The sequence below is a fragment of the Papaver somniferum genome, chromosome 6 (genome assembly GCF_003573695.1).
Source record: "Papaver somniferum cultivar HN1 chromosome 6, ASM357369v1, whole genome shotgun sequence".
NCBI lineage: Eukaryota > Viridiplantae > Streptophyta > Magnoliopsida > Ranunculales > Papaveraceae > Papaver > Papaver somniferum.
Genome location: NC_039363.1, coordinates 70150041 through 70221714, shown reverse-complemented (window position 1 = coordinate 70221714; position 71674 = coordinate 70150041). Strand labels below are relative to the sequence as shown.

The 71674-nt window shown below is 37.4% G+C and overlaps 3 protein-coding genes, 1 long non-coding RNA gene and 3 other non-coding genes across 12 annotated transcripts in view; 6 read left to right on the top strand and 1 right to left on the bottom strand.

The window, feature by feature from the left end:
* LOC113287917 overlaps positions 1 to 1839 on the top strand; it is a 4899-nt gene extending 3060 nt beyond the window's left edge. For all 3 annotated transcript variants that reach the window (XR_003330392.1, XR_003330393.1, XR_003330391.1), the window contains 3 exons: positions 692 to 831; positions 974 to 1299; positions 1401 to 1839. This is a non-coding gene — a long non-coding RNA (uncharacterized LOC113287917). The remainder of the gene's footprint in view (positions 1 to 691; positions 832 to 973; positions 1300 to 1400) is intronic.
* A 22295-nt stretch (positions 1840 to 24134) lies between these two features.
* On the top strand, positions 24135 to 28681 carry LOC113287916 (protein CHROMATIN REMODELING 25-like). 3 transcript variants are annotated; one of them, XR_003330389.1, is made up of 13 exons: positions 24135 to 24317; positions 24402 to 24442; positions 24553 to 24793; positions 24868 to 24963; positions 25058 to 25270; positions 25373 to 25468; positions 25613 to 25663; positions 26221 to 26295; positions 26412 to 26498; positions 27034 to 27122; positions 27207 to 27339; positions 27518 to 27923; positions 28227 to 28356. XR_003330389.1 is itself a non-coding variant. In XM_026536793.1 (12 exons), exons 2-12 carry the CDS (start codon positions 24438 to 24440, stop codon positions 28506 to 28508), a joined length of 1368 nt encoding a protein of 455 aa, XP_026392578.1. In that variant the 5' UTR covers positions 24135 to 24317; positions 24402 to 24437; the 3' UTR covers positions 28509 to 28681. The 3 variants fall into 3 exon arrangements, 1 of the variants encoding a protein (XP_026392578.1); XR_003330390.1 differs by having other exon boundaries at positions 27518 to 27785; positions 28227 to 28355; XM_026536793.1 differs by lacking the exon at positions 27518 to 27923 and having other exon boundaries at positions 28227 to 28681.
* Positions 28682 to 30387: 1706 nt separating this feature from the next.
* LOC113287914 lies at positions 30388 to 42660 on the top strand. 2 transcript variants are annotated; one of them, XM_026536790.1, is made up of 14 exons: positions 30388 to 30651; positions 30750 to 31905; positions 32206 to 32932; positions 34078 to 34573; positions 35063 to 35208; positions 35356 to 38820; positions 38928 to 39146; positions 39336 to 39536; positions 39703 to 39903; positions 40017 to 40175; positions 40806 to 41177; positions 41330 to 41801; positions 41923 to 42019; positions 42251 to 42660. In XM_026536790.1, the coding sequence occupies exons 1-14, from the start codon at positions 30513 to 30515 to the stop codon at positions 42477 to 42479; spliced, it is 8079 nt and encodes a 2692-aa protein (XP_026392575.1). In that variant the 5' UTR covers positions 30388 to 30512; the 3' UTR covers positions 42480 to 42660. The 2 variants fall into 2 exon arrangements, with proteins under 2 accessions (XP_026392575.1, XP_026392577.1); XM_026536792.1 differs by lacking the exons at positions 41330 to 41801; positions 41923 to 42019; positions 42251 to 42660 and having other exon boundaries at positions 40017 to 40134; positions 40806 to 41130.
* Positions 33065 to 33172, top strand: LOC113292273. The gene has a single exon (XR_003331758.1). It is a non-coding gene; the product is annotated as a small nucleolar RNA snoR103 (small nucleolar RNA).
* LOC113292274 lies at positions 33313 to 33416 on the top strand. Its single transcript, XR_003331759.1, has one exon. It is a non-coding gene; the product is annotated as a small nucleolar RNA snoR103 (small nucleolar RNA).
* Positions 42661 to 43286: 626 nt separating the features above from the next.
* TRNAE-UUC lies at positions 43287 to 43360 on the bottom strand. The gene has a single exon. It is a non-coding gene; the product is annotated as a tRNA-Glu (tRNA).
* Positions 43361 to 43745: 385 nt separating this feature from the next.
* On the top strand, positions 43746 to 44789 carry LOC113285755 (15.4 kDa class V heat shock protein-like). The gene is made up of 2 exons (XM_026534528.1): positions 43746 to 44217; positions 44305 to 44789. Exons 1-2 carry the CDS (start codon positions 44073 to 44075, stop codon positions 44571 to 44573), a joined length of 414 nt encoding a protein of 137 aa, XP_026390313.1. The 5' UTR covers positions 43746 to 44072; the 3' UTR covers positions 44574 to 44789.
* Positions 44790 to 71674: the final 26885 nt, after the last annotated feature.

Genomic DNA, 71674 nt, shown 5'->3' with positions numbered 1-71674 from the left:
ATTTAGGATGTGGCTAACATAGGAACATTTGAACTATTCTCATCTGAAATTAGTTGTGCACTTTTAATTAGGGATCTGGGGCCTTGAAGAAAGGGTCTTGAATCATTTCTTAGAGGCATAGAAAAGATTATATGCTGTTCATTTTGTTGGAAGTTTGTTATTGAAGTCCGAACTCTAGGTTTGATTAGTCATTGACTGTACGGGTCTTTATGCATGTAGACTTTCTGCTGTAGAGTTGTAACTTGTACACCAATTCGAAAATGAATTACTCCAGTTGAGAATGATACTTGGTGGCCTATTTATCAGATCTCTTCAGATGTACAGATAATATTTTTAGCTTTTTGTCATTATCTGATCTGTAAGCGTTCGTATTTATTTCCAACTTGCTAATGGGGTTTCTAGGTGACATACAGGAACAGGTAGTTTGTTTTTGGTAATCTCTTAGATATGTAAGATAGTCTATGTGAGTTTGGTCGTTACTTATTTGTTCCTGAAAGTTTAAGTGTAGCTACTTGGTACGGAGTACTGTAAGCAATAAGCATACAGTTAGTTCTCTCCTTGTCGGGCCCTTGAAGGAATCTCCTAAAACTTCAAGGTGGTCATATTATGCTGTTTTAATATGGCATTCAGTAGTGCTTGCACTTAAATGATTTGAGTTATGCAAGTTTTCCCATTTATTTTGTATTTGCAGACAGCAGTGCCTATAGTTACACATGTATGGATCTCTACATATTCGCAACTCCATTTCGTGTTACACGGGATTCTTATTTCCTTGGTCGGCATCATACCCTTGAGTTTAAAGAATGAGCAGGAAAAGCTGAGTATGATTATGTAAGTTTGCAGCTCCATTGTCAACAACTCTCTGTAAATTCCGCTTCTCTGTTAAAAATAAGCAAGTTACTTATCAAGACTTTGTTCTTTCTTTGAAACCATGGTAAGCATAATGCGATCTCTATCTTTCTCATCCAATCAGGGATGCTAGGTACACTTCAAGCTCTCTGGGAAGTCTTTTCTTTATTCACAAATACCCAAATGGGGTGAGAATTCAAACATAGCATTCCTTAAGAAGCACATGAGAGCATCCTTTGTAGAACGTCCTAAGCCCTGGGTTACAAATATTACTGTCGATAGTATTAACTCAGGAGATTTCTTAGCCATATCAAAAATCCGTGGGGGATGGGGTGCTTTCGAGACCTTGGAAAAGTGGGTTACTGGAACTTATGTTGAGCATACTGCAGTTTGCTTGAAGATCCTGAAGGAAATCTTTGGGTTGGAAAATCTGGTCACGAAAATGAGGAGGTAAGACAATGCTCATGAATGCCGCTATTTTTTGGTAAAAAAGAAATATATATTATACAGGTTTATTGATGTAATTTTTTAATGTCTATTCTTGGCGGAAGATGTTATTGTGATGACGCCATGGGATGAATGGTGGAGGTTTGAGCTTACCGAAGATGACTCTAGTCCTCATATTGCATTGCTACCTTTGCACCCTGACGTCCGGGTCAAATTTAACGAGACTGCAGCGTGGGAGTATGCAAAGAGCATGATAGGGAAACCATACAGTTATAATAACAAGATCTTTAGCTGTATAGATATTGTCGATGGGAATTTCCCACCACCACTGGATGCACATCTGGTATTCCTTCGTTTCCTGTATCAGTATGAGGATTTCCTTTTCATGTACTGTAGTCTAGTAATGATGCATTCATCCCTTTATGTACTCCGTGTTCCAACACGTGGATTTGATGACTTTAATGTGTAAAAATAGCCCCCTATGGAAACAAGCTTCCAAAACTGCCACCCTTAAATGAAAATATACATATAACACCCTTTTTGAATTTTATAGACATTTATACCCTTATTTAGAAAAAGTCTGGACCCTCTTGATTGAGTCAGCTACCACCTCAGCAAAAAATTTGGCCGAGTCAGATACACCTCAGCATAGATTTGACCGACATGGATTTGATGACTTTCCGTCCTCTTAGTTATTTCCGTCATTTTTCAGTTCTCTCCTTTCATCTGCTTCCCTATCCAACTCTTCCCTCATTATTCCTCTTCAGTTCTCTCTCAGAAGATAAAATCCTCTGAAAGATCGAATTTCATTGATTCCATCCCTAACCCTAGCTCTCCAACCCTTCCCTAATTTTATCTTACTTTTCTCTCAGTTTGTTATATCCGCTGCAAGATTGAACATTGCATTGATATGCGGGACAAATATGGACGATTCACAGCAAAACACCAACACCCTATAACAGAAAAACTCTATATTTTACATACCCAATTTGCCATCTATGAAGAACTAATAAATACGGACAAAAAGTAGGTATCTGAAAGAAGAGATTAGGGAAGAAGATTTGGATAAAGGGAGAGCCAAGAGAGTGCAGGATAGAAAGATATAACCCCAACTTCAAAACCAGAAGAAAAAAAAAAAGGGTATGATTTAAGGTTTGAAATTATCTGTCATCAATCTGAAATTAGGAATCAATTTTTTTAGATATGAAATGAAAGTCGGCAATTTTTGGTTAGGTGTTTAAGATTCTGAATGATTAGTGGTTTTCTGAAATTTTGAAGATGAGATTTTATCTTTAGATTTTTGGGGTTTGTGATAGACGCATTTATGTGTCTAATTTTTCCCAATTGTTTATATTGTTAGTACTCTATTTTGTACTTATTTGGTTATTTTATGTCTTTGTAGGTGTTTTTGGAGAAATAAGCTTTTGCGGCGAAATTGGCTAAAAAGTGGTTTTTGCGCTCGTGGGAGAAAATTACTATACGGACTCTCACTTTGGATAAGGGGTAACCTAATTACTAAGGGGCACCCCATTTCAGGGCATGTACTAAAGGGACACCGGAACTGGATAGGGGGAGGTCATCTTCAAAGTTTCAAAACTGGATTTTGGCGGGAAAAAGGCAGCAGCGTCAACAGTTTTGGATCAATGATTTGAGCGACCTAGGAGGCGATTAAATGGGCAAATTTGGTACCCACGGACTCTACAAGACATAAGAGACCTGTTAGAAGCGATTATAGCCATCTAATTGGGCTGGATAAGTCAGAAAATCCACACAAAGTCAAGACAGTGCACACGGTTTCTGTTTAGGGTTTGAGATTAGTTTGAGAGATTTATGGGATATCTTGCGTGGGATATACATCAAAACAGTTGGGTAAAAGTCCTAGAATATATTTGAGACGAGAGAATAGCTATAAACAGCCTGTAACGCAACAAGAAGAAGATTATTCTTCAAACAACCCGTAAAGAATAATGGAGATTTCCAAGGGGTTTGATCGAGTTTCAAGGGGATTTAAAGCCTATAAATAGTTGGTTTTATGTCAGAGAATGGGCATGAAGAGTTTGGGGTCGATACAGAGCCAGGAGGAGCGAAGAAGAAGGAGTAGCAGCAATGTTCAGCTGCTGCTGCTGCCATTAAAAAGCTTCAAGAACACGAAGAACAGACTCTCCAGGACAGTCTTATTTTCAGCAGCTTCAGAACAGTCTTATTTTCAGCAGCTCAACAACAGAAGAGAGATGTCGCAGTTCGCTGCAGTTTTCTGTTGTCGTTCTTTTCTGGACGTGTTTTGTGAGTCTCAGAACTACTATTTTATAACTTTTGACTCTTTTAATTACACTTTGAGCTTTGAATTAATATGTTGAGTGCGTGATTGATATGAATAGCTAAACCCCAATACTGGGATGATGGAGGAAACCATTCTTTATGCATGAGTAATTTTATTTAATTCTTTTATGACTATTTGCACTATTATGAATGGAATTATGATTTTTATTGATTATTTGTGATTTTGTCTGATGATGTATGCTTAATCCATGAGATTCTTGATGCATCATGCTTATGATTTACATATAACACTTACAAAATCTATTTTTGGCAAAGTAAGAGTCGGTATTTGTTATCAATATAAGCTTTAATTGTCTAGAATTAATAATTGAATCGCATGAGTATAAGAATTGGTGAAATCCTGAGTCCTGGTTCCTCTTGATCCTGTGACAATTTTGTATATATTTTTGTTTTTAAATCTATTCAAGTCCGAGCATCGAATCCGTATTTACCGCAATCTTAATATTACAACAAAATGGCGCCGCCGACGCGGACTTGTATATAGATTTGTTTTTAGGTTTAATTTTTTATTTATTTATTATTATTTGTTCCTTTTTACGTTTCTTTTTGTGTCTTTGATTTACAGGTTCGAAGTGGAATACTAAGGACTTGGGAACAAAAAGCTTAAAGCTAAAAGCTAAAAGCTAAAAGAGAAGAAAAAAAAAGACATAATTTTTTTTAGGATTTAATTTTATTTTTATTATTAATATTTTTTTTTATATAGCTTTTATATATTTTTTTTAGAATTTGTAAATAGGCTTTATTTTTCATAATTTTTGTAATTTTGGACTTTTTATTTGGACTTTATTCTGGACTTTGGACATTATTTTTAAAACCCTACGGAAGGGTTATAAATTAAAAAAAAAATTAAATACAAACTGTTTGCAGGGAAGGACGACGATTACTATATCGTCTCGGCCCCTCGGGTTCGCACACGTCATAGGAGTCGTGGCCCGAGTCGACGACAACGGTTCATCGCCCGTCTGGTACGGGAGGTAAGTCCAATCGAAACACCCGCGAATCTCCTGCAAGCGGGTTACTGTCTGCCTTAAGGTGATAATTGTTTGAGGACGAACCGGACTGTCTTTATTTTCCTAGTAAAGGGCAAGGCCTGGCCTAAACAAGATAAGGACTCGGATTTCATCACCGTTTCCTTCTTGCCCGCCTTAGGAAAACGAAACCAAACGCGAACCTAAGCCTAAAATTTTGAATAGAACGAGACCAATAGGGTAACGAGCTTAATAGGAAACTCGTTCGAAAAATATTGGTTGCTCTTTAAGCACATTTCAAAGTTCATGATGGTTTCTGTGAGTTGAATGCGTGACTGCGCCGCCTTGTGATAGCGGTGAGGCCTTGGGTATCAAAGCTCCACTGAGCTTCCCTCGCCTCGATTCAACTTACATTAGCTCGGATTGATTCCAGAGGGGTGTGCTCAAATTGTAACGAATTCCTTTTCGAAGGAATAGAAGCTGGTCTAGAAAACAATCTAAGTGGAGCCATCATGCTTTTTGTTTGCTAGATTCTATAGGTTTGATTTGGTCGAGTCGGACTTGTTTGTGATTGCGTAGAATTCCCCTGCAATTAAGAATGTCGAACTGGTATGATAGAAGCCAATACAATGAATATCGACCTGAATTTGAATATGGACATCATCAGTATTATGACCATAGTGAGAATAGTGACTGGGGACGCCAACCTTTTCAAGGTTATGGTTCATACCATGGTGAGCCCAATTACTATCCGCACGCGCATCAGTCATACGAGCAAGAAGATTATAATACTAGTTCTTCGTCTTTAGAGGATACAATCAAACTTTTGAAAAGTAGTCCTTATTATGATCCTTCAGTTCCTATTCCTTCTCTAGAAGAGACTCTCAGGAATTTAGCTAAGTCATCACGTCAGTTAGCTGAATCGACGTATAAATTAGATGAGGTGAATAATGTAGTTATGGACGAAAGAACTGCAACAACAACTGAATCTGTAGAAGATATCCTCAATAGATTAACTCAAAACTTAGATCCTACACTAAGGGAACTTTCTTTGGAAGAGACCCTTGAGAGGATAGCTGAGTCGACACGTAGACTTGAGTTAGAGACGAATGAAAGTATTGCTCGAAATAACTTGAATTGCCAATATAGTGTATCCAATAATACCCTTGAGAATGAAGATACTTTTTCACATAATCAAGATAACGAGGTTATAATTGGTAACACTACTTATTTAGATAAGGTTCAATCATCTTCGTACTATTATGATGATGAGGATAGTAGTGATGAAGAATCTGAAACATGTAGGCATAGTAATCAGGAATCTAGTAATCCAATTGAGCTTTATAGTGATTATATTATTTCTACTTCAAATCCAAATAATTTTTATGATTATTCACCTATTCAAAAGGACGAGGATTTGATTAGGGATACCACCGTTTTAGACGATGTAGTTTTTCCTTTTGATTACGAAGCCGATAGTGGTTTAGAGGAACGGGTTCATTTCGAAAATACTGTTTTAGAGTCTAGCGACTTAGAAACAATAGTCTTGGAAGAAGAAGATAGACCCGTAGAGATGAGTAAAGATGCACTACCTGATAATAACTTAGAAGAATCTCTTGAATATTTTAAGGACTCTGAAGATACGGAAATTCAAGAAAAAATTAGAGGTCTATCTAGAGAAACTGAAAACTCTAAGTTTGGGGGTGATTATCACTTCCCTAGTGCCTTACCTTTAACTCTCAGAAAGTCCCCACACTTAGGACTTGACATCAATGCCTCAACCATTTTACAAGATTACTTTCATACTCGTTTTCCTGAACCTAGTGATGTCCATAAGGAAGTTCAGTTGTTAGAAACCCATCCTCTGGTTGATGAGGTTAGACCAGGCTATGATACTAAGATCGACTTTGTTTTCCCACCAAATATTTTTCAAACAATTGTGGGAACGTATAAATTTCAAATGTGTCAATTATTAAGTTCTGAGACTAAACCTAATTACTTTAGGATATTAGAATCGACACATTTTCTTAAGAATGACCACTACTCTCACTGTGGTCAATTATGTAAGTCAAACCTGATTGACTTAGAGGATCCTCAATTATTTAGGTTATTATTTTGTGCTTCTAAGTTCTTATTTAAGTACTTACAGACTCTAGGACCTAATAATTCGGATCTCAATTTTGAGGAGTTGCAGCCTAAAGAAATATATTTAGACCCTTTTATAGAACCTGAACCTGAACCACAATTAGATATAGATATCTTAATCAGGAAACTAGGTAAGGGCATGCTAGTCTTGTACATTTTCTTGGTTCACTGCAGTTTCCTTTTGTCAGCTCTTTTTGGTGTTAAAGACCCACAGTTATTCCGGCTACTGTTATACGGTTCGAGTTGACTAATACTTTTCTTAGTCTGGCTGAAGACTTTAAACTTAGCACTTCTTGGGAGGTAACCCAATCTCATGCAACCAGGTAATATCCTTCCGTAACTCTTTCATTTCAAATGGTAACAGTTTCTCCTTGTTCATGCTTTTAATTTCATCTTTAGAACATTGAGGACAATGTTAGGTTTAAGTTTGGGGGTATGGGAGAAACTTTTTAGTATGAATAAATAAACTCCAGAGCTTAGAAATTTATGCCTATTGAGGATTGCACTAACTAATCTAAGTGGATGGAAGCATTTTGATTGTAGGAGTTTGAGGAACCAATCTGATTAGATGGAAACATCTAAAGAGTCTATTCATAAAAGCACAGAGCTCAGGTGTTAGAAATAACATGATAGTTTCACCATATCTCGTTGAGTCCTTTTCACTTCTATTTTTATTTTATTTTATTTTTAAACTATGTTTCTCTAAGTGATAGGTGGGGCCCACGATTCAAGTTGTTACCAATGCTAGGGTGAATTAGAGTGATTGAGATACCATGAAAAAAAAAAAAGTTGAAAAAGAAAAAGAGATGAAAAAAAAGATGAAAAAAAAGGTAGTTACCAAAAAGTAAAAAAAAAAAAAAAAAAAAAAATTGAGACCAGACCATTTGACCAAAAGGAATAAATTCAATAAAGTCGACCACTGGTACCCTTGTATATGCCAGTTGTGTTGACCTAGAGTTAGGTTATCGACCACTGGTACCCTTGTATATGCCAGTGTGTTGATATTAGTCAGACTAGTATCTCAATCCATTAGGATAGGTTCATTTTGGCGGAGGCCTTCAGACAGATATGGGAAACGTCGTTCACTTAGTAAACATCAAAACCATCTATGTTTTCTATATCCATCTTCTTGATCTATCCATGTGATTAGTTTAGACTCCGAATATGATGTCCATAGTGCAACTATCTGAGTAGAGCTCTGTCACTTTATATGAATTTTAGTATGCTTGAGTGCAAACTCGTGTACAGCAATTGGAATTTCGCATCAGGGTACTTCTTCCTGTAGTCAATAAGTATGCCAACCAAGGAGATTCTTTAGTGCCTTCCAAGGTTCTGCGTAGATAGCTAAGCTCTGGAGTATTAAGGTTTTGTGGGTACACCTCTGGTAAACCCCCCGGAGACAACACTCCGCCACTAGGGCCACCTAGTGGTTTAACGGCTTACTGCACGTGCTAAGTGTAGTCATTTTATTTTAGATTAGATTTGCTCGAGGACTAGCAAATAATAAGTTTGGGGGTATTTGATAGACGCATTTATGTGTCTAATTTGTCCCAATTGTTTATATTGTTAGTACTCTATTTTGTACTTATTTGGTTATTTTATGTCTTTGTAGGTGTTTTTGGAGAAATAAGCTTTTGCGGCGAAATTGGCTAAAAAGTGGTTTTTGCGCTCGTGGGAGAAAATTACTATACGGACTCTCACTTTGGATAAGGGGTAACCTAATTACTAAGGGGCACCCCATTTCAGGGCATGTACTAAAGGGACACCGGAACTGGATAGGGGGAGGTCATCTTCAAAGTTTCAAAACTGGATTTTGGCGGGAAAAAAGGCAGCAGCGTCAACAGTTTTGGATCAATGATTTGAGCGACCTAGGAGGCGATTAAATGGGCAAATTTGGTACCCACGGACTCTACAAGACATAAGGGACCTGTTAGAAGCGATTAGACCCATCTAATTGGGCTGGATAAGTCAGAAAATCCACACAAAGTCAAGACAGTGCACACGGTTTCTGTTTAGGGTTTGAGATTAGTTTGAGAGATTTATGGGATATCTTGCGTGGGATATACATCAAAACAGTTGGGTAAAAGTCCTAGAAGATATTTGAGACGAGAGAATAGCTATAAACAGCCTGTAACGCAACAAGAAGAAGATTATTCTTCAAACAACCCGTAAAGAATAATGGAGATTTCCAAGGGGTTTGATCGAGTTTCAAGGGGATTTAAAGCCTATAAATAGTTGGTTTTATGTCAGAGAAGGGGATGAAGAGTTTGGGGTCGATACAGAGCCAGGAGGAGCGAAGAAGAAGGAGTAGCAGCAATGTTCAGCTGCTGCTGCTGCCATTAAAAAGCTTCAAGAACACGAAGAACAGACTCTCCAGGACAGTCTTATTTTCAGCAGCTTCAGAACAGTCTTATTTTCAGCAGCTCAACAACAGAAGAAGGTGTCGCAGTTCGCTGCAGTTTTCTGTTGTCGTTCTTTTCTGGACGTGTTTTGTGAGTCTCAGAACTACTATTTTATAACTTTTGACTCTTTTAATTACACTTTGAGCTTTGAATTAATATGTTGAGTGCGTGATTGATATGAATAGCTAAACCCCAATACTGGGATGATGGAGGAAACCATTCTTTATGCATGAGTAATTTTATTTAATTCTTTTATGACTATTTGCACTATTATGAATGGAATTATGATTTTTATTGATTATTTGTGATTTTGTCTGATGATGTATGCTTAATCCATGAGATTATTGATGCATCATGCTTATGATTTACATATAATACTTACAAAATCTATGTTTGGCAAAGTAAGAGTCGATATTTGTTATCAATATAAGCTTTAATTGTCTAGAATTAATAATTGAATCGCATGAGTATAAGAATTGGTGAAATCCTGAGTCCCAGTATCTCTTGATCCTGTGACAATTTTGTATATATTTTTGTTTTTAAATCTATTCAAGTCCGAGCATCGAATCCTTATTTACCGCAATCTTAATATTACAACAAAATGGCGCCGCCGACGCGGACTTGTATATAGATTTGTTTTTAGGTTTATTATTTTATTTTATTTTTTTTACTATTATTTGTTCCTTTTTACGTTTCTTTTGTGTCTTTGATTTACAGGTTCGAAGTGGAATACTAAGGACTTAAACAAAAAGCTTAAAGCTAAAAGTTAAAAGCTAAAAGAGAAGAAAAAACATAATTTTTTTTTTAGGATTTAATTTTTATTATTATTATTTTTTTTGTATATAGCTTTTATTTATTTATTTTTAGAATTTGTAAATAGGCTTTATTTTTCATAATTTTTGTAATTTTGGACTTTTTTTGGACTTTATTCTGGACTTTGGACATTATTTTTAAAACCCTACGGAAGGGTTATAAATTAAAAAAAAAAATTAAATACAAACTGTTTGCAGGGAAGGACGACGATTACTATATCGTCTCGGCCCCTCGGGTTCGCACACGTCATAGGAGTCGTGGCCCGAGTCGACGATAACGGTTCATCGCCCGTCTGGTACGGGAGGTAAGTCCAATCGAAACACCCGCGAATCTCTTGCAAGCGGGTTACTGTCTGCCTTAAGGTGATAAATGTTTGAGGACGAACCGGACTGTCTTTATTTTCCTAGTAAAGGGCAAGGCCTGGCCTAAACAAGATAAGGACTCGGATTTCATCACCGTTTCCTTCTTGCCCGCCTTAGGAAAACGAAACCAAACGCGAACCTAAGCCTAAAATTTTGAATAGAACGAGACCAATAGGGTAACGAGCTTAATAGGAAACTCGTTCGAAAAATATTGGTTGCTCTTTAAGCACATTTCAAAGTTCATGATGGTTTCTGTGAGTTGAATGCGTGACTGCGCCGCCTTGTGATAGCGGTGAGGCCTTGGGTATCAAAGCTCCACTGAGCTTCCCTCGCCTCGATTCAACTTACATTAGCTCGGATTGATTCCAGAGGGGTGTGCTCAAATTGTAACGAATTCCTTTTCGAAGGAATAGAAGCTGGTCTAGAAAACAATCTAAGTGGAGCCATCATGCTTTTTGTTTGCTAGATTCTATAGGTTTGATTTGGTCGAGTCGGACTTGTTTGTGATTGCGTAGAATTCCCCTGCAATTAAGAATGTCGAACTGGTATGATAGAAGCCAATACAATGAATATCGACCTGAATTTGAATATGGACATCATCAGTATTATGACCATAGTGAGAATGGTGGGGACGCCAACCTTTTCAAGGTTATGGTTCATACCATGTGAGCCCAATTACTATCCGCACGCGCATCAGTCATACGAGCAAGAAGATTATAATACTAGTTCTTCGTCTTTAGAGGATACAATCAAACTTTTGAAAAGTAGTCCTTATTATGATCCTTCAGTTCCTATTCCTTCTCTAGAAGAGACTCTCAGGAATTTAGCTAAGTCATCACGTCAGTTAGCTGAATCGACGTATAAATTAGATGAGGTGAATAATGTAGTTATGGACGAAAGAACTGCAACAACAACTGAATCTGTAGAAGATATCCTCAATAGATTAACTCAAAACTTAGATCCTACACTAAGGGAACTTTCTTTGGAAGAGACCCTTGAGAGGATAGCTGAGAGTCGACACGTAGACTTGAGTTAGAGACGAATGAAAGTATTGCTCGAAATAACTTGAATTGCCAATATAGTGTATCCAATAATACCCTTGAGAATGAAGATACTTTTCACAATCAAGATAACGAGGTTATAATTGGTAACACCACTTATTTAGATAAGGTTCAATCATCTTCGTACTATTATGATGATGAGGATAGTAGTGATGAAGAATCGGAAACATGTAGGCATAGTAATCAGGAATCTAGTAATCCAATTGAGCTTTATAGTGATATATATTTTTCTACTTCAAATCCAAATAATTTTTATGATTATCACCTATTCAAAAGGACGGAGGATTTGATTAGGGATACCACCGTTTTAGACGATGTAGTTTTTCCTTTTGATTACGAAGCCGATAGTGGTTTAGAGGAACGGGTTCATTTCGAAAATACTGTTTTAGAGTCTAGCGACTTAGAAACAATAGTCTTGGAAGAAGAAGATAGACCCGTAGAGATGAGTAAAGATGCACTACCTGATAATAACTTAGAAGAATCTCTTGAATATTTTAAGGACTCTGAGATACGGAAATTCAAGAAAAAATTAGAGGTCTATCTAGAGAACTGAAAACTCTAAGTTGGGGGTGATTATCACTTCCCTAGTGCCTTACCTTTAACTCTCAAAAGTCCCCACCACACTTAGGACTTGACATCAATGCCTCAACCATTTTACAAGATTACTTTCATACTCGTTTTCCTGAACCTAGTGATGTCCATAAGGAAGTTTCAGTTGTTAGAAACCCATCCTCTGGTTGATGAGGTTAGACCAGGCTATGATACCTAAGATCGACTTTTGTTTTCCCACCAAATATTTTTCAAACAATTGTGGAAACGTATAAATTTCAAATGTGTCAATTATTAAGTTCTGAGACTAAACCTAATTACTTTAGGAATGAATAGAATCGACACATTTTCTTAAGAATGACCACTACTCTCACTGTGGTCAATTATGTAAGTCAAACCTGATTGACTTAGAGGATCCTCAATTATTTAGGTTATTATTTTGTGCTTCTAAGTTCTTATTTAAGTACTTACAGACTCTAGGACCTAATAATTCGGATCTCAATTTTGAGGAGTTGCAGCCTAAAGAAATATATTTAGACCCTTTTATAGAACCTGAACCTGAACCACAATTAGATATAGATATCTTAATCAGGAAACTAGGTAAGGGCATGCTAGTCTTGTACATTTTCTTGGTTCACTGCAGTTTCCTTTTGTCAGCTCTTTTTGGTGTTAAAGACCCACAGTTATTCCGGCTACTGTTATACGGTTCGAGTTGACTAATACTTTTCTTAGTCTGGCTGAAGACTTTAAACTTAGCACTTCTTGGGAGGTAACCCAATCTCATGCAACCAGGTAATATCCTTCCGTAACTCTTTCATTTCAAATGGTAACAGTTTCTCCTTGTTCATGCTTTTAATTTCATCTTTAGAACATTGAGGACAATGTTAGGTTTAAGTTTGGGGGTATGGGAGAAACTTTTTAGTATGAATAAATAAACTCCAGAGCTTAGAAATTTATGCCTATTGAGGATTGCACTAACTAATCTAAGTGGATGGAAGCATTTTGATTGTAGGAGTTTGAGGAACCAATCTGATTAGATGGAAACATCTAAAGAGTCTATTCATAAAAGCACAGAGCTCAGGTGTTAGAAATAACATGATAGTTTCACCATATCTCGTTGAGTCCTTTTCACTTCTATTTTTATTTTATTTTGTTTTTAAACTATGTTTCTCTAAGTGATAGGTGGGGCCCACGATTCAAGTTGTTACCAATGCTAGGGTGAATTAGAGTGATTGAGATACCATGAAAAAAAAAAAAAATGAAAAAGAAAAAGAGATGAAAAAAAAAAAGATGAAAAAAAAAATGGTAGTTACCAAAAAGTAAAAAAAAAAAAAAAAAAAAATTGAGACCAGACCATTTGACCAAAAGGAATAAATTCAATAAAGTCGACCACTGGTACCCTTGTATATGCCAGTTGTGTTGACCTAGAGTTAGGTTATCGACCACTGGTACCCTTGTATATGCCAGTGTGTTGATATTAGTCAGACTAGTATCTCAATCCATTAGGATAGGTTCATTTTGGCGGAGGCCTTCAGACAGATATGGGAAACGTCGTTCACTTAGTAAACATCAAAACCATCTATGTTTTCTATATCCATCTTCTTGATCTATCCATGTGATTAGTTTAGACTCCGAATATGATGTCCATAGTGCAACTATCTGAGTAGAGCTCTGTCACTTTATATGAATTTTAGTATGCTTGAGTGCAAACTCGTGTACAGCAATTGGATTTCGCATCAGGGTACTTCTTCCTGTAGTCAATAAGTATGCCAACCAAGGAGATTCTTTAGTGCCTTCCAAGGTTCTGCGTAGATAGCTAACCTCTGGAGTATTAAGGTTTTGTGGGTACACCTCTGGTAACCCCCCGGAGACAACACTCCGCCACTAGGGCCACCTAGTGGTTTAACGGCTTACTGCACGTGCTAAGTGTAGTCATTTTATTTTAGATTAGATTTGCTCGAGGACTAGCAAATAATTTTGGGGGTATTTGATAGACGCATTTATGTGTCTAATTTGTCCCAATTGTTTATATTGTTAGTACTCTATTTTGTACTATTTGGTTATTTTTGTCTAGGTGTTTTTGGAGAAATAAGCTTTTGCGGCGAAATTGGCGTGGTTTTTGCGCTCGTGGGAGAAAATTACTATACGGACTCTCACTTTGGATAAGGGGTAACCTAATTACTAAGGGGCACCCCATTTCAGGGCATGTACTAAAGGGACACCGGAACTGGATAGGGGGAGGTCATCTTCAAAGTTTCAAAACTGGATTTTGGCGGGAAAAAAGCAGCAGCGTCAACAGTTTTGGATCAATGATTTGAGCGACCTAGGAGGCGATTAATGGGCAAATTGGTACCCACGGACTCTACAAGACATAAGGGACCTGTTAGAAGCGATTATACCCATCTAATTGGGCTGGATAAGTCAGAAAATCCACACAAAGTCAAGACGGTGCACACGGTTTCTGTTCAGGGTTGAGATTAGTTTGAGAGATTTATGGGATATCTTGCGTGGGATACATCAAAACAGTTGGGTAAAAGTCCTAGAATATTGAGACGAGAGAATAGCTATAAACAGCCTGTAACGCAACAAGAGAGATTATTCTTCACAAACCCGTAAAGAATAATGGAGATTTCCAAGGGTTGATCGAGTTTCAAGGGGATTTAAAGCCTATAAATAGTTGGTTTTATGTCAGAGAATGGGCATGAGAGTTTGGGGTCGATACAGAGCCAGGAGGAGCGAAGAAGAGAGAGGAGTAGCAGCAATGTTCAGCTGCTGCTGCTGCTGCCATTAAAAAGCTTCAAGAACACGAAGAACGACTCTCCAGGACAGTCTTATTTTCAGCAGCTTCAGAACAGTCTTATTTTCAGCAGCTCAACAACAGAAGAGAGATGTCGCAGTTCGCTGCAGTTTTCTGTTGTCGTTCTTTTCTGGACGTGTTTTGTGAGTCTCAGAACACTACTTTTATAACTTTTGACTCTTTTAATTACACTTTGAGCTTTGAATTAATATGTTGAGTGCGTGATTGATGAATAGCTAAACCCCAATACTGGGATGATGGAGGAAACCATTCTTTATGCATGAGTAATTTTTTAATTCTTTTATGACTATTTGCACTATTATGAATGGAATTATGATTTTTATTGATATTTGTGATTTTGTCTGATGATGTATGCTTAATCCATGAGATTATTGATGCATCATGCTTATGATTTACATATAACTTACAAAATCTATGTTTGGCAAAGTAAGAGTCGATATTTGTTATCAATATAAGCTTTAATTGTCTAGAATTAATAATTGAATCGCATGAGTATAAGAATTGGTGAAATCCTGAGTCCCAGTATCTCTTGATCCTGTGACAATTTTGTATATATTTTTGTTTTTAAATCTATTCAAGTCCGAGCTCGAATCCTTATTTACCGCAATATTAATATTACAACAAAATGGCGCCGCCGACGCGGACTTGTATATAGATTTGTTTTTAGGTTTTTATTTTATTTTATTTTTTTACTATTATTTGTTCCTTTTTACGTTTCTTTTTGTGTCTTTGATTACAGGTTCGAGTGGAATATAAGGACTTAGGAACAAAAAGCTTAAGCTAAAAGTTAAAAGCTAAAGAGAGAAGAAAGAAAAAGACCATAATTTTTTTTTTGGATTTTAATTTTTATTATTATTATTTTTTTTGTTATAGCTTTTATTATTTATTTTTAGAATTTGTAAATAGGCTTTATTTTTCAAATTTTGTAATTTGGACTTTTATTTGGACTTTATTCTGGACTTTGGACATATTTTTAACACCCTACGGAAGGGTTATAAATTAAAAAAAAAAAATTAAACAAACTGTTTGCAGGGAAGGACGACGATTACTATATCGTCTCGGCCCCTCGGGTTCGCACACGTCATAGGAGTCGTGGCCCGAGTCGACGATAACGGTTCATCGCCCGTCTGGTACGGGAGGTAAGTCCAATCGAAACACCCGCGAATCTCTGCAAGCGGGTTACTGTCTGCCTTAAGGTGATAATTGTTTGAGGACGAACCGGACTGTCTTTATTTTCCTAGTAAAGGGCAAGGCCTGGCCTAAACAAGATAAGGACTCGGATTTCATCACCGTTTCCTTCTTGCCCGCCTTAGGAAAACGAAACCAAACGCGAACCTAAGCCTAAAATTTTGAATAGAACGAGACCAATAGGGTAACGAGCTTAATAGGAAACTCGTTCGAAAAATATTGGTTGCTCTTTAAGCACATTTCAAAGTTCATGATGGTTTCTGTGAGTTGAATGCGTGACTGCGCCGCCTTGTGATAGCGGTGAGGCCTTGGGTATCAAAGCTCCACTGAGCTTCCCTCGCCTCGATTCAACTTACATTAGCTCGGATTGATTCCAGAGGGGTGTGCTCAAATTGTAACGAATTCCTTTTCGAAGGAATAGAAGCTGGTCTAGAAAACAATCTAAGTGGAGCCATCATGCTTTTTGTTTGCTAGATTCTATAGGTTTGATTTGGTCGAGTCGGACTTGTTTGTGATTGCGTAGAATTCCCCTGCAATTAAGAATGTCGAACTGGTATGATAGAAGCCAATACAATGAATATCGACCTGAATTTGAATATGGACATCATCAGTATTATGACCATAGTGAGAATAGTGACTGGGGACGCCAACCTTTTCAAGGTTATGGTTCATACCATGGTGAGCCCAATTACTATCCGCACGCGCAGTCATACGAGCAAGAAGATTATAATACTAGTTCTTCGTCTTTAGAGGATACAATCAAACTTTTGAAAAGTAGTCCTTATTATGATCCTTCAGTTCCTATTCCTTCTCTAGAAGAGACTCTCAGGAATTTAGCTAAGTCATCACGTCAGTTAGCTGAATCGACGTATAAATTAGATGAGGTGAATAATGTAGTTATGGACGAAAGAACTGCAACAACAACTGAATCTGTAGAAGATATCCTCAATAGATTAACTCAAAACTTAGATCCTACACTAAGGGAACTTTCTTTGGAAGAGACCCTTGAGAGGATAGCTGAGTCGACACGTAGACTTGAGTTAGAGACGAATGAAAGTATTGCTCGAAATAACTTGAATTGCCAATATAGTGTATCCAATAATACCCTTGAGAATGAAGATACTTTTTCACATAATCAAGATAACGAGGTTATAATTGGTAACACTACTTATTTAGATAAGGTTCAATCATCTTCGTACTATTATGATGATGAGGATAGTAGTGATGAAGAATCTGAAACATGTAGGCATAGTAATCAGGAATCTAGTAATCCAATTGAGCTTTATAGTGATTATATTATTTCTACTTCAAATCCAAATAATTTTTATGATTATTCACCTATTCAAAAGGACGAGGATTTGATTAGGGATACCACCGTTTTAGACGATGTAGTTTTTCCTTTTGATTACGAAGCCGATAGTGGTTTAGAGGAACGGGTTCATTTCGAAAATACTGTTTTAGAGTCTAGCGACTTAGAAACAATAGTCTTGGAAGAAGAAGATAGACCCGTAGAGATGAGTAAAGATGCACTACCTGATAATAACTTAGAAGAATCTCTTGAATATTTTAAGGACTCTGAAGATACGGAAATTCAAGAAAAATTAGAGGTCTATCTAGAGAAACTGAAAACTCTAAGTTTGGGGGTGATTATCACTTCCCTAGTGCCTTACCTTTAACTCTCAGAAAGTCCCCACACTTAGGACTTGACATCAATGCCTCAACCATTTTACAAGATTACTTTCATACTCGTTTTCCTGAACCTAGTGATGTCCATAAGGAAGTTCAGTTGTTAGAAACCCATCCTCTGGTTGATGAGGTTAGACCAGGCTATGATACTAAGATCGACTTTGTTTTCCCACCAAATATTTTTCAAACAATTGTGGGAACGTATAAATTTCAAATGTGTCAATTATTAAGTTCTGAGACTAAACCTAATTACTTTAGGATATTAGAATCGACACATTTTCTTAAGAATGACCACTACTCTCACTGTGGTCAATTATGTAAGTCAAACCTGATTGACTTAGAGGATCCTCAATTATTTAGGTTATTATTTTGTGCTTCTAAGTTCTTATTTAAGTACTTACAGACTCTAGGACCTAATAATTCGGATCTCAATTTTGAGGAGTTGCAGCCTAAAGAAATATATTTAGACCCTTTTATAGAACCTGAACCTGAACCACAATTAGATATAGATATCTTAATCAGGAAACTAGGTAAGGGCATGCTAGTCTTGTACATTTTCTTGGTTCACTGCAGTTTCCTTTTGTCAGCTCTTTTTGGTGTTAAAGACCCACAGTTATTCCGGCTACTGTTATACGGTTCGAGTTGACTAATACTTTTCTTAGTCTGGCTGAAGACTTTAAACTTAGCACTTCTTGGGAGGTAACCCAATCTCATGCAACCAGGTAATATCCTTCCGTAACTCTTTCATTTCAAATGGTAACAGTTTCTCCTTGTTCATGCTTTTAATTTCATCTTTAGAACATTGAGGACAATGTTAGGTTTAAGTTTGGGGGTATGGGAGAAACTTTTTAGTATGAATAAATAAACTCCAGAGCTTAGAAATTTATGCCTATTGAGGATTGCACTAACTAATCTAAGTGGATGGAAGCATTTTGATTGTAGGAGTTTGAGGAACCAATCTGATTAGATGGAAACATCTAAAGAGTCTATTCATAAAAGCACAGAGCTCAGGTGTTAGAAATAACATGATAGTTTCACCATATCTCGTTGAGTCCTTTTCACTTCTATTTTTATTTTATTTTGTTTTTAAACTATGTTTCTCTAAGTGATAGGTGGGGCCCACGATTCAAGTTGTTACCAATGCTAGGGTGAATTAGAGTGATTGAGATACCATGAAAAAAAAAAAAAGTTGAAAAAGAAAAAGAGATGAAAAAAAAAAAAGATGAAAAAAAATGGTAGTTACCAAAAAGTAAAAAAAAAAAAAAAAAAAAAATTGAGACCAGACCATTTGACCAAAAGGAATAAATTCAATAAAGTCGACCACTGGTACCCTTGTATATGCCAGTTGTGTTGACCTAGAGTTAGGTTATCGACCACTGGTACCCTTGTATATGCCAGTGTGTTGATATTAGTCAGACTAGTATCTCAATCCATTAGGATAGGTTCATTTTGGCGGAGGCCTTCAGACAGATATGGGAAACGTCGTTCACTTAGTAAACATCAAAACCATCTATGTTTTCTATATCCATCTTCTTGATCTATCCATGTGATTAGTTTAGACTCCGAATATGATGTCCATAGTGCAACTATCTGAGTAGAGCTCTGTCACTTTATATGAATTTTAGTATGCTTGAGTGCAAACTCGTGTACAGCAATTGGAATTTCGCATCAGGGTACTTCTTCCTGTAGTCAATAAGTATGCCAACCAAGGAGATTCTTTAGTGCCTTCCAAGGTTCTGCGTAGATAGCTAAGCTCTGGAGTATTAAGGTTTTGTGGGTACACCTCTGGTAAACCCCCCGGAGACAACACTCCGCCACTAGGGCCACCTAGTGGTTTAACGGCTTACTGCACGTGCTAAGTGTAGTCATTTTATTTTAGATTAGATTTGCTCGAGGACTAGCAAATAATAAGTTTGGGGGTATTTGATAGACGCATTTATGTGTCTAATTTGTCCCAATTGTTTATATTGTTAGTACTCTATTTTACTTATTTGGTTATTTTATGTCTTTGTAGGTGTTTTTGGAGAAATAAGCTTTTGCGGCGAAATTGGCTAAAAAGTGGTTTTTGCGCTCGTGGGAGAAAATTACTATACGGACTCTCACTTTGGATAAGGGGTAACCTAATTACTAAGGGGCACCCCATTTCAGGGCATGTACTAAAGGGACACCGGAACTGGATAGGGGGAGGTCATCTTCAAAGTTTCAAAACTGGATTTTGGCGGGAAAAAAGGCAGCAGCGTCAACAGTTTTGGATCAATGATTTGAGCGACCTAGGAGGCGATTAAATGGGCAAATTTGGTACCCACGGACTCTACAAGACATAAGGGACCTGTTAGAAGCGATTAGACCCATCTAATTGGGCTGGATAAGTCAGAAAATCCACACAAAGTCAAGACAGTGCACACGGTTTCTGTTTAGGGTTTGAGATTAGTTTGAGAGATTTATGGGATATCTTGCGTGGGATATACATCAAAACAGTTGGGTAAAAGTCCTAGAAGATATTTGAGACGAGAGAATAGCTAGAAACAGCCTGTAACGCAACAAGAAGAAGATTATTCTTCAAACAACCCGTAAAGAAAATGGAGATTTCCAAGGGGTTTGATCGAGTTTCAAGGGGATTTAAAGCCTATAAATAGTTGGTTTTATGTCAGAGAAGGGGATGAAGAGTTTGGGGTCGATACAGAGCCAGGAGGAGCGAAGAAGAAGGAGTAGCAGCAATGTTCACTGCTGCTGCTGCCATTAAAAAGCTTCAAGAACACGAAGAACAGACTCTCCAGGACAGTCTTATTTTCAGCAGCTTCAGAACAGTCTTATTTCAGCAGCTCAACAACAGAAGAGAGGTGTCGCAGTTCGCTGCAGTTCTGTTGTCGTTCTTTTCTGGACGTGTTTTGTGAGTCTCAGAACTACTATTTTATAACTTTTGACTCTTTTAATCACACTTTGAGCTTTGAATTAATATGTTGAGTGTGTGATTGATATGAATAGCTAAACCCCAATACTGGGATGATGGAGGAAACCATTCTTTATGCATGAGTAATTTTATTTAATTCTTTTATGACTATTTGCACTATTATGAATGGAATTATGATTTTTATTGATTATTTGTGATTTTGTCTGATGATGTATGCTTAATCCATGAGATTATTGATGCATCATGCTTATGATTTACATATAATACTTCAAAATCTATTTTGGCAAAGTAAGAGTCGATATTTGATCAATATAAGCTTTTGTCTAGAATTAATAATTGAATCGCATGAGTATAAGAATTGGTGAAATCCTGAGTCCCAGTATCTCTTGATCCTGTGACAATTTTGTATATATTTTTGTTTTTAAATCTATTCAAGTCCGAGCATCGAATCCGTATTACCGCAATCTTAATATACAACAAAATGGCGCCGCCGGGGACTTGTATATAGATTTGTTTTTAGGTTTATTATTTTATTTTATTTTTTACTATTATTTGTTCCTTTTTACGTTTCTTTTTGGTCTTTGATTTACAGGTTCGAAGTGGAATACTAAGGACTTGGAACAAAAAGCTTAAAGCAAATAAAAGAAAAGAGAAGAAGAAAAAGACAATTTTTTTTTAGGATTTAATTTTTATTATTATTATTTTTTTTGTATATAGCTTTTATTTATTTATTTTTAGAATTTGTAAATAGGCTTTATTTTTCATAATTTTTGTAATTTTGGACTTTTTATTTGGACTTTATTCTGGACTTTGGACATTATTTTTAAAACCCTACGGAAGGGTTATAAATTAAAAAAAAAATTAAATACAAACTGTTTGCAGGGAAGGACGACGATTACTATATCGTCTCGGCCCCTCGGGTTCGCACACGTCATAGGAGTCGTGGCCCGAGTCGACGACAACGGTTCATCGCCGTCTGGTACGGGAGGTAAGTCCAATCGAAACACCCGCGAATCTCCTGCAAGCGGGTTACTGTCTGCCTTAAGGTGATAATTGTTTAGGACGAACCGGACTGTCTTTATTTTCCTAGTAAAGGGCAAGGCCTGGCCTAAACAAGATAAGGACTCGGATTTCATCACCGTTTCCTTCTTGCCCGCCTTAGGAAAACGAAACCAAACGCGAACCTAAGCCTAAAATTTTGAATAGAACGAGACCAATAGGGTAACGAGCTTAATAGGAAATCGTTCGAAAATATTGGTTGCTCTTTAAGCACATTTCAAAGTTGATGGTTTCTGTGAGTTGAATGCGTGACTGCGCCGCCTTGTGATAGCGGTGAGGCCTTGGGTATCAAAGCTCCACTGAGCTTCCCTCGCCTCGATTCAACTTACATTAGCTCGGATTGATTCCAGAGGGGTGTGCTCAAATTGTAACGAATTCCTTTTCGAAGGAATAGAAGCTGGTCTAGAAAACAATCTAAGTGGAGCCATCATGCTTTTTGTTTGCTAGATTCTATAGGTTTGATTTGGTCGAGTCGGACTTGTTTGTGATTGCGTAGAATTCCCCTGCAATTAAGAATGTCGAACTGGTATGATAGAAGCCAATACAATGAATATCGACCTGAATTTGAATATGGACATCATCAGTATTATGACCATAGTGAGAATAGTGACTGGGGACGCCAACCTTTTCAAGGTTATGGTTCATACCATGGTGAGCCCAATTACTATCCACACGCGCATCAGTCATACGAGCAAGAAGATTATAATACTAGTTCTTCGTCTTTAGAGGATACAATCAAACTTTTGAAAAGTAGTCCTTATTATGATCCTTCAGTTCCTATTCCTTCTCTAGAAGAGACTCTCAGGAATTTAGCTAAGTCATCACGTCAGTTAGCTGAATCGACGTATAAATTAGATGAGGTGAATAATGTAGTTATGGACGAAAGAACTGCAACAACAACTGAATCTGTAGAAGATATCCTCAATAGATTAACTCAAAACTTAGATCCTACACTAAGGGAACTTTCTTTGGAAGAGACCCTTGAGAGGATAGCTGAGTCGACACGTAGACTTGAGTTAGAGACGAATGAAAGTATTGCTCGAAATAATTTGAATTGCCAATATAGTGTATCCAATAATACCCTTGAGAATGAAGATACTTTTTCACATAATCAAGATAACGAGGTTATAATTGGTAACACTACTTATTTATATAAGGTTCAATCATCTTCGTACTATTATGATGATGAGGATAGTAGTGATGAAGAATCTGAAACATGTAGGCATAGTAATCAGGAATCTAGTAATCCAATTGAGCTTTATAGTGATTATATTATTTCTACTTCAAATCCAAATAATTTTTATGATTATTCACCTATTCAAAAGGACGAGGATTTGATTAGGGATACCACCGTTTTAGACGATGTAGTTTTTCCTTTTGATTACGAAGCCGATAGTGGTTTAGAGGAACGGGTTCATTTCGAAAATACTGTTTTAGAGTCTAGCGACTTAGAAACAATAGTCTTGGAAGAAGAAGATAGACCCGTAGAGATGAGTAAAGATGCACTACCTGATAATAACTTAGAAGAATCTCTTGAATATTTTAAGGACTCTGAAGATACGGAAATTCAAGAAAAAATTAGAGGTCTATCTAGAGAAACTGAAAACTCTAAGTTTGGGGGTGATTATCACTTCCCTAGTGCCTTACCTTTAACTCTCAGAAAGTCCCCACACTTAGGACTTGACATCAATGCCTCAACCATTTTACAAGATTACTTTCATACTCGTTTTCCTGAACCTAGTGATGTCCATAAGGAAGTTCAGTTGTTAGAAACCCATCCTCTGGTTGATGAGGTTAGACCAGGCTATGATACTAAGATCGACTTTGTTTTCCCACCAAATATTTTTCAAACAATTGTGGAAACAATTGTTCTCCAGGACAGTCTTATTTTCAGCAGCTTCAGAACAGTCTTATTTTCAGCAGCTCAACAACAGAAGAGAGATGTCGCAGTTCGCTGCAGTTTTCTGTTGTCGTTCTTTTCTGGACGTGTTTTGTGAGTCTCAGAACTACTATTTTATAACTTTTGACTCTTTTAATTACACTTTGAGCTTTGAATTAATATGTTGAGTGCGTGATTGATATGAATAGCTAAACCCCAATACTGGGATGATGGAGGAAACCATTCTTTATGCATGAGTAATTTTATTTAATTCTTTTATGACTATTTGCACTATTATGAATGGAATTATGATTTTTATTGATTATTTGTGATTTTGTCTGATGATGTATGCTTAATCCATGAGATTATTGATGCATCATGCTTATGATTTACATATAATACTTACAAAATCTATGTTTGGCAAAGTAAGAGTCGATATTTGTTATCAATATAAGCTTTAATTGTCTAGAATTAATAATTGAATCGCATGAGTATAAGAATTGGTGAAATCCTGAGTCCCAGTATCTCTTGATCCTGTAACAATTTTGTATATATTTTTGTTTTTAAATCTATTCAAGTCCGGGCATCGAATCCTTATTTACCGCAATCTTAATATTACAACAGTTTGTGTAACTGAATCTTAGTTTGTTTATTTTTATGTTAGTGGTAGATCCGGTGCTTGTTATGGCAATTAGTAACAATCAACGGTATCGTGACTCTGCCTGAAGGAATAGAGCCTTTGGTGTTATGGCAATCTGAAGAATCCGGAGAGGAGTGTGTGACTTCTATCTTGATAGTGGTAGATCCGGTGCTTGTTCGTTTCCTCCATCCTCATCAACGGTATCATCCCTTTCTGTTATTTTCTTACTTTACCAGTAAAGAGACTCTTTGGGAAAGCTAATTTTAGTCTATTGATGTGGTTAGAGTGTTGACTTGGGAAAACTATTGGGAGCTGATGATATGGGGTACTGAATTTACCTATTTCAGATGTTTTATCAGACATTGATGTTCTAGTCCATTGTCTTTTTATTCTCTTATCATGTTCTCAATGTGCTATTTTGGTTATCTTTTGCAGTTTGGGGAAGACTTTACAGTCAATCGCATTACTGTATACTCTTCTTCGGCAGGGATTTGATGGAGAGCCCATGGCTAAAAAGGCAATAATTGTCACTCCTACCAGCCTTGTAAGTAATTGGGAATCTGAAATTAAGAAATGGGTCGGAGATAGACTTCAACTTATTGCTCTTTGTGAGAGCACCAGGGATGATGTTGTTTCTGGATTAGACAGTTTCATTAGACCGCACAGTCCATATCAGGTAAGTCTAAGATTATCTGTCTTGATAAGCTATTAATTTTAGCATGGATACTGATTCATTCTATATTTTACAAGGTGCTAATTGTTTCCTATGAGACATTCCGAATGCATTCGTCAAAATTTGACAAAAGTGGATCCTGTGACCGCACAGTCCAGACACTAACAAATCGGGTACAATTATCATATATCTTCCCTTGTATTATCATGGTATGTATAAAATACTGTTTGTCTATCCTTAACTCGAAGATGGTTGTTTTGAGTTCAGGCATTAGCTGGTCTTTCATGCAACCGACGCATATTATTGTCAGGACCCCCGATGCAGGTAATAGTCCTTAATCTATGTCTCTCTGATAACATAGTTTTACCTATGTTGATTTGTTTATTAATGGCAGAATATCTGGAAGAGTTCTTTGCGATGGTTAATTTTACCAATCCAGGAATCTTGGGGGATGCTGCATATTTTCGACGATACTATGAGGTGAGTGTATTGCCTTTTTTTTGTATTCATTGTTATTAATAATCTAGCTGATAGATGCTGGCAATGTAACGTTTCATCTATTTTTGAACTCATCAAATGAAGTTACCGATCATTTCTGGAAGAGAACCTACATCAACAGAAGAAGAGAGAAATCTTAGCGTTGAGCGATCTGCTGAATTAAGCACAAAAGTAAATCAGGTAATCTTGTTTCAGTGTGTGAAACGGTTAAACATCCCCCGAGCTTGTGATATTCTGTTTTTATTTGTCTGTTTCTACTATTGTGGTTTTCGAATAAGCAGCAGTTAACCTCATCTTTTCTACTCTTGTGGATTTTCATTTCAGTTTATTTTGAGGAGGACCAATGCTTTGCTATCAAATCATCTACCACCAAAGGTAATTCAGCAATTTCAGTCTACTTGATGTGTTATGCAATGCCATTTCGCCTTTGATAGTTTTCAGTTTTGCGATGTTACAAGATATTTTCGATACAGTTTGCACCCATCTTCACCTTTATGAGTTTGTCCTTAACATTACGTAGGTGGAGTCAGTGTAGGTTAGACTTAGGGACACTATAAGAGTAAATAACCACCTGCATGACCCCAGCGAATCAGAAATAAGGTACAAATACACGCTTCGTGGATTGTACCAAGCAATATCATTGAGATATCAGTGTTTCTTTGATTATTAAAGGCTACGCTATCTGTTCCGGGAACATCACTGGAATGTGAACGTTAACATATGATACGTAATCCCTTATCTTAATCATCACTAGAAGTTAGTCACTTAGTCGGTTAGTCCCTTATCTTAATCATCTCAAATTCTCAAGAGTGGCATTTGTTTGATAACACAATAATTCCTTGATCTGCTTGATACTAGTAGCCATAATGTATAAATTGCTTCATCTGAACTTGTACTACACCTGAAGTTTATTGCATTGAATTTGTCTGCAGATAGTTGAAGTTGTCTGTTGCAAGTTGAGTCCTCTTCAGTCAGAGTTATATAACCATTTTATACATTCCAAAAATGTAGGTCTTTTTTCTTTTCATTTGTCCATTTCAAATGGTTCAGAGAACCTTCTGGTAAATTAATGTAATTGATTTCTCTCTAATTAGTATCTTTTCTCGTTGGTCTCTTCTTTCAGGTCAAGCGAGCAATATCTGAAGAGGCGAAACAATCAAAATTTTTGGCATATATCACTGCTTTGAAAAAGCTTTGCAATCATCCTAAGGTAGGGTATCAGTGGAGAGTGCTCTCTTTGTTAGCAGCTGGTATTTGTTGTGTGCTCTTACACTTATGCTTCTTCTGGGGATGCAAAATAAGCTCATGTACTCTTGTATTGGTTGTGGCGTATTTATCATTCTCTATGATAATCCACAGATGTCCAGCTTTACACCATTAGTAAGCATTATTGAGAAGCAAGGTGTAGTCAAGTAGAGGTCAATTTCAAAGCATGAAATGTAGTTTAGTGCAACATAAAACTGTATAACTAATTTATTGATTTTCCTTCATCAGATGAAGTGTTTTTTTTTTTTGTTCCCATTTCAGATGATGGAAAACAAAGCTTAGAACTAATTAGTTTCCACTTCCTATCCTAATTTGTAGAAAATACTCCATTTGTTTGTTTCTCCAGCTATATTTATTCTTCAAGGCTTTTGTTTTTGCTTTAAAAGTATCATATATGTTATGTAATTATGTTACTCTGTTTTAGATTGTCTTTACTTCGATAATTAGTATTATGTTCACTTTAGACATCTTCTTTTCAGCTTATCTATAATACGATCAAAAGTGGGTCAGGAACGTCGGGATTTGAGGATTGCATTTGCTTTTTTCCTCCTGCAATGTTTTTTGGAAGGTATATATTCACCTTACTTTTTCTATCTCCTTCCATCTTCCGCGAAATATTTCTAATTTAAGTGTAAACACTGTAAATTTTTAGATGTGGAGCATGGACTGGTGGTGATGGGGTTTGGGTTGAACTTTCTGGGAAGATGCATGTTTTAGCTCGGTTGCTGGCCCAATTGCGTAGCAAAACTGATGACCGTATTGTTCTTGTTTCCAACTATACTCGGGTTTGTATTCATTCTAGCAACGTAACTTCTCCAATTATTGCATAAATTTTAGTTAACAGGAAGCCTCATTTTGCAGTAATTTGTCTTCATTGAAACCATCCTGCATTTACATACAACACATGCTTTTCTATTACTTTATGCAAGTAGTTTCCACTATTAATTTACATCACGTTTATAGCAAGAAATCAGGTGGGCAGAAGTTAGCTTCTTATGGGCCTCCTTAGAGATGATTCACTAATTTTGGTTTACTCACCATGGAATCATCCGCACCGGAGTTCCCAATCTACAAAAAGCTGGGTGTTTATGAACCTCCTATTTCCATATATGTGGTGGCCGTTAAATCTTCAATTTGGTTTTAGTTATAATCGGCGTTTGTAGAGCATTGCATGAAGTAGAGAGGAGTTAAAGACAAGACATACTTGAAGAGCCCTCATCCGCTGGTTTTGGTAGGTTATTGATTTGTTGGTTGCTTCGACGGCTTCTTTTTGAAGGAATTTTAGAAAAACATTTTTCCGAAACTCCATTGGCAGAAGTATCCATATTTGTTAAAGACATACTTGAAGAATCCTCATTAGCTGATTTTGGTAGGTTCATTGGTTTCTATATATATATATATGGAATTGTAGACTGGGTTAAGCATCTTCTTACCCCACTCATTTGCTTTGATTTTGAATTTGTTTATAATTTTCTTTTTCTTTGTTTTGATAAACTACTCACCCAGTTGCTTTGAATTTTGAATAAGTATTTAATTCCCAAAAGAGGCAACAATTTGTCCCTTATTGGATCTTTTTCTGCACTCTATTTTAGTCAAAGAGGCAATAATTTGTCCCTTATTGGATCATTTTTCTGCACAATTTTTAAAAGATGAGTTGCTTTCCTTGCTTCAGATAAAAGATGCCTACGTACTCAAGTTTTTCGAAGATGGCTTGAGCCGCCTGCCAACATGGTGCAACAACGGGGACAATGTGAAGCTTCCTTCCTGTCAAATTAAATGCAAGTACAGAATGGAACTACCTGAGTACAATACGATGGAGCCATATCCCCACATGAATGAGAGATGTGCAAGTTTACCCCCTAAATACTACAGATCAGCGAAGTGCTGCGATATTTTCTTCACTGTTTTTGGAATTGTCTGCATCCACTCTTGCATGTATGCCTTGAATAGTTGAATTAGTCCGGAAGTCACACTCTGTTAGCTGTATGATATATAGATGTGAAAAATGTTACCTAATGAACATTAGAATTGCTTAGAGAAGTTCTAAAAGTCAACTAGCTTGTACAGTTCTGATGATTGTATATTTGGAATGAGTTAAGCTGTTGCATATTTTTCTCGGTTTTCATATTTTTCTCAGTTTCACACTCTCTTTAACAGTGCGTTTGGTTCAAGTTATTTACATAATTCTATTGCAGGGTAATCTGAGATGAAGCCATACTTTCCAATTCAAACGTTCCTGTACTTCAGTATAAAGAATCAAACTTTGTTTCACTGTAAAACCAACTCTTGAAAGGTTTTAGACCTGCCACCATGAGCTATTACATTCCGCACACCTCCCACATGATCGCATATGGCATCAAAGGGAATAACAACTTACATCTTCTGCTTAACGATCTAACCCGCTGGCCTTTAAAATATCCAACTGTGTAGCTAATAAAGTAGAAGCGAAAAAATTCTTCCAAGTTAAGCCACAGTGAAGAAAAAGATGATGAGCACTCAAAGACACGTGCAGCGCACGTGCCTCATATTAAGAAATTTGAAAAGCCGTAACAAAAAGCAACACCCCTAAATTGGGGCCCTGGAAAATAATTAGGGGCGCGCAGTTACAGGACAAAAATGGTCATGAAATAGTAATTGGTGGATAACCCTTATCCCAATTTTTTTAAAATGGCTAAACTGCCCTCAAATGATTAATGTTAATAATTAAATTAAGTTAATTAGTGTGGTTAGATTAACATAAGATTTTAGAATTAAAATGTGGAAAAATAGGGTATATGGAAAGTCGTTAATGAATATATACCACCATTGACGATTCAAACCTACAACTTTTCAGTTTATGAAAAATCGTCATGGTAATATGATAAATCCTGATGACTTTTTCATGTTATGAAAAATCGTCGCGATAATATAATAATTCCTGACGACTCTAATAAGTGTCGTCACCCAAAAATTTTATATATAAACGACCCTAAAATTTCAAATGACGACCTCCATCATAATTGCTAACTACACCCAAGTTAGAAATGATGACTTAAGACCAATTCAAAACACAATCGTTAAGCTTCCTGGAGTAATGAATGAGTCAGTAAGGCCACATGATTTAGTTACTAAGGCCACAATCGTTAAGCTTCCTAGAGTAATGAATGAGTTAGTAAGGCCACAATCGTTAAGCTTCGTAGACTAATTCAAAACACAATCGTTTGGTAACGACCCTCAAGTTAGCAATGGTGGAGCCAATTTTTTTTTTAGGAATACTTCCTAGAGTAAGTTGACGAACCTTTTAATTTTTTGTAACACAGAGGCTGTATGTTTTCCTCATAGAGTCGTTAATTTTTAAAAAAGGATCGTTCGCAAAGGATCGTCATATGTTTCTATATTACGGTAACGACTCTAATCCAAGGCGAAAAAAATGAAAAATCAGAATTTGGTTCGCTATCTCCCTCCTCATATACCCTAACGATTTTTCATACTTTCTACATGCATATGAAAAATCGTTAGGCTTCAGGATTTTCGGGTTGACGACTCTTTAACTATAACTGATTTTTTTTTCTTCGTGTCATTAATGGAAGAGAAGATGGAAATAAAATGGAGGAGAGGAGACTCCAATTTTTTTATTAAAAGATGGAAATGAAATGGACGCTTAGATTAAGGGTGAACAAAATTTTAAGTTTTATTATAGATTAAGGGAAAAATAGTATTTTCACTACATTTTGGAACCCCTTAAAATAAATGGAATGGGTATAAATTGGTGAGGCCCCAATTATTTTCCGGGGCCCCAATTAAGCCTTGAAAAGCAAGTACATTCAGAGAAAAAACATAACAGTAGAGGCTTCTAAACCCTACAACAAACAGGCCGTGAATGAGTTAACCTAAAACCCCGACTCCCTCCAAAAACCCTGCTCCTATTTTTCCTCTTTTCTCTTATTACAGACCAAACGATTGAACAACCTATTGTTCAATGGAGGAAACAAGCTCGATGTCAAAGGAAGAAGATTCAAAAAGTGAAATAGGAATGGAAGATTACACAGAAATCAGTGACGTCGATGATGATATTCAAATAGGAATTAACGAGGATATTAATCAAGACGAAATCCAAGGTTTCTGCTTTCTTCAATCGCCCAATTAATATTGATATATATATTTTTTTTTAATTTTTTTGGGAAAATTATTCACCACATTGATATTGATTTTGCAGAAGAAGATGAGATGGAAGTAGAGAAAGAAGAAATTCTTCCCAAATTTGATGAAGCAAAACTGAGAGAGCTATTGCGTAACTTAAAATCGGTTGAAGTTAAAATTTATTCAGAGGCTGCAAAAGAGTTTATTAAGCTATTAAGAGGAGATACAGGAGGTGAAATACTCCGTCACTATGTACAAGCTTCACCATTATGTATAGAACTCGAGGAAACTTGGAATGCTCGGAAAGGGAAATCTGAAGTTTCAAAGATTATTTCGTTGATTACTGCAGTTTTGGAACACCCTGATGGGAAATTTATATCAGGTGATAAAGAGAGATTAATTATTAGTCAGAAGCTTGACAAGTTTGCTCGTCTCATTATTAAATCCGAGTCATCTTTGAAAGAAGAAAAGGATGGCTTGCTGAAAGAAAAAAAATCTAAGTTACCAGATGTTTATGAAGAGTTGAAGAGTAAGGAAGGAAGACGTCAAAACGCAGCTTTGTTGCTAATGACTGCAATTGTTAAACGCGGGGTAGGTTTGGCTTCTGAGGTTGCTGAGCACTTTGACTTCAAGCTTCCTGTTTTTGCTAGCCTAGCAGAATATAAGAAGAATAAGGTTGAAAACAGAAAACATTCCACCAGAAAATCCTTCATCAAGTTCGCACTCTCATTTTTAGAAGTTGGGAATCCCAGATTGTTGAGATGGGTCTTACAACAGAAGGAAATGTTTTCTGGTATTTTACGTGGACTTGGAAGCGACGATGAGGAGACAGTAGTTTATGTGCTATCTACACTCAGGGATAGAGTTCTAACGCTGGATTCTTTGGTGCCTCCAAGTCTTCGGAGTGTTCTCTTTGGAAGTGTTACCTTGGAACAATTATCTAGCATTTCGGGTAATCCGGTAGATGGACCTTCTGCCGACGTTGCACATGAGGTTCTAGTTATGGTTTGCACTGATCCTCAGAATGGGCTGATGCCAAATCAAAAGGGTGTTACAAATCCGTTAAAGGGTAATCGAAAGCGCCTCTTGGATCTCATGAAAAAGCTAAATGCAAAAGATAATGGTTATCACAAGGATCTTCTTTTGGAAATTGTTAACGGGAGGCCTTCTTTTGGTTCAGCATACATGGATGAGTTACCTTACAATCTCGAGCCTCGATCATCTGATAGCTGGTAATCTATATTTTATTTTATTTTATTTTTAATATTTAAGATAGTTTATGCCGTAGGATATCACTTTGTTTTAAAATGCTCAGAAAAAGTTAAAGTCTACATTCAGTTACAAATATAAGTCTCCCTAAAAGATAAGAAAATCCCTTTATTCAGTATCCCATCTAGTGCCTGGAAGTCGCATATGGATATGACATTGTATTTCATATAGATGCATGCTTGCTGCTCTCCAAAAATCTTTTTGGCATTCATTTGTTAGCACCTCCTCCTTTTAAATTACCCATAACATTAAGTGGCTTTCAGGTTTGCTGCTGTTTCTTTGGTGTCAGACTTGATTTCTTCCACAAGCACTAGTTTTAGTTTTGGTGCTCCTGCTTCCCAGATACATGATCCACCTACATTAGATAGTCCTGAGGTACAATGTATGCTGAAATGTATTATTCCCCGTGCGTTTAGTCGGGGTGTCATCAATAGGGGATTGCAACATGAAGATCTTTATGTGAAGCATGGTAGTGTGAAGCTTCTTTTAGAGGCCTTAAAATCATTAGAAAACTTAGTTGGTTCTATAGATTATAATTCTCGTTCCAACAATTCAATGGTGCATAAATGGTTGAATCTCAAGCAAGACATTCAAGACGAAGCCAGAGCTGTGTTACCCGACCCTCAAGTTTTGTTTAAATTGCTTTCTGACGAGAAAAAAGAGAAGGACCAAAAAAATGATCCCAAGCGTTGCAATAAAAAGATGAAAAGGTCAACGAACTTTGAATGCCATGCTGGTGCGAAGAAATCAAAAATTGATCGCATTGACGGTGATATTGATATCCTTATTGGTGGAATAAGTAGTGAACCCGATAATGCTATGCTTTGTAAGACTGAGAGCATTATGGATGAACTGATTATAGACCAGGTGGAAAATAAAAAGGAGTCGGCTGATGTTATTGCTGGTATTTGGGGATTACAGAGAGTTGAACAACAAGATGCAGAAATATGTTTCCACTCCAAGGTTCTTGATGTGCTTGCTCTATACCTAGTAAGTCCTCTCTCAAAAACCTCTTAAATAGTCTGTAGAAGTATTATGCCTTTGATATGTGTTTTTCCTCTCGAAAATATCCCTTCTCAAGTCCAAATAGTTTGGATTGTGTGTCCTAATTCTTAGCATGACATGCAAATGGTGTACTTGCTGTAAATATGGACAAATATTAATTTTTGTGGGCTTTTAGGTGGGCATACTTTAAGTTTTTGGTTGTTCATAAAGGACCTGCATACATAATCTGCGATGGTGTGTTTATGGTGGAATTATTTTTAATTTATAAGTATTAGGCTATTAGCTCATATTATTCTTAGGCAAACATTTTTTCTGGAAAATTGAGTACTCCCTCGAGGTCAATGTCCTAATTCTTGGCAGGTCATTTAAAGAATATGCTTTGCTGTAAATATGGACAGACAGTAATATGTGTAGATTTAGGTGGGCAACGATGAGTTAATTGGTGCCCATGAAGGACTTACACACATGGAGCTTGTGTTGGATCATAGGTTATTGGGAAAAAAAGTTGTAGCTGTGATCAGATGTAGGGGTGAACAGTTGTACTGTCTATTTGTTTCATCTCATATTGTATGTTGTTGTGGAGATGCTATGATCTTCTCTAATGGAAAACCCTGGTTCCCTATGTGTGTTGCTGATAGAAGCACATGGCAGACAGAGTTTTGCAGTAATATTATGCGACACTTGATTTTCAACAAAATCATTCAGTAGCCAGTTTGTGTTTTGTTTGATATATGGACAATGGTTATTTCACAATGTGTCATTTTTATATTTTGAATGGTAAGAGTTGATATCACCATCAAACCTTAGGAATTTCCATATGCACAAAAGGAACTAATGACAATCTCTAAAAAACAGAGGACCGCCTATGTGTTTTTTCTAACTACCTATGTGCGCTGATATTCCAGTCTTGACAGTATATGTCAAACATCACTTTTAGAGTTTATGGAAATAGCTTAAGAAAATATTTCTAAGTTTAAAAGAAGGATGAAAAACATCACTTTTGTTTGGACGCGTGAAGTGTTTCACTGTTTTAACTGCTTATTGTCATTCTATTAGTAGGATGGAAAACAAAATCATGCACCAGTTTACCATGTGGTACTGCCTTCTAATATGATTTCTCTTTCATGCAGCGCACCATGCCTAACACTTTAGAGGGTTCATATGATTTCTTTAAGGAGCTTCCAAGCGACCCTTTTACATTGTCAAGTAACCAGCAGCAATCCTTATTGCCTCTTTTAATAGAATATATTGGATGGTCTCCTGAGAGGAAAGTCCCCAACAGACCCCCTGAAGCACTGTACAAGCATCTGCATCCGTTGGTCAATCTCTTGATACGTTCACCAATCAAAGAAATACAAAATCAAGCATATACTCTGGCTCGAGCAGCCATGTTTAGTACTGGTGCCTTTGACAGAGATATTCAAGAAATTGATGCATGGTTCTTGTTTTTACCTGGTTATAGACGAGAGGGGCAGACAGAGGAGGGACAAGGGCATGACCTTTTCGGGGACTTGTTTGGAGTTGTCGTTTCATTTTTCTGTGACGCTGTTTCTACGGTGGGAAATAACTTGTACAAATATCATGATATGGTAAGGTGCAAACTTTCCGAATTAAATGACATCAAAGGTAAGCTATGTGATTGTTTTTATGTATTTTGAGCTTAATTATAACCTCTTTTGCTACTCTGGTTCTGGCATGGTCTTAGTTTATATCGGTACTATGTGACATACAGCCCCAAGTCTAACAAAGCAGTCTGAGATCTAACTCCTACTTACTATTAGATTAACTTGATATATCTTATCTAGAGCTCGATATAGAAGGTGTAGAAAACTAAATGCATTGTTGTCCTTCCTTTTAGCCTGTTAACTTTCTGTAGACTGGTAAGGGATGGACCTTTTTGCTTGTGAGTGAACATCTCCTGACCATTTAACCTACAAACAGGTCAGAGTTAGATGTGTTGCTTATCTCGGGTTTCAATGGTATGGTCATTCCAAGTTAAACATGCACATTGTGCTGACATGATAAATTATCAAGAGCTAAGCATATATATTTACACTTCTAGCTGAAATGGACAGATACTAGTGCATTGTGTAATGTATACGATTTATCCTGCAGATGCTCCTGATTTCAGCCCTCTTGTCTTCTGTATCCTGGATAAGTGTCTAAGGTTGCTGGAGTCCAGTTCCGGGAAAAAGTTATGTGACAAATCAATGGTATCACTCTATGTGTGCAATACACTAAGTTTTCTCTTGCAGACTCAGGTAATTACTCTCTCTCTCACATACACACACACACACACACACACAGACATACCTACACAATTTAATTACTACTGAATTTTTTATCTCCTCAAGTACTTTGTCTTGTTTGTTAACACCAGTTTTTTTCACTAACTTTAATTTTGACAGGTTCAAGGAGGGTTGCTACATGCTTTCATTGAGTTCCTTTTAACTCAAAGACTTTGTGACCTATCAAGAAGGAATGGATTTGGGGACTTCACTTCACTTGATGATTCAAGCAATTTCCCATGTGAATGGAGGCCATTAAAGAATCTGTTGCTCCTTTCACAAAATGTCTCTAAAAAACAGGCTTGTTGTAGCTCTTATTCCATTCCCCAAAGAACTCAAAGTGCAAGTCGTCATCCTTTTGCAAGAACTCTTGATAACATAAAGGAAATCATAAAAAGTGGTCAAGGTGGTGATTTAGTGGGTGTAGCCGCAGGTTTCTCCTCTTCAATAATTTGTATAAGTTCTTACGAGATCTTAGAAAATTTTCCATCCATCATTACTATATCCCATCTCCTTCTAGGAAAACATCTTCAATTCTTATCTTATCCATTTTTCCTTGAGCAAAATTTTCTCTCCAGAGTTTCTGATCTATGGGCCAATATAGTGTTCTCTGCTTTAGAACATTTTGATACAATTGCTCAGAATTCCAGATGTAGTTCTTATTCCAGTGAGGAAATCATTTCTAGCATGGAAGTTGATTCAATCAAATCTGCTTCCGTTGCATTTAGTTTCTTCCTAAAGGAGGCACCTTTTTATGTGCTATTTTCTTCGGTATTAAGAGTTGGAAATCTTGAGTCTTTCGTCTCTTCTAAACTTGTAGACATACTCAAGGTCAAGCTTACTGAAGGTTCACCTGACGACTTGATTGCATCTCTTCGTCTTGCACTTTTCTGGGCTCATCAGATACAATTATCATTCAGAGTTGACCCGGTAGATGAGCTTGAACGGCCCTTGCAGATTTGCTTTATATGCATAAAGCACATATTGACACAACTTTTTGCTGTCAAATCAAATTTTGATACTTTATCTATCAGTGAGTTTCCTGTATTGGTACCATATCTCCAAGAAGTTGCAAGAATTGTTTTCCATCATCCTGCAGTGATTTTGTCATTATTACAACCTTTGTGCCGCGGTTTGATGCCTGCTTGTGTAAGCCTGGGCAATGGCTCCGAGGATTTTGTAAGCTCATTGAAATTCAGCGTTCACTCGATGGAACATAATATCTTAGAGTTATTGACGACAGTTGCCAATTACTTCTTTTCTTCATACTTGGATCAAGTTGCCGTGACTGAAGTCCAGGATGCAGAAAACAAAAAGCTTTTGAAGATTTTCAAGTCCTTGGTTAGACAGGTTATTTTATTCTTTATGGATAAGTTCGATTGTTGCATTAGGGATAAAGATTTGACCCCCATACTACCAGCTTATCACATAGTTGTTGCTTTAAGTCCTTATATATCTCCTATTGAGTTGCTAGAGCTTGTGCAATGGATTTTTCGTAAAGTTGACCTGATTGACTCAATAGGTTGGAAATCTTTTAAGATTGATGCTTTTGCAATGGGATGCTATATTTTTGATGCTGCTTTCGATTTGCTATCAAGTTATTTGCATCAAGTCAGCAGAAGAAAAGTGCACTCCTCTTTGCTCTGGGAAGTTAAGGGGGGAAATGTTGACATCAGCCTTCTCCAGGAAACTTACTACAAGGTAATTGAACTTGCCACTACTTCCAAGTTAAGATTCGCTGATATATGCTTGTTGAAGGCTGTGAATACCGTGTATAAGCAAAAAACTATGTTGCCGAAAGAGGATCTGTTTCCACTAGTTATGGCACTATCGAGGGTGATAAAAAGCACTCCCATCGAAATTATTTCTCATTGCATTTACACAACAAGTGCAACCAAGGCAAAACTTTTGTTTCTACTTACAGAAGTAAGTCCCTTGCACTTGACTCTTTTTGGGCAAGTATTTTTGTCCATCTTGGGTAAAAACTTGCCTTCAACTAGCAACATGATCGAAGAGAACCATAAATGTGTCATTGCAGATGACGACCTTATACTGCTATTACCTGTTGCTCTATCATACTTGAATTTGAGCATTACTAAGTTCGGCGTTCAGTATCTCAAGTCTTTAGGGGCCATCACTTCGATTTATTCGAGAATACTGTTGGATGGTTTCTTAAATTGGAGGAGTTTTGCATCTAGAACCGTGTTTCAAGAAGAATTCGATGAATCCCCACCATCATCTACTAAAGATCTTCTTAATGTATTCGGGGGTACTCTATATGGAAAAACAATTCACATGTTGAGATACTGTTTTGCTTTAAATGCAGATTCTATTGACAAGAAGAAAAGGAAGGATCTTTTTTGTTCTATGTATTCATCTTCTGGTACAGATGCTGGTTTGCTAGATTGTGATGTTGGTGAGATAAATAATTGTTCAATTGATGATTCACTAAACATTGCGATTAGAGCCATAGCAAAAGTATGCTTTTCTAGGTTGCTATTATTTCCAGCGGATAATTTTATTCAGTCTCTGAGGACTAAAAGAGGCGGAGAGTTGAAGGAGATGACTCTTGAAGTTGGTTCCACTAGAAAGGATTCTATGAGATTGAGGTTAATGAGAATCTTGGTCAGTACATTGCGCTCTATCGCCATGAAGTTCCCTGTAGTGACAGATAACTCCGGAAAGTCGAAACGCCCAGAATGTTCAGTGTTCACATTCTTAGAAACTTATATTCTGAGAAATATATCTGAATTGTGTAGGAAGATGCAGACAGAGCTTGTCCAATTTGATTCACTTCCTTTCTTGGATACATTTTTCTCATCATCTCTTCGGTATAGATTTGAGGATCCTATCACATTGAAAGTGCTCAAGGATGTTGTTATTACACTATCTGAAGGGAAATTTTCTTCTGGTGTCCTTCTTGAACTTATGCAAGCTCACTCTCATTTCATCCCTTCTATTCTATGGACTAACTCGATTTCTGACTCTTCTAGTGTTTTTCATGGTGTAACTCTGTTGAGGCCTTTATCCAGCATATTGAAGTCTCATGTTCTCTTACTTACTGATTTACACATGTCGGATGACAAGATTAATCTTGATTTATCTTCTTCCCATTCGAGAAAGTTGGAAGTGATCAAACTTTTGAGAGTACTTTATCATCTCAAGGCTTGTCAGAATGGCAATGTTGCTCCAGCAGAAGATATCAGCATGGTTCCAAGAGAGTTGCTTTCCTTGCTTCTGTCCTGTTATGGCGCAACAATGGGAAAGGTCGATTTGGAGATATTCAGCCTCATGAGTGATATAGTGTCCGCAGAAGGATCTGATCTAAGCATTAATGAAATGGATTATCTGTGGGGAGGTGCCGCTTTAAAACTTAGACGTGTGAAAGAGCTTGAGTCCACCCATGAGATAATCAATGGTGAAACATGCGAAGAGCGTCGAAGAAGGCAATTTAGGGAGAGTTTTTCGATTGACCAGAATTTATGTGTAGCAACAGTTTTACATTTTCCCAATGAAAGAGTTGACCTTGATAGCCTTACAACAACAAGCAAGCTTCAAGAGGATAACTTGCTGAATATGCTAGAGGTATTTGCTGTTCTTGAAGAGTTCCGTTTAACTAATTTATACTGGATGTCTTTTTTTTTTCTTTCCTTTTGTTGTTATTTTCAAGTTAATTACTTCAACTGTTGCAGGAACCGTATCCAAGGATTGATAAGATACAACGGTATGATCCGGCTTTCATCTTACGGTTTTCAATTCATGGTCTATCAATGGGTTACTTTGAGCTTTTGGAATTCGCGGGCCTTGGTTTACTTGCACTATCTATTATGAGCATATCTTCACCTGACCAAGGAATTAGGAAACTGGGTTATGATGCTCTTGGATTATTCACTAACACCTTATACAAGAAGGTAGGTTGTTTACCATTACAAGGTGGTGCTAATAAGAAGATTTGATCTTTCTTGATGTGAGATTCTGATATTTTCACAATCTCATGACCTTGGCTATGTGTTTGAATTAGTTTACTGGTCAGACATGTATCTCACCAGTTGGTGCAGTTTCAAATAGTCTTATATTTTTCAATTCAACGTCGATTGCAGGATGAGCAAAACAAGAAGTCTTTGTCGCCGCTTCGACTTCTTTTATTATCTTTGCAAAATGGTATAGCTCAAGAAATGCAAAGAATACCTTCTGTGTCAGCTATTTTCGCTGCTGAAGCTTCTCTAGTATTGTTGGATCCTTCAAGTGATCATCACGTTGCCATATCCGAACTGTTGAGACGCTCGCCGTTGAATTTGAAGGTAGCTATCATACTACACATTTCAACTTTTATTCGTCGATGTGCCTGTGTCATCTATATTCTTTTCACCTACTCATTAAGTTGGAATTGAACTGAACCGGTGTTTATCTTTATACTTCTTTGTTGCATTTGTGAAACAATTAACCCATAGAATCGCCCATGTGCAGAGTATTCCATTATTTGATACATTGTTTGAGAGTTGCTCGATTAAGTTCAAGACAGACAAGCTATGGATACTTCGCCTATCCTATTCGGGATTAAATTTGGATGATGATGCTGAAATATTTCAGTCGAAATGTCTTCACAAGATGTTGAGTTTTTATTCGTCTTCTCTCTCTGATTATGAGTCCAAAATTCTCATTCTTCAGGTGGGTTTGTAATGTAACAAGTTCAGATTTAATCATTTAACTGCAATTTTGCTTCACGACGCGTGAACGAGATACTCAAATGTATTTGAACTTGTGTGTTGGTTACTTTGCAGATAGTGAAGAAAGCTGTTAAGTTGCCTACACTAGCTCGTTACTTAGTCAAGTCATGTGGATTGCTTTCGTGGTTATCATCTGTTTTTTGTTTCTGTGATAAGAGGCTATATGGTGACGGTAAGGACCAATCTGTAAAGGCTATGACGATCAGTTTAGAGGTATTTACCGACTTCAAAATTTGTTCCCTGCTTACTAGCTTTGTCACATATATAGGTAATAATAATATACGGCAGGATTTTTAAGCTTTTGTTGCTTATGTTTCTATCCTAATGGCAGGAATCTAGAATCCCTTGCTTTAAGTTTTTCTATATGTTTTGTTTCACAATATAGAGAAACTTCATCTTGATCCACAAATCTTAATTTTCCTGTTGTATAATAATCACGGTTTCCTTGTCAGTGGTTTTTAAAAGAAGCTTCTGCAACATTATGTGTAACTAGTAATGTTTTTTTTTATTTATTGTGTTTTTCTTTCATTCTTTTAGGTAGACAATGTTAGCGCCGTGAACAGTAATCTGATAGCAGTTTAACACTGCGCTTCTTAATGGATGAACATATTTTTCATTTTCTTAATGTATGTAAATAAATAATTACACATGTCTAGTAATATATAACGCAGTGGCACTCCTAGTTATTTATAATGCCGTTACATTCCTTTCATATCTTAGTTATCTTTCTTTGTGCTAGTTTTTAAGAGAAGATTGACATGATATGTTAAAACATCTCTATGCAGCAATAAGTATCGGTTAACTTCCTCCCTCCACTAAGTTTAATTTATTGTTTGAACACAGGTCGTCAATGATATTATTTCGCAGAGTACGATTACTAAATTGCTCCAGAACTACCACCTTGAACAGTTATCAGAGCTTTCATCTCATCTGTACAAATTTATTTTTGAAAATTTACTGCTGATAAAGCAAAATGCACCGTTGATTCATTTGATTTTGCAAATAGTGGTGACAACTTTGCGGGTTACTCAGAAAAGAGAAATGTTTGAGCCACATTTAAACTTGGCAGATCAGCCGCGATTTAACTTGTCGTATGACAGCTTATTTCAACTGTACCAAGCCATTGATGGTGGACATGACAAAGGATTTGGTCTTACTGCTGACCTTGTGCTGAAGGCCATACTTACAAGTGCACCGCCTATTCTCAACCGCAGGGTATCATCTTTTTTCTCTTTATGCACTCATCTACAAAGTTCCTTTAGTTTTTGCCGTATGTGCTGAATCATTGTCATTTGTTGATAACTAATGTGTAGCTTTCAAAAGGAAGAACTTTCAACTGTGAAATTGAATTTGATGTTGAATTACAGGATATATCAAAACTCACAAGGTTTGTTAGGTGGGCGATCCCTGTTGCGTCGATGCCATATAGTGAAGAGAAACTTGTACTCAGAGATTCTGAACTCCAATCGACAACCTTTTTCGGGGAACAACAATCTAAAAATACTTTACTTTCAACACTTTTACGATGGGTGGCAGCTTCTGTGATTCTAGGAAGGATATCTAGAACTTCATGCAAAATCGATACCTTTGCTCTGGAAAGTAGAGAGTATACAAAGGAAGAAAGTCTAAAGTCCCTATTGGACAACCTAAGGGAAAGGCATGACAAGGGAATTGATGATGATTTTGATGAAGGGCGAGAAGATGATCATAGTAACATTGTGGGGTTAGCAGTGACAATTTTGTATCTTCAGCAGCTCCTTGGAATGAATGACAAAGTAATCCAACCCGTTGTTTCGGCTTTAAGTTTATTACTCCTACCCGATGACTCTAAAAGTGCTGGTAAAAAATATTGTATTTCAATTTTTTATGAAATTTAACATTTAAGGATGGTTACTAATTAGGGTCTTGGCTGATATAATTTTGGACACTAATTTTTTTGTATGTATGTATATTGAATCAGGAGGAGCATTTTCTTTGATTGGTGACCAAGGTAGATACTTGGAATCACTGTGTGCAGATATTAGTTGTCCGGCTGAAGCTAATCTTGCTTGGAGATGGTAAAAAATCCTTCATCTTCTTAATTTCGGTTTCCCCTTTCAGTTTCGTGAAAATACTCTTGCTAGAACTAAATACCTGGGTCTGATATGAAAAGCAGTAGGAAATCCCAAAAGAAGTAAGAATTTGAGTATTCTGAATTTTATGCAATAGAAGAGAGGACGTCCTAGACGTCTGGACCATAATAAATACTTTTGAAGTATCAACTACTCATGTTACATTTGTTTGGACAGGTCATTTGATCGACCATGGGAGGACTCGTCTTCAGAGCTAACAGAGCTGCAGAAGTTAGATGAATACAATGCTTGCGAAACTAGTTTGCTAATATTTTCAAATGCTGTTGGAGGAAGGTTGGTAAATTTGCCTGTTTTATCGCATCAAGATTTGAATGATTCTGGTGTTTTCGGATGGGAGAGAAAATTCTTTCAACAGGTTAACTTTTCAATTAAATCAAATAGCTGAAAATGTGTAAGCTCTTGTGTGTTAGCTGTGACATCCAGAGTTGCTCATGATTTTTACCCAATACTGAGCTTTATGGCTGAGTACAATTTTGTCGAAGTGCTCTGCTCTTAAATGTACAGTCTATTTCAGTATAAAGTTATATACAATAGCCGGTGCATCTGGAGATTTTTGAATCGGAAAAGGCATTGCGCTGACAGCCCAAATTTTCTTTCTACTTCTGTTCCCTTTTTTTGCTATTCTGTTCTCAAATATAGTACTCGATAAGTACCCAAGAATGCAGAAAATAGCTCCACACCTGTTCAGTTTCTGTCCTCTTACCGAGTCAGTGCAGCTCAAGTACTACTGAGAATCTGTGATTAAACTTCAATGATTTCGCCATCTTTGAGGTGTCGAACTACAGATTCCAGGGATCCAAGGATTCATTCTAAACCGAAAAGACTTTGAGCTTAAACTTTAAATTTCTATCCATTTATGATGATTTATCTTTTCAAAAGAGACATCTTTCCCGGCTATTCCACAATGAGCGAAGAATTTTGCTTCACTTGTGACATGCACTTGTAGGGCATGTCTTGAGGTTGTAATAGGGTTCCTGATTCTCCCATATTCTGATACCCCCATTTCCTTTGCCAGTTGAAATGCCAAAAGGAACCCATTAGTTTCAGCCACCAGATGAATGGACTGATTTCCCACAGACAAGTTCCAGTCAAATCCAGGATAAAGTTTGGTATTGTCAGAACCAGATAATCTCCCATCATATAATGCATCGCAACAGACCAATTTTTAAAGTGACAAATTATTAAAAAAAAATTCCATTGCCGGGATTTGAACCCGGGTCGCCTGGGTGAAAGCCAGGCATCCTGACCGGGCTGGACTATAATGGATTATGTACATGAATCGACATGGACTTTATGTGTTACAATCCCCATGTTCTTGAAATAAACCGATCCAAATGGCACACGCTCTGTTTTACGTTCAGTTCAGGGGACCTTAACGACATGGCAATACCAACACACCAGCGTCGTTCGCGAATTCTTGGTTGTTTACACGGTTGCAATATTAGTCTCCAATATTATGTCTGCGGAAGAGGGAGGAATTTACAACCGAAATTTGATTAATTTATAAAATAGTTTGCTCATAGAAAAAATACACCAGTAGTTCAATTTTATACTCTTCTAAACATATATCCATTTTTCATATTTGATTAACATATCTGAGAAAGTCATTTTTTAACAAATCAACTGAAAACAGGGTAATGAAAATTGTGGCACACCAAAACGGTTTAGACTGATTCTAGTGGAAGTGGAGATACTTTCATCGAAAATAAATAGTAAAATAATTAGAGATCTTGAGGGTTAACTCAAACCAGGACATTTCAGTATATTCACAGTTCCAACCAACAATCGATAACCGTTCATTTTTTTATAAGCAATTTCTCAACATAGATTTTAGCAACACCGCCAAAGGCACCAGCCATATCCGTTTTTTAGAAGCTCCCAGTCCCAATAATAACACCACATTAAAATAGTAAGGTAATCCAAGAACGTGACTTAGAAGCTTCAGCCTCAAACAAAAACTTCACAGAAAGGGAAAGAAATGGAGTTTACATTTCAAGAATCACCATGGTCACGCTTATTCTTGAATACACCATTTCTCTTTCCATCTTCTCTCTTCACCCCTGATAACTATGTTCACTGGACACAAACTCTAGAATCTCATATCTACACAGCCAACCTTCCTGGTAATCATATAAAATCTCATATCTGTTTTTGTGGTTCATCTGGATTTGTCTTTCATGCTAATAAATGGTTCTTTTGTTGATGCACAGGTGTAAGGAAAGAAGAAATTAAAGTAGAAGTAGAAGATTCAAAATATTTGATAATAAGAACAGAAGAAATAAATGAAGAAACAAAACCAGCAGTAAGTTTCATGAGAAAATTCAGACTTCCTGGTATGATTGATATTGGTTCAATTTCAGCTGCTTATGAAGATGGGGTATTAACTGCTACAGTTCCAAGAACTTCTGCAAGGAGACTTTTACATATCCATCTTTCTGATTTACCAGGCAGACATGAAATTCTTGCCGCTGCAGCTTAATTTGGAAATTAATGGGCAAATTTTTAGATTTTTAACGTGATGTTCCGTTTCTTTCGTATATCTAGCTATTTAGTTATTTCCTTGGGAATTTAAGAACATTTTTCTTTTAATTTTGCTTGAAAGCAAATGTATTCTTGATCAGTGTTGTTGTTGTTATAATGATACAAATTCCTATGTCAATTTTTGTTGTTTTGGAAGAATGTGGGGATTACACATAAGATATTTTTGAGGAACACCTCACGGGACCAATTGTATATTTGCCACGCGTGTAGCAAAATTAGCAATAACTTACATTTCTCTGCTGCAGTTTCTCCCACTAAAACCTGGTTAAATTGGGTCTTATACCATTTAATTGGGGCCTATAGCTAGATGACAAAAAAAGTCACTAGAAATCACTTCACACCATCCCTTATCAATATAATTACCAAACTACCTATTTATTCCTGATTAATTAGCACTAATTAATCGTATTAGGAGTTAATTTTGTTTTGGATGTAAGATTAACTAATTTTAGAGAGTTCATCAAAACATCAACTTTTTGATTTTTTTTTCGTAAACACCAATCCAGAATCAGTTTACGTTCATTCGCTTGTAAACCGATTCTGGATTAGTGTTTACGAATTAACAGAGGGCATCCGTAATCGGTTAACTTTGACATGTTTTATAATCCGATTTTGGAAATCGGATTTTACTTATGACATATATAAACCGATTATTTCCTTTCATTACCAATTTTCATTCATTGCATTATTATTGTAGGATGCATTTAGCACATGCATCAAGCCTTTAAACCCCTAGGCGACCTTAGTGGACGAGTTATAGTCTCGTGAGGGTTTACATAGAGGTCTACCCACAAAACCTATATAAAAACTTCTAAAGCCATCAATCTTCCTCTGATGAAGACGATACCGCATCTAAGTAGTCCGGGTTATCCTCCGGGATTCTATCTGCCAAGAAGTGATAGCTTGCATCAAAGGAGAATGCTTCTCCTTTTACTTCCAAGTAGCGCGCTTTCACGACTTCGTGTTACAAAAATAAAAAAACAAGCTTACATTTGTTAGTGGTGTTTCGTTGGAAGATAACACAACACGGGGTACGTAAAAAAAACCACAAAATTACTTACAAATTGTAATGGACAAGGTGAATGGGCGAGTGTTAAAAATCGGAGGTTGGAGAGCTAAAAAAGCAAGTATCGCATTTTCGATGACTAGGTGCCTTTCATGGACTTGTTGAACACTTCTTGCGTTAGGATTTCCAAATTCTTGGATAAATTTGTTGTGTACTTTAGCCCAAAAGGTTGTTGAATCCTCCCTTTCGGAGGATTGACGTCTAAGTCGATTTTCCGCATACCATGCTTTCGTGATTGCCAAATCTTCCGTGGATTCGAATGATGCCGTTTCTTGTATGTATATGTTTGAAATGAGTAGTTGTGGAGTATATGGAGTGAGGGGGAATAAAATGATCAATTTTGGGGCAAATGTGGTCCAAGGATGAGGTCTCTATTTATACAGAAAGTCCCAAACGATTACTTTTTTTTTTTAAAAAACACGATATAATTTTAAATAATCGGTCTTTTAGAAGGACCATAAAATCCGATTGTGTTTATATGCCACAAGGAATCGGTCTTTCTTGCGACCAAAGTAAACCGATTAGAGTCATTTTAAATTTTGAATTTTCACCCGACACCAATCGGTTTATATATTTCCATATGTGATCCGATTCTAGCTTGGCTTAAAACATCCAGAAATAATGTTTTGCACAATCGAGTTATAATAACATATCGAGTAAACCGATTGTTGGCATGTCAGCCTAGAATTATCGAGCAACACATAATTATAATTAAAACTTCAAGTTCATCAAGTTCAACACAGATATCATCCAAAATACAAACCTCCTACTTCTTTTTAAGAACTTAAAATAACCACAAGTATTATAAACCTAAACTTTTAATATCTAAAACTTAAACGTAAAAACTTAAACAGCAGGAGCACCAGCATCAACAACAGCAGCACCACCGGGAGCATTTGCAGCACCACCATCAGCAGGAGCACCAGCACCAACATCAGCATCACCACCATCAGGAGCAACAACTTGTGTTTGAGCCATTAGTTCCCACATACCTTCCATTTATGCATGGAGCTCCCTGTGAGCTAAAATCATGTTTCTCCTCATCCTGGAGAACGTCATGACCTCAATAAGCTCTTCAAGTGAAAGTTTATCAATCAATGCGAGGGCTTGTTCAAGACGGGTTTCAGCTCCGAAAGAAAACTTATATAGGCTCCTCACTGGCACTCTTTGTGGTTTCCTCAGGATATCTTCCAAGATTAAATATAGATTGTAAAATCGTAGGTGTCCGAAGTCCATTCTACACAAAAAAATAAACAAAAATCAAGTAAGAAATCGGTACATAAAGAAAAATATGTAGCCCGATTCTGAAGAGACTCCAAAAATCAGATTATGTGGTACATGTATAAAATCCGATTGTGTAAAGAAAGATGAAAAGACAATATTAATCGGATTATACATATTACATATATAAACCGATTCCGGCGAAGTATTTTTCATATTTCATTTCTAAGCCAGAATCGGTTGATGTTAATCTTTATGTAAACCGATTATTGTGCGTGCTCTTCACGTCAAAAAAAAAACCCAGAATCGGTTTATTCGACAGGTCAATAAAAACCGATTCTGGGTGTAATCAGAGTTTTGATTTGTCAAAAAAGATGATTTAAACATGTAGATCAATAAGATAAGAAGATGGGTTGTTGGAGATTTACTTTCTTCTTGGTTGGATCGAAGATCGTCGCAGAAGAGGATGGAAAAAAAATTGATTAGGGTTTTGAGAATTTGGAAAGTTTATGATGGAAATAGAAAGTTTTTTTAGGTTTAGTTTTTTTTTATTTTGGATTTACTAAAAATGGAAAGATTAGAATTTATATGACAGAGTTTTAGGAATTAATGTGGGGGTAAATTAGTATTTCTTATAAGTTTGGGTGCCTATAATTTGGTGGTGTGGGAAGTAAAATTTGATAGGCCCCAATTTATCCAGGCACTGAAATTGTTTATTTTATTGCCTTTTTTGTCTATTGTTTAAGAAGATTTTTGGAAGTGCATCGAATGTGAAGTTTTCATAGGTAAGACCGTAGGAGGAGTGTGTACTTCACAAGATAATAAGTACCAGCATGTGGATGGTGCTTTGATCCGTCATCGTGACATCAGATTTTCTTGGAAAATTCTCAGATGCAATTTCATGAACCTCATAGCAACTCTTGAATTTCTTACTCAATCATCATTAGTTTACTAAGATTCTTCATTGTTTTTCTTACCAATTTGTGGTTCTTCATTACTAAATTCAGTAGTAAAGATATTCATAGAACTAAGATTATCAACATTAGCATTCAAAGTATCAAGAAGAGATTCAAACATACCTCCACCCCGCCTACATTTCTTACAAACCAAAATACTGATACTCAGCATCAAACTTACAACCAAAAACACAATCTTAAAGACATTACCGAATTTCACAACCAAAAACTATCCATCATCAACTTCACAAAAAACATAAAAACTACCTACTATCAGCAAAAAGCAACACAAACTTCACTTACCAAGACCGGCCGAAAAGAAAAAAAAAAACAAAAACCCTTTCACCAACATCAACTGCAGATTCAAGAATACTGGGAGGAAGCATAGAGTTACGAGTAAGCCATTTTGGAAAAAACTTGTTGATCATTATCAAACTTTTTTCAAATTCTGAAAATATGGTTGTTCTCTATACCCCAAAGGAGAACTCTAAAAGTCCTCCTCATCGTAACTCCAGTCCTCATCTTCCTCATACCATCCACTGCAACTGCTGCCTGATGAAGCAGGGGAAGTATCACCATCGCCAGATGATGAGCTCTCATCATCTCTATCTTCTTCATGACCTTCGTAACTGGAAACTTCAGGAAGATCTTCATCAGATTCACCGGATGATGCTTCAGGAGCGACTCTGGGATATACTCTCACAAGGGCTTGTTTCTCAACTCGGGGTTCTCCCTCTTGCATGGTTTTGGAAAATATCTTTGGATTGGCTCTCTCAAATTCAAACCGTCTTCGCAGTTTCCAATCAAGATATCACTGCATCCTCTGTCTGTCCTCTACAGCATCAGAATCCTCCTTTTTTTCTTTTTTCTTTTAAGTTACAATTTTAATTAGAACGAAAAACTTAATTATTCATACAAAAATGATAAAAGCAAAAAAGGAAAGCTAAAAAATAAAATAAAAAAAGAAAGGCTAAGTAAACAACAAAACTAGAGTAAACCGTATCTGACAGTTTAATATGACTTAGTGAAGAATTCCTTCCAGCAATTGATCCTTGCATCCATAGTTAATCTAGCTCCTTCCTTAGCCAGATATGTGAAAGAAATGAAGAATATGAGAATCATAATCACGATGCCACCTGACACCCTGCATTCTATATCTTCCATAGTGAACCAGACTTAAGATTCTACTCTTGAATCTATTTAAATTTGGTTGTACATTCTCAAAGAACTTCTTATTCTTTTGGAACCAGATTTCTCTCAAGGTAGCACAAGCAGCAGTTAACCATACTTCTCTGACAAGGGGACTTTTGTGTTTTGCAAATTGAAAAACATCAAAAAGAAGTAGGAGTTGTGAATTGAAAGATAGTACCTAACCGCTGCCAAATAGCTTTGCTGAAACTACAAGACCAAAGTAGATGTTCCATATTGTTCTGGCTCTGTCTGCAGATACAACACATGGAGACAACACAATAACCTTGTTCCACCTTCTTTTGATCATCTATTTAGATTCCCTGAATGAGCTTCCAAATATTGTTTGATATACCAGGATGCAGAAAATGCTTCCAGATTTTAGATGGCCAAGAAAGTACAAGTTCTCTATGCCTTATCTCGTCAGTTGCTGAGAGGTAGTAATTCTTTTAGTGAAGTTTTGAAACTAGACATTACTTAGACCAAATTGGTCATTACTTAGATAAATTCTCTATGACCAATTTGTGGTGAAACAAGTTTTGAAATAAAGGTTCCCAACCTTGTTGTGATGATTTTAGTGAAGAGTTTAAAACTGACATTACTTAGACCAATTGGCCTATATTGATTAGGTGTTTTAGCTCCTTGCACTTTTGGTAGAAGGGTAAGAAAGTTGGAATTAAGACCCTTAGGAATGAATCTTCTAGTCCAGCAATATTCAATAGCATTGTTGAAACCTTGTTGAATGATATTCCAAATTTCTTTTTAGAACATACCTGAAAACCCATCAGGTCCAGGAGCACTCTCAAAATCAATATCCCAAATAGATTTATTGATTTCATCTCCAGAAGGAATGACATCAAGCAAGATTTGATCATCATGTGTAATGAGACATGGAATGACTTCAAGAAGAGAATCATCTATTTGTGTTTCTTGAAACTGAAATTTCTTCTAAAAGAAAGTAACTAAAATATTAGCAATTTGTTCTTGATCAGTTATAAGATTCCCATTTTCATCCTCCATTTCACAGATAAGGTTCTTGGTATGTCTGACATTGACATTTGTATGAAAAAATTGAGTATTAGTTGAACCTTCTTTGACCCATTTTATTCTTGATTTCTGCCTCATCATGGTATTATATTGAACCTCTCTTGAATTATAAACATTCCGAGCTTTCACCAAGTTATTTAAAGCAGATTCATTATGAGAATCATTGTCTGAAATTATCATTTTAGCTTTGACATATTCCTCAGCTTTTTTGATTTTAATGTGAACATCACCAAAAACTTGCCAGTTCCAATCTTTCAAAATTTGTTTCAGTCTTTTTTGCTTTTGCAAGAAAATATAAGCAGGATCACCAACTAAAGGCTCATTCCAGCTGTCTTCTATTACCTTAAATAATCATGGATGCTCTAACCACATTTTCTGAAATCTCCAAGGAATATTCTTTGGCTTAGGAATATTAGAACAACCTCCAAAAAGAGGAGAGTGATCAGAAACAATTCCGAGGCCAACTTTATAACCCCAATTAGGATATTTGTTTAGCCAATCCAACTTATAAACAACCCTATCAAGATTACATAAAATTCTTCTTTCTCCATGCTGACAATTTGACCAAGAGAAATCCATTCCAATTTTGTGAGCTTGCAACAGTTCACATTGATTCAAACAATCATTGAAATCCAACATAGATCTTATAGATGGAGATCTACCTGCTTTCTTTTCTTCAGTAGTGAGAATTGCATTGAAATCCCCTAGAATAATCCAAGGTATTGTAAGCTCACTAATCATAACCATTTCAGACCATAAAAAAACTTCTTTACACTATATTAACATGTGCATGTACACCTGAAACAAGAACATCACCAACTGCAACTGTAACCATTTGACTTGTGACTGAAACTACTAATGGAGTAGCTATTGAATGATTCCAAAACAACCAAATATTTCCTTCGTGATAAGAAGAAGAATTATGTAATGCCATACACCGTATACCTGGCAAATTTATTTTACTTCAAAAAGAAGAAGTACACTGAACTCTTGGCTCAGCAACAAAACCCAAAGTGGGACTGAAATTATTAAGTAAAGATCTTAATTTCTGCTTGGCCCTAAGTCTCTTAAGGCCCCTAATATTCCAATAAAAAATCTTCATTGTTTGGTTGGAGGGTTTTTAGGACCCCCTTTCCCTACATTCTTCCTGAAATTATATTTGACTAATGTTGGATTACTCTTACCCTTTTCAATGACACTAGCTTTTGCTGGAGAAGAACCTTGTTGTGCTGGTGAAGAAACCTTAGGCCAAATAGTGAATTGAACATGCTCTGTCAATACTTTACCAGTACCTCCATCCACAAATTTAACTACACTATGCTCCAGTTTTGTAGATTCAGCAGTCTGCAAATTTGTCTGTGGTTTAATTTCAGATATAATTTCCTTTGTTTCATTAACATTCCCAATCTTTAAAATATCTTCTGTTGTTTCAGCAACTGGCACACTCAAAACATCAAATCTATTACCCAGGTTGTGAAATGATGGGTTCACTATTTGTATTTTGTGAAATTGGAGTAACAATATTAGAAACTACTGAATCTACTTCCGGAAATTGAGATATCACTGATTGAGGAGCAACTGAGCTAGAAGTTTGGTTTAGGACAGTATGATTATTAAGATTGGATAAAGTTGTATCAACTTCAGTATTTTGTCTTCTTACTTGCTGTGGCTGAGAATGGTTAACTTCCCCTTCTAATTTATCCTGAACTTGCCTTCTCTGAGTAAACTGTTGTTGAGCAACAAGTTTTTGAACCTCTGAATTTTTATTCTTCTCTATTTTGTATTATGTAACCAAATGACCAGTGATTTTGCAAGTAGAACAAAACTTTGGACAATCTGGAATCAAGATGTCTTGAAAGAAACCACCAAATTTTGTGCCAATCCAGATTTTATTAGGAATAGATTGAGCAAAATCTACTTCAACTAAAACATTAGAATAATACCCTACTTCACATTTTGCAGTAGAAACATCAATTTTTATAGGTGTACCAATTTCTTTACAGATAGAAAACAAGATCTTCTCACTCCATAATTCCAATCCTAATCCTTGGAATCTGACCCACACACAAGATTTAGAAGTCCTTTGATATGTTGGTCTAAAGTTTGAAACCTAATTTCTAATTTTAATAATTTGATTTAGAACCTCCAATGTACTTGATTTGATGTAAGCTCTGTCAACTTCATTATCCAGTTTAATGGTGAAGAAGCCTTTTCCTAATGGAATAAGTTTACAATCACCTACTAATTTCCATTGACTTTTTAGATTTAAAGCTGCATCGATGAACTTAATTTTTTGTAAATCTAAACGACCAATCAAAGAAAATTTCCAAGGATTTAAGCTCTCCTCAAATAGATCATCATGTAAATCTACTGATGAAACTTTCTTGGAATTGAAATTATCATTACAACCTAAATTAACAGAAACCGGAACATCATTTCCAGGTGATTTAGGATGTGAATCCATTAATACCACCTAGGTTAATGAAGTTTAAATCATTGATAACTAAAAACGAGAAAAAAATGAACAAAACCAGCACCTGAATTAATGTGGAAGAATCACTTAGATCGAAAAATTGAGAAGAACGATCGCCGAGTTAGTCGCGATTTACACCGATTTGCAGAGCTCTACTCAGTGGAACTTTTCACTAAATTGGGACCAAGTTATCAGAATCCTCTTCACTGGTGTTTATCTCCTCCAATGGATATTCAAACCCTGCATCAGAACCTGCCTCGGAATCACTCTCAGTCGCACTGCCATACTTGGGCCCTTTCTGGCGGTTCAAAGATCTCTCCTCCTCTTTTCAATCAGCCCTTTCATTATGCTTGGGTAACCATGCAACAAAAAGTGATTCAATTTCTTCTTCTTCTCTCTTTTTCCTGTCTTCCTATTCTCTCCGTCGCTGAGCCTCCTCACTTGCTCTCCTGTTTATCTCACTCTGAATTTCATCTCTCAATCTCATCAATTCATCCATTTCAAGAGAAAAAACTTAAGATCTGGCTTGGTTATATTGATCGGAATTGGCGGAAACTGTCGGAATGGGGTTACTGGAACTGGCCATATCTTGAATATTTTTCTCTAAACATTCCCCTTTCTGGTAAATCTTCTAATGGCTACGCTAATTTTCTCCAAAACCCCCCTTTTAAAGAAAAAAATTGGCCTATTAACTGCCATTTATGGCTTTTGGTTATCAGTCCCGTCGTTTGGTTATTCACGTCCCTTCAAAGCCATGCATATTCCCTTCAATTTCATCATCATAATTACCCTATAGAAACCTATATTCAACACCTAACCGCTTCATTATCCATAAATCCCTTTGGAACTGCCTTCAAGTGGAGTATTGGTAGGTCATCTAACTCTTGCAAAGTTTTTTGGGATCTAATTATAATGTCGTGTTTTATGCATATTAGAAGAATGCAACATCAGTTGAGAGGCACCATTGAGGTATGGGGCATGTCTGCCAGATGGGTTACTAGCTCTATTACGAAACATAATCCTTCAATTGATTTAAACAACCCTTTCAAAACCATCAATTACAACATAATCTTTCCCTCTATTCCCATCTCTATTTCCCAGCCTACATTTTTACTACCATTATTACCTTTGGAAGTTTGTACCATCATACCTATGTCAGTCTAAAAAAAGAAAAACCTATTAAATATCCACCAACCCTAAACTGCATCAAGCTTATATACCATTCTCTTCCATCCCAGGAAAACCTACAATGTATTATTGGGTTTGTCATTACTTGGCTCCCTTATCACCAAACTCACGTGAATATCTCAAATCTTAAGGTGCCCATAAAGCATGGATACGAAAGTGACATCTCGTATGATAAACCCTCTCCCCAACATAGTCTTTGCAGTATCATAACAACTACCTTACACCAATTTTCTCCTGAAAGATGTTCAAATTTTAGTCAACAGATTTGTCATTCCTTCTTTAAGGTTCAAACATATAAACAAACAAAACACCCTTACCTTTTCTCCATCCACATTGTCTGTGATCAATGTGGATGGAGAAAAGGTACAAGAGAATCCTTTCTCTACAACTGTTTTTTATATTAGTTATCTGCAACACTGATCTTAATCAAACTATATTCATATATATCCAATTCTCTTACCTGTTGGAGTTCTCAAACTCTACAGAAAACCCTCAAAAATTAGACCAAGATATTCAAACCCTGTCCTCTTAAATGGATAAGAAATTAAATTTACCACCCTCTCTTGCTGAACCAGTGTTCATTGACAAAAAAGTTGTTCTAGCTGAATCTGATATAACTGGAAATGGTGTATGGTGGGATACTTATGCTGTGAAACATTAGTTCCTACATCCTCAATCCATTTCTACATATGCAATAATTGGCCTTTAGCTCAACCTCCTACTACAACATTTAGTGGATTGCGAAACAAAGTTCTCATCCATTTCTTAGCTGAAGATGATTTTAATAGAATCAATTCTTGAAGACCTTGGTTTGCTTGCAGTTATCTAATGGTGTTAAAAGTGGTTCCAACTGAAGAATGGTCAGCAAATCATTAACTCCACTTGGATGAAGAGATAATGTGGTTTATATTATGCAATATTCCAAATGAATTTACATAATATAAAGATCTTCGAAAACTTATTTTCAAAATGGGTGAACTCATTGAAGCTCAAAATCCTTTTGGTAAACATCCACTAAAGAGGAATGTCAAGGTGTGTCTCAGAATTCCAGTGCAGAAAGCTTTACCAGTAGGCATTCCTCTCTTTACCAGTGGCAGAACTCAACTATTTCTCATTGAATGTATATACATCAAAGGTCCAAGGTACTTCTGCACTTCATGTTGAGTTCTTGATCATAAAGATCAAAACTGTCCAGCTTGGAAATTGAAGCAGAAAAAATTAAAGAAATTGAAGCTTCTAGCAGCAAGTATGTTCTTCCCACTGTCTCAAGGCTAATGATTCCACCTCCAACAGTAAACAAGCAAGTAGACTCTTCTTCCCCTACTGCTTTGACAGATACCATCATGCAACAAACTGAGACCGTGTCAGAAACTCAAATTGAATCACCTGCTATCACAATGTGCAACAAAGGAAAAGCTAAGGACATTGATCAGAGAATGGAAAATACTACTCATAAAGATTTAACAAACACTTTTCAGATAGGTCCCTTTGTAAACAGATCCAATACTCTGAAGATCTTTGATGTTGGTCCTGTTCAAAAACAACCGACTCAGCTGGATAATGGTTTACCAATCATTTTTAAATAGGTTAGTACTTAAAATTTTACTGTTGAAGCTTCTATTTCTGGTTCTGAGCCAACTCCTAGTGGTCCGACCCGTACTACCAACTCTTTAAGAAGATTCAAGACTGTTACTGCTCCAAATACGAACCTCATCATCACTAGAGGAGCTCATAACTCAACTGAGCATGATGCTTTACAAAATCTCAAAAGAAATATTAACCCCAGGGATGATTTGAGGAAACGTACAAGAGATAATTCTAGCTTGGCAAGTATAGTGGTCATTCCTGAAGAACATGACACCACTGAACCTGATTATGCTCAATTGTGTCCCCCAATAACCAAATTTGGGGATTTACCTGCCATCGATCTTTCTACATGTTCTCTCAATACCCAACCCGTGATTAATTCTTATGGGAGCTACAATGTACCTGCTGACAATCCCCCAAACAACAATGGCGTCCGCAATAATTCTCATCTCAAGCTGCTACTTCTAGTCTCGATTCTTGCCAAAATGCTTCTCAAAGTGGTGATGATACCAGTGCTTCTCTTGGTGGTGGGTCTGACTCTACCACTCAGGTAAATCAACATCACCCAACCCATTAATTGATACTGATAATAATACTATAAACCAATTCCTTGTCAATAACATCAATATGATTGCTTGGAACATTAGAGGTTTTGGAAAAAAATCTGCTAATAAGGAACTTAGTCTACTATGTAGGAATGTCAACCCTGACATTATTTTTCTCTCTGAAACAAAAATGAACAAATATATGGCAGCTAGAAAGTTAAAAAACATGGGATTCCCTTGTACCTTTAATATCCCTAGTGTTGGTAGAAGTGGTTGCCTTGCCCTCGCTTGGAAAAAAGAAATTCATCTCAACATTGTTACATCAAGTATGAGGGGCATCTATGTTACATATACTGAAATCATCCACTCTAAGACTTGTCGTATTCATTTTATGTATGGTGAACCTAATAGTAGTTTGAGACAAGCTTTCTGGGAACAACAATGCCAGCAATCTAATGCCCCTTTAGATGAACCTGTTTTATTTATAAGAGATTTTAATGCTCTCTTAGGGACTGAAGACAAAAATGGTGGCCTAGAAGTTTATGATCCTGTGTTTAACTTGCATGATCCTGGTATCCTGTACCTAGGTTTACTTGGTCCAATATGCAACAAGGTCCTGATTTAATTCTTGAAAGACTAGATAGATGTCTTATAAACCAAACTGCTGAAGATCTTTGTCCTAAACTTTGTGTTAACAATCTCCCCAGAGACTCATCTTATCATTGCCCAATGCATATAGGTTTTAATTATGAGGATATTTGTATGCCTACACCTTTTCATTTTATGGATATGCGGATTGAGGATCCTACTTGCAGAGACATTAATGCTAACTCTTGGTCTGTCAATGTGGTAGGTTCCCCTTCTTATAAGCTTAAAGATAAACTATTAAGTACCAAGAAAGGTCTAAGAGATTGGAATAAGTCTTCTTTTGGTAATATTCAAACTAATATATCTACCATCAGGAAAGATTTAGCTGAGCTCCAACTCTCTAACCCTACTGATACCAGTAATACTTCTAGACTCAAAGCCAGACTTGAGTACATGTACAACCTAGAAGAGTTATATTGGAAAGATAAATCTAGGGAGGTTTGGCTCATGTAAGGTGACAGAAATTCACCATATTTTTATAGAGTTACTCTCTTTAGGAGGAAAAGAAATGCCATTGGTTGGATTAAGAACTCCTTGAATACTATTCTAACTGATAGAGATAGTATTGGAACTTCTTTCGTAGACTATTTCAAAAACCTCTATTCTTCCTATCCTCAGCAGTTCCAGGATGAAATTCTTGCTGATCTCCCTGTTAAGTTCTCTGCTGAGGATAACACAGTTTTAAATATGCCTCTTTCTCTAGAGGAATTAAAAATGTTGTTTTCCAAATGTGGGAAAAAAAAGCTCCTGGACCTGATGGTTTTACAGGTTTTTTTACCAAAAGCTCTGGGATATTGTGGGGATGCTGTAAGGACCCTCAAGCTCGTCAACGCTATTAGAATAGTCAAGAGACGTCTTAGCTGATAATAACTCGATTAGTTTAACACGAACGTTAGTTACTAGAAATTAACAACGATCTAGATACAAAACTAGTATAGTTGGATAGGTCTCAAAAAGTTACGCGGAATGCACTACTCGAACGCGTCATTCAGATATCAGATGAAGGAGATATTATCAGACTTGTTGAAGGGCAAAATAGTCATTTTGCATCTTAGCCGATCTTGGATTCCCTTATCTGTTGGTCGGGTTCCTTTAGCAATTCAGCGGACCTTATCCTCATTCTGACCGAGAAGATTAACTCTTTCTCTTTTCTATTTCTTCTTCATTATTCTCTTTCCTCCTCCTCATTATCTTCTCTTCTGTTTCTGATTTCGAGAGATGTAAGTGAAGTTTGCTGAGGGAAATCATTACCTAATTTAAATAGATAAGGAGGTGTCGTTATTCTACAAATTTTAAAGAAGAAGAAGATGATTCTGTGAATCAGAGAAGGTTAAGAAATTAGGGTTTTCAGAGTTGATTTCCTATTTGGAAGGAATTAATGAGCATGTCGTGTTGATATTAGATGAAGAATCAAGGGTGTTGATCTAATTAGTGTTCTGAAGATGTTTTTGAGGATGAACTGGATAATTAGGGTTTGTAGTAATTTCTGGAAGAAGAATTAGAAGATGAAACTGATATTTAGGGGATTGAATTAGCGGTGGGTTTTCTCTTAATTGAAGCATAGTCAGATGTATTGAGATTCTTAAATCAGAAATTAGGGTTCTTATTAGATTTGAATTTTAGGGTTCATGGATTGAACTGTTGTTGGAGAAGAAGAGGTTGAAGACAACTGTCTAAGGTAATTTCTTCATCCTAAATCGAGTTGGATTGAAGTTCTTTATGGATTGAACTGTTGTTGGAGAAGAAGAGGTTGAAGACAACTGTCTAAGGTAATTTTTTCCTCCTAAATCGAGTTGGATTGAATTTCGTTATTTTGATTTATCAAACTTGGATAATTGATGTATGTAGTTTTAATTGAAGTTTTGTATGGATTGTAACTCTTGTGGATGGTTGATAGTGGTATTGAGAACTGGAAAGTAATTATGTTATTTGAAACTGAGGTTGAGATGATTGGATAGTGGAACTGTGACTCTAGTTAGAAGTTGCGCTGGTGTTAGAGAGTTACAGAGTTTGATAGAGTTGCAAGTTGAATCATGATTTAATTCGGTGGGTGTTGGCATCGTTTGTGAGATGAAGTAATTGGCAGGATTGTGCTATAGAAGTGGTATTGGTGGTATGAACTAAGAGGTGCAGGTATTGTTGAAGTTGTAACAAAGATTAATGGATGGGGTATGATCTTAACTGAAGTTCAAGAAAAGAAATGAAGGCAAAGCTTAAAGCTGCAATTGCAGGTAATCTTAGTTGAGTGTTATATTTAATTTATGAAGTTTGTTTAAGATAAATATATTGTTATTGGGATGTAGTTAAGAGTTTTTGGTGTTGCACAATGTCTGTGCATTAGTGTGCTTTGGCCTGCGCAATGGCTCTGGCCTGTGCAAGAATTTTGGCTTTGTGATATTCAGCCTGGTCAGATATCTGATTAACATACCTTAGCTGACTCATAGTCTGACTGAGTTAACTCAGTGACCAGACCTGAACAGACTTGAGTAACACTCAATGTAGTCAATATCGGCCGTATCGGCCGATATATCGGGGATATTTCGGATATCGGCCCAGAACGATACGATAAGAAGGATATCGGGGATACGATATTCGCCCGATAATATCGGCCGTATCGGTCGAATATCGGCCGTTTCGGTCAAATATCGGCCATATCGGTCGATACGAAATTTTTCTACATTTCCCGATATGAGACGGTATTGGTCGTTTTCTATAAAGTTTAAGGGTAATTTTGGCGAAGAAAGTCTTCCAGGTGGTAGTAGAGGTGCATGTAGCTCTCGAAGCAAGTTACTAAAGTTACTCTTTTGTTTTTTTGATAAAATTGATGTTATCTATTATATCTTATCCGAAAATGTGTGGAGAAAATGTTTAATATAAAATTATAGTCTCTAAATCTAGAACCGATATTATACCGATATTTCAACGATAATATCCCCGATACAAAATCGTACCAGTGTATCGGTCCCGGCCGAGATGAACCGATATCCGATATTGACTACATTGGTAACACTATGTTTGTTTACTCCTGACTCATCTGAGTCGTCTGGATCTGAGTGAAATCACCTGACTCATCTGGATCTGACTCGATATGTTTGTTTTGAGTCAGATCTGACTCATCTGACTCAAAAAAATGTGAGTCAGTGGTTTGGTCCCGTGAGTCAGGGGTATTTTGTTACCTGACTCAAATGAGTCCGAGTCAGGGGTTATGTCTGAGTCATAGGTCGAGTCAGATCTGACTCAAAATGCAAAACAAACGGTCTGACTGCTGACTCGGCCCGAGTCAGAGGTTGACTCAGATCCAGACGCCGAGTCAGCTGCAAACAAACAAGATGTAAGTGAACCTTGACTTAGTTGGTTTCTTTGACCATTGACCACGGACTTTGACTTTAGACGTTGATCGTTAATTGACCCTATTGACTGTTAGAGACCGTTAATTGACCCTGTTGACCCTAGTGGACCAGGCCTTGTGTAATGGGATTGTTTAGTGGACTTGGTTTAGGTTTAGTACTCCTATTTTGATGTATTGGACCACTTATGGTCCGTATTAGACTTTGACTTCTTCTACAAAGTTGTAGATATTCATAAGACTTAGATATTGGGCTATAGAATCAACCTAATTGAATTAGTAAACCTAACTAGCTATGCTAAAGATAGAGAATGAAAAGGGTGTAAAGTCATAAATGGGCTTAGAACCATTAGTTAGACTTGTATGATTCTTGTATGAGCCATTTTGGCTAGATTCTTAGAGTTCTTGTGTGATTAACAGTTAGCTATTAACAACGATCGATTCAAAGGATGAACCAATGGATCGTGGATCTCGAGGTAAGCGTGGCTTGTCATCAAAAGAGGTGGGAATACTTTTAACTCTTTTGAAACCATTTTTGTTTCTTTTGCAAAAGTTTATGTTTTACAAACTCATGTTTTATCTGTTTGTGCATTCCATACATTGTTTAGTTTGTAATATGATTGTTCTGTTGATTCTTTGAATCTTTCCATGAATTGGAAAGGACTTGTAATTTTTGTCACTATGAATTGTTATGGGAAATGAGAATTTCCACGTGTGGTATAAAGGATATGCTTCTTCATTTATATCTACATGAATTCTGCTTTTATGCTTATTAGGTGTGGAATTTGGCACTAATATAAACTAATAGGGTGTGTAAGGAATTGGTCGACACTCAATATAGTACATTGTTTGAAGAAGGAGTTTGTCCATATACATTGTTTGTGCATTTCCAGTGACTTAGTCACTTTGATGTTTGGGAAAACATGAATTGTTTTCCAAATATTGCTCATGATTTCTTTAAAGTTAAATGTTATTCCTGATGGGCACCTCTTTTAGGAATGATGTGCTCACCCATTCCCACTTTCAGTTTCAGAGACAGATCAGAGTTGCGCAGCGAAAGCTCGAGGAGTTGACTCCGTTAATTAATTAACTTTTTCTATGTCTATTACGTTTGTTTATTCTATTCGCAAACAAAATAACTATTGTATATGTATCATTTGAGAGAAGTTCTTGTCTATATATATTTCTGAGCGGGGTTAGCTTGGGGTTAAGTTTTATAGCAGATTTCTTAATTGATTGTTTAATTAAATAATCTAGATTCTTAGTGCCTCTTTGTTTAGCTAATCTCTTGGATTAGTCAGCTGCTAGCTTTGGGGGAACTACAGATGTTGTCATTGATATGACACAAACCTGCTTCAGAACTGCGCATATTGCTAAGGTTTTTAACCATACAAATATTGCTCTTATCCCCAAAGTTCCTCTTGATGAACTTGTTTCTCAGTACAGACCTATAGGGCTCTGTAACTTTATTTACAAAATTCTTTCTAAAACCTTGGCTAATAGACTTAAACTCTTGATGAACAATATAATTTCCCGAAATCAAAGTGCCTTTATCCCTAAGAGGAGTATTTCTGATAATATTTTGCTAGCTAATGAGGCCATATATGCTGTCAATCACAATGAAAAAGTTGAAGGCATAGCTGCTATCAAACTTGATATGTCCAAGGCTTATGATAAGCTTGAATCAAATTTTCTAGAAAAGGTTTTAACTAAAATGGGCCTCTCTAACCACTAGGTTAAATTCATAAACTAGTGTGTTTATACTGTTTCCTACTCTGTACTTCTTAATGGTATCCCAACTGGGTTCTTCCAACCTGAAAGAGCGCAGAGACAGGGAGATCCTCTCACTCCTTATCTTTATATCATTTTCTCTGAAGCTCTATCATGTTACATTGATAGTCTTCAAAAGAAGAGAATTTTAGAAGGTATCAAAGTTTGTAAATATGCTCCTGAAATGACACATCTTTTATTTGCTGATGATTCTCTCCTTTTTTCAAAAGCTAATTCTCAAAATTTTCAAGTCATTAAAGATTATCTTCGAAAGTAGTGCCTGGCTTCTGGGAAAGAAATAAATTTTGAAAAATCTGATATTTTATTTAGTAGGAAGATTCCTGAGCATAGAAAAACTCTCACTTCAAATCTTCGTTTTCGAGAGGGATGATCAACTCCGCAAATATCTATCGAAACATGAACCCTTGTATGGGTATGCAATTTGAGAAAGCACAACAATGGAAATGGCCAATATTTTAGAAACCCAGAGCAGGGACTTGGGAGAAAAATATCCTGGCACTCCTACTGTGTTCCAAGCTTCTAAAATCCAGACACATATGGGTATTCTCCAAGCTGTTGATTCCAGAATATCTATCTGGCTTCATAAGCACTTGTCCCAAGCTGCTAGAACTACTCTAATTAAACATATTGGCCAAGTTATTCCACCATTTCAAATGGGAGCCTTTCTTATTCTTAAGCATCTTTGTAAACAAATGAACTCTCACCTCTGCAAATTTTGGTGGGGTGAAACCTTAGACCCAAAAGATAAGAAGTTGCACCTGCTTGGATGGGACATCTTATGCTCTCCCAAAGCTGAAGGTGGTTTGGGTTTTAGGAAGGCTGAATTAAATAATCTGGCTATGCTAGCTAGGAATGCCTGGAGAATCCTGGAAAATCCTAATTGCTTACTCGCCACTGTTTTGAAGGCTAGATACTTTCCTAGAACTGATTTCTTGAATTCCAAGTGCACTGGTAAGTGATCTTGGACTTGGAAGTGTCTACATGCCATCAAAGAACTAATTAAGCCCGTGACTACTCATTATCCCATATTCTACGTAATGTATACATCTCAGAGAATCAGATATTAAGTAGTATTGATGCCTCTGTTGAACTGATAATGCTAAGTAGTATAATATACTCAAGATCGCAATAATAACAAAGAACACAAATATAATGTAAAATGAACTAAGTTATCATGAGACACAAGAGATTACGTGGTTCACTTTAGTCTACGTCCACGGGATAATGAGTGATTGTTTTGTATTATGTTATGATGGTTACAAAGATCTTAAATGCTTCCCAAAGTAATAGACAGAACTCAAGTTGAAGTAAATACTTAAGTTCCAAACATTAAAGAGGTATAATCTTAAGACTAGATCTTCTCTCCTAGGTATTGAATTCTCTTAATTTGTTGGTGAAGCTTGGTATTTATGCCCCTTCTGCTCCAGGTATATCTTTGCTGTCTTTGGATCCATCGTTTCCTGATGTACCTTCCGTACCAATGGTACCTTCATTCGCCACGTGCTTTCTCCAGTCGAACTTTGCCACCTCAGCTGACCCACGTTCCTTCGGGAACTTCCCAACCTTAGTACCGATTGTACCTTCGTTCACCGCCAGCCTCTATCAATCTGGTACCTCCACAACGTCTCTCTCCACGTGCTTTGATTATGCGTGTAGATAAGAGATTTGTGAATTTAATGCTGATTAGATATGTCATCTACCTCTCTCCCTTCGCCAACTGCCTCCTCATAGACTAGGCTTTTATTATTTTCATCTTAGCCGTAGAGGTATCCCTTCTTGGGACAAGATAAAGCAGATCTACGAAGGTATCCTCTGTCGCTTGGATTATTCTGTATAGATAGGGCTACACAGTTATCTTGTATGCGGCCACTAAGATCGTGCCACGTGCTCCACAAAATATTGGTATTCACAGTTTGCCCCTTTTCTTTCATATTCTACCGTTTAGTAGGATTAGAAGAAAACTTCCGTTACGCCCCTATTTTTGCACGTACCTATTGAGTGGTCCCTACATGCCTTTTCATGCAATAATTCCCCTTGAATTTCGAGACATCCAAATTTTTGGATTCTCCAGCCGCCTATAAGAAGAGAATAAAGAGGAGGAATTTTCATTAAATTCTTTTTCTTCCTCTCGAACTGTCGATCTCTTTCTCTTTCCGAGATTTTCTCCTGCTGTCAACTGCTACTCTTATTTTTGGTTCGCCAAGGCTCTGGTTCAATCATTCGATTATCATATATAAGTAAGTGTCATTCTGCTTCTTCTCTTCTCTTTTGGATTTTTGTTTTTGGGATCGTTCTTTCTTCGACTTTGGTTTAACTGCCTTTGATCGCCATTGATTTTGTTGGATGACTGCATGCGTTATTTGAAGCTTTCGTTGTGTTTCCCATGTTGTATGAGAGTTTGGGATTGTCATCATTTCGTATTTTGATGTTGATTTTGCCATGCTCGTTCTTTGTCTGCAAATTTATCCATGGTGGTGGATAATCTCTGATTTCTTCTTCTGATGAGTTTAATTCGACTTCCTTTGTTGGTTTAGTTAAACCCATGCCCATAGTATGCTTGTTTTTTTCCCCTAATTTGCTTTTGGCGTCGACTGTGATTTTCGTCCGCCATTGTTGATGGAATGTTCTTCCTGCTGGTGTTAGGGATAATGAGGCTCCCGAAGAAGCCTACGAAGAACGAACGAAAGCACTCTTCATCTACTGATCCACCTCCGCGGATGGACCATCCTGATGCTACGCCATCTCCTCCTCTTGAGGACACTGAGGTACCTGCCGGTACTGAGATGGTTGTGATCCCTGAGGCTGTTGCGGTCCCTGAGGTAGAGGAAGTTGCTGTTGAGGATCTTCCACCTCCTCCTCCTCACTTTGAGCTTCAAAGGCTTCAACTTCGTGACAAGGATAGCTACGCTCACTTGTCCTCAGCTGAGATTTCCAAGTCTTTTCGCCTCCATAAGTTTGATATCTCCTTTGTCGATGGTCATGATGTTCTCATCGAATTCATGATCCGGGGTTTTCTTTATGAAGAAAATACTCTCTTGATTAGTGTTGGTCAGTTGGCCACATGTATGCTCCTCCCTTTGTTTAGTAGAAAGGATCCTTTCTACTATGACGCTTTGTCTACCAGAGAGACCCGGTGAATAAGACTCAGGTCCTAGGAGTCATGCAGTATACTGGTAATTTCTGGCGCGTCATTCGCGAGTGTTGGTATCGTAGCAAGGGTAAGACAACTCTGGAGGCTTACGACCCTTTGCTGAGGGGAGGTCTAAGCAAGAGGATTATACCCCTGCGAACTTCAATGTTACTTACACTGATGTAACCTTCGTTTTCCCTTGGGTTTTCAACCCTGCTGCTTTTCATGAGGTAACCTTCATTTTTCCTTGAAGGCTTTTGCTTTTATATCTTTGTTTGATATTCTGATATCTTTGGTCTGCAGTCTTCCCCTGCTTCTTCTGCTGGAACTACTCCAGGTTCTGCTGCTAGGACTGCTCTGGGATCTGCTGGTAATTCCGTAGCTACTAGGACTAGGAAGATAAAGGCTTCGGCTGAAGTAGTTGCGCCAACACCTGTGGAGGTAAGGATCATTTCCATACCTTTGTGTTTGAAGGTTCCTTAGTATCTTGCTGACGCATGTGTTTTCCCACAGTCCTCCAAGAGAAAGGGCAAGTTGAAGGCTGTTATTAATATTGAGGCATCGGATGAGGATCCCAAGGTTGGTGAGGGGGTGTCGGATGATGAAGATATGGAGGACGTTGAGGATACTGGCCTCAGCCCTCATTTGGATGATATTGAGGAAGATTTTTCCAAGGATAACCCCAGTCCTATCCGTGCTGGCTCAGTGGAGGGTGAGAATCTCCTAGCTGGTAGTGATGTTCCGCTGATCAAACCTATTAGTGTCCAAGCTCCTGCTCCTACTTTGTCTCCAAAGGTTCCTTCGTTTTCTTCCCCTGGCGGAGCATTGCCTGTTGTCTCGGCTGCTATTGAGGCTATAGTTGTAGCTTTCAAGAGTCTTCCTTCGTCCCCTGCTACTCCACTTCAATCAAGTGGTTCATTTGCTAAGGTTGTTACCCCATTGGTGAGAGTTAGCAGTTCAGACTCTCATCCGAAGAAGAAGGTTGTGATTTCACTTGCCATCTTCTACTTCAATGCTACGCCGACCTCGTTAGGGAATGCTCAGTTTGTTTATGATGCCCCTGTTAGCAAAGCTGTTGGACCTCCTCCTTCGTCACCAGATTGGACCGTACTGGGAAATCTTCCTTCTGCTGGTGATATGGACTTGGGTGGTGCTCAAGCTTTTTCTTCGGTTCCCAGCTCGTCCACCATGCCGTCTCTTCGTCATGGTGAGGGGTCAGTAATCGTGCCCCATGTTCGCTCTCAAGATATCGATGTAGTTGTTACTGAGTATAGAAAGGGTAAGCTGCTTGAGAACTTGATCCTTGGTAGTTATGACGATGCCATCCTTGAAGCTATTCTGCGGGACTCGAAGGGTCCTTTTTCTGCTGGGGTTGATCGTCATCATCTGGATAGCTCTTTTGAAGTAGCTTCGCAGTTGGATGTGCTTTCTACTCAATATCCTGCGGCTAAGGATTTATTCTTTGACCCAGATTGCCTTCGCTCCAGCCAGAGCTTTGGTGAAATCCGCAGGGGTAGTATCCAAGAGATGGAGGCTTTCATTGACACCTATGCTGATTTCATTCACCGTCTCTCCGCGTTCTCAGTAAGTGATTCTTACTTTACCGTTTTGCCTTGTTTTGATTCTTCATATGTTCTTATACTCCTTTGTTTGCAGCTCTGCAAACAGATAGATGTTGGTTGTACCTTGTTCAATTTCTATAGGGCTAAGTGTACTCACTTGAGCGCTCTGTTGGAGCGTTCTCGTCAAGAATATTCCCTTGTTAGCACACAACAACCTTCGCCTATTGATGCTTCTTCTGCTTCTAAGATATCTTCGTTGGAGGACGACCTGAGGAAGATTCAGAGATCCTTGGAAGCTTGTCTGTTGTCTCTTGAGAGAGCTAACAATGCTGCCAAAGTTGCTGAGGATGGACGTAAGGCTGCTGATTCTGCCTTAGCTGTTGAGTCCTCTAAAACCATAGGTTCGTTTCTTCTTTTCTTTAACTTTGTATTTGTTCTTGCTTGGTTTCATAGTCTTGAGAAAACCTACGCCTACCAGCTGGTGACTTTAGTGAGATTAGACACCTATGGGAGCAGATAAGCAAGTTGACGTCTGATGTTTGGTATTCTCAGAAAAATCCAATAGGTTAATGAACGTGACTGTTAATAACGAGGCTTAGCTTTCCCTTGAATATGCTCATAACGCGAATCTTGTAAAGCAGATGGCGTTTCTCCGTAAAGAGCATGATGAAGCCCTAAAATGAAAAGAGTGTCTTATTTCAAAGCAAAAGGAGGATATTGCCCTAGTTGAGAGGCGTTTATCCGCCCAAGAAATCATCCACAAGAAATATCATGAAGATTTCGAAGATGCTTGTGCTTTATTAGCCAAAGTTACTACAGAGCGTAATGTTTTATCTTCTGAGGTCCGTTCTCTTAAGAGAAGACTTGTTGAGGCAAGCTCTGCATCGTCTTCCATGTCCCATGCGTCCTTAGTTAAGAAGTTGGAAGAGTTAGAGAATGTTTACCAAGTTCTATCCTCTGAGAATACTTCGCTCCAGATAGATGTGGATGACCTCCGGACTGAACGTGATACCCCTGTGGAAGATATCGAAGAAGCTGATGTGGACCTTGCGGAGGCCCGTCATAGTTTAGAAGAATCCCTTAGCCATGAATGAGGTAGCTTAGGGTCCTTATTTTCCAGCAGCATCCTTTATGTCTTTTACTGCTTCTTCTTATTGCTTACACCCTTTGTACTCGCAGGTCTCCAGGAACAGCTAGCGGGTGAAAATGCCAAGATTAACCGTCTTGAGGGTCAAATATTTCATTGGAGATGTCCCGCCAATTTGACGCTGCTGCTAAGTTCAAGGCTGAGGCGCTCCAGCAAGCTAATGACCAGCTTAGCGCTCAGGTGAGTGAACTTAATCAAAAATTGGCCTATGATTTGGAGACTCAGGCCTCCCAAATGAAGGTTCATTTAGATAAGTCTTCTATTGATTATATCAATGACGCCTTTGCAGAAGATGAACGTCAGGACGAAGGAGTTGTCTTTCCTCGTCTTCCTTACCCGTGATCATGCCGTGTCCAGTCTGTCTTAACTGAACTCTTTGTTGTATTATGCCCCCAGATGAGGGGCCTTTGTATCGTCTCCTTTCCTTGAAACAATGCTTCGTGGTGGTTTGACCTTTTTTATCTGCAACTTTTAAGACGCGTTAGTCATATTTTGGTAAAATTATTATCGTACCTTTATTATTGCATGAAAATTTTGTTTGTAGACGTATTGTGTCTAGATGATTGCACATTCAGGTCATCACAAGGTGCTAAGGTATGTTTAACCTTGGGTAGAAAATTCATCGTCCTACCTAAGTATACTTTGGCTAGAAGGTACCGTGGTGGCGAAGGCTCCTACGTGGGCAATAGTTTTTCTGTAACCCTACGCGTTCAGCGCGAAGGCTTCTTTACTTCGACCAGGTATCTATAGGGGATATCTTACTTTTTATTATTGCCTCATGGATGGAGCCATCACTCCGAGGATCCTAGTATTGACATATGCGCAGTTATGTCTTGCCTTATCTCATCGTCAGTCCTGACGGAGGGTGTCTATTCTAACCCAATTTTGTACCTAATCAAAAATTGACTTTCTCTTAGAAAAAAGTTTCTTTCATTGATTCGTAAGGTTCATAATACCTTTTATCAGGGATAGAACATGGTGGGCTATTGCCCGTTCCCTTATTCTCCTGAGTAATCACCATTCTCTTACGGGTAGTACTTTTTTAGGTACATTGCATTCCAAGGGTGTTGCAATACTTCACCTTTGAGGGTTATTAGGTAGTATGAACCTTTTCCAGCGATGTCGTGTATGATGTAGGGCTCGTCCCATGTTGGAGATAGCTTTCCCCACTCATTCTCTCTTTGATATGGTGGTATCTTATGCAATACATATTCTTCGACCACAAAGTTTCTAGAGATGACCCGTTTGTTGTATTCGCGAGATATCCCTCGTTGATAGTTTACCATCTTTTGCAAAGTCACTTCCCGTCTTTCTTCAAGATCATCGAGCTTCTCTAGCATTAAGTCCGTTGTTAGGTTCTTCTCCCATGCCTCCGTTTTTGTTGTTGGACGTATTATCTCCGTTGGGATGACTGCTTCGGCTCCATAGGTTAGCAAGAATGGAGTTTTTCCCTTAGCCGCCCTTCTTGTAGTTCGGTAGTCCCATATGACGTTGTGCAGTTGTTCGCAACATCTCTTCTTGTATGCTCCTATATTTTTCTTCAAGTTCATCGTTATTGTTTTGTTAGTCGCCTCCGCTTGTCCATTGCTCTTAGGGTATATAGGAGTGGACTTGTTTTTATGAATGTTGAAAGTGTCGAACAACATATCTGTATTTTTTCCTTGCAACAGTTTGCCATTGTCAGAGATTATGGCCGCTGGTATTCCAAACCTGCATATGATTTGCTCAAACAAGAACTTAAAGACATTTGTGTCCCTAATTATCGCCAAAGCCTTTGCTTCCACCCACTTGGTAAAGTAATTCGTAGCCACAATAAGGTATTTTCTCTTCGAGGTTCCCTCTATCAAAGGTCCAATAATATCAACCCCCACTTGAGAAATGGACAAGGGCTGATGACTGAGTTAAGATCCGTTGTTGGTGCTTTAATATTCCTGGAAAAGCGTTGGCATCTCTCACAGCGCTTAGCCACGTTCTTTGAATCTTCATCCATGCTTATCCAGTAGTATCCTTGAATTTTGGCTTTGAATGCCAAGGACCTTCTTCCGCTATGGTTGTCGGCATCTCCGCTATGTATAGCATGCAATATTCTTCTTCCTTCGGTTCGTGAGAGGCACCGCATCATAGGCCAAGAAATGACCTTCTATACAGTATTCCATCACGCAAGCTATACATTGCTGCTTTTGATTCAAGTTTCCAAGCCTCCTTGACATCTGCTGGTAAGGTACCTCTCTCAAGGTATTAGTAAATTGGAATCCTCCAATCATCCTCCGCTCCGTCTTCATTATCTTCGTCCGACATAGATTGGTCTTTGTCAGATTTTTCGACTTCGTCATCTGGTTCTTCTTTATCTTCTTTTCCTTTCTCAGCCTCTCTCATGGATCGAGTCTGGACGGCTAAAGCCTCCTCAGCTTCTGAGATTGGTCCCTTTATCGAAGGCTCGTATATCCTTCCAATTTGCACAGAGGTGGTATTTCTGTCCCTTAGCATCGATGATATGAAAGATAAGGCATCCGTGTGTCTGTTATTTTTTCGACAGACATGTCTGAATGTAACATTGTTGATCTTTGACGCATGCTCTTGTGCTAACTTTAGGTACGAAGATAGTACTGGATCCAAAGTTTGATATTTGAGCTCGATTTGTTTAATGACTAACTGTGAGTCACTAGTCAAACGAACATCTGATAATTATATCTCCCTTGCCAAGCGTAGACCATGTATGACCGCCTCGTATTCCATGATGTTATTAGTGTATTGTTCGAATTCTAACCTGAACGCATAGATGAGTAGGTCTTCGGTAGGGGTTGTTATTACAATCCCTATGTCTGCGCCCTCTCCATTGGAGGAACCATCTACGAATATCTCCCACCTCCGTGAAGTCTGAGGTTCCAAGAGATCTTCTGGTTCTTGCTTATCTTCCTCCATTCCTGAGATGTCATCTATCTCCGCTTCGTCGTTGAGAGGTAGGTCCGCCAGAAAGTCTGCTAAGATTTGTGATTTCTCAGCCTTCCTTGTTTCAAATATTATGTGGAATTGCTTGATCATGGCATTCCATTTTGCCACCCTTCCAATTTTCTCTGTATTGTCGAGGATTTGTCCTATCTGAGCCTTTGTAAAGACTCGGATAGTATGTGCGTCGAAATATATCCTTAGTTTTTGTGTTGCCACTACTAAGGCATATATAAGCTGCTCCAACTTTGTGTAGTTACGCTCCGCCTAACTGAGTGTCTTGCTGATGTAGTAAATGGGGTTTTCTCCTTATCCTTGGTCTCGTACCAGTACTGCGCTCACATCATAGCTTGTTGCTGCTAAGTACAAGGTGAGAATTTCACTCGGCTCCCGCTTTTGTAGGATGGCTACTGAAGTCATATTTTCCTTGATTTTATGGAAAGCTTGCTCGCACTCCGTGGTCCACATGAACCTGCTTCCTTCCTTAGTGTATCGAAAAATGCTTTGCATTTATCTGATGATCTTGCTATGAATCTTCCCATGGAAGCTAAGATTCCATTTAGCTTTTGTACTCATTTTAGTGTTTGTGGAGATGGCATTTACATTACTGCTCTGACCCTTTCGGGGTCTACTTCTATTCCTCGCTTAGTTACCAAGTATCCTAGGAATTTTCCTGAGGTTACTCCGAACGTGCATTTTTTCGGGTTTACCTTCATGTGAAAGATTCTCATGGCTTCGAATATTTCCCTTAGGTCTGACAGGTGGTTTTTCGCCTCTTTGCTTTGACAAGCATATCGTCCACGTAGACCTCCACTATCTTGCCTATCCACGGCTTAAATGTTTTGTCTACCAATTGCTGGTATGTTGCCCCTGCGTTTTTTAGTCCAAAAGGAATCCTTGTATAGCAATACAAGCCTCGTGGGGTAAAGAACACAATATGATCTGGTCTTCTTCTGCAAGGGCGATTTGGTTCTAACCTGAGTATCCATCCATGAAGGATAGCCTCTGGTGACCTTCGGTTGCATTGACTAGTTGGTCAATGTTTGGCAGCGGGTAGCTGTCTTTGGGGCATGCTTTGTTAAGATTGCTAAAGTCGATGCAAATGCGTACCCCTCCGTTCTTCTTGGGCACAATCACCATGTTAGATGTCCACGCGGGATACTTGACTTCTCGTATGAACCCTGCGGTTAGTAGCTTT

Coding starts and splice junctions, on each gene's coding strand:
- LOC113287916 (XM_026536793.1), top strand. Junction 25,271..25,372: donor ATTTTCGACGATACTATGAG/GTGAGTGTATTG, acceptor CATCAAATGAAG/TTACCGATCATTTCTGGAAG. Junction 26,499..27,033: donor AGCTTTGCAATCATCCTAAG/GTAGGGTATCAG, acceptor TCTTCTTTTCAG/CTTATCTATAATACGATCAA.
- LOC113287914 (XM_026536790.1), top strand. CDS start 30,513: ATGGAGGAAACAAGCTCGATGTCAAAGGAAGAAGATTCAAAAAGTGAA. Junction 39,537..39,702: donor GCTCGCCGTTGAATTTGAAG/GTAGCTATCATA, acceptor GCCCATGTGCAG/AGTATTCCATTATTTGATAC. Junction 40,176..40,805: donor CTATGACGATCAGTTTAGAG/GTATTTACCGAC, acceptor GTTTGAACACAG/GTCGTCAATGATATTATTTC.
- LOC113285755 (XM_026534528.1), top strand. CDS start 44,073: ATGGAGTTTACATTTCAAGAATCACCATGGTCACGCTTATTCTTGAAT. Junction 44,218..44,304: donor CTACACAGCCAACCTTCCTG/GTAATCATATAA, acceptor GTTGATGCACAG/GTGTAAGGAAAGAAGAAATT.